This window comes from Muscardinus avellanarius, assembly GCF_963383645.1.
Source record: "Muscardinus avellanarius genome assembly, chromosome: 6".
Lineage (NCBI taxonomy): Eukaryota > Metazoa > Chordata > Mammalia > Rodentia > Gliridae > Muscardinus > Muscardinus avellanarius.
In genome coordinates, this window is record NC_137791.1 from 37,734,013 (window position 1) to 37,806,101 (window position 72,089).

Below are 72,089 nucleotides of genomic sequence, written 5' to 3' on the forward strand. Positions count from 1 at the left end.
CATAAGCTGAACTTCAGGATTCAGAAGGTAAGCATCAGGCTGGGAAGCAGAAGTGACACTTCTCAAGATATTGCAGCTTTGGGATTTTTAGATGCCAGTTCTTAGATTCATGAACAAAATGCATGGGCCACTCAGAGATATAGTAGCACAATTTACTAACAAATTTAATGTTACATGCAATTTTCCAGTGCCTTTGTAATCAAATTTTTCAAACGTTTACTTTTTTTTTTTTTTTTTTTTTTTTACATTTTATGCTTTAAATAAGGCAGACTCTTGGGTTTCAGTCAAAGTTCTGAGGATGACAACCAAAATTGCCATGTATACAATTCACCTTCTTAACATATTAAGACCTTTTAATGTAGTTTGATGATAAGTAATAGATCCCTTAAATAAAACATATCTACTTCCTTGAAGGATGCCAGTAACTCTTCTTGGTTGCATTTTTTTTTTAATTTTTGAGGAGATAAAAACCCAATCCTAGTATTAGGATCAAATAATCAGTTTAGTAGAAATTATCTTTTGAAAGTGTCGGTAACTATGCCAATTTAGTGAAAATCAAGTTAATTTTGTTCTTTGCAATAAGAAATGATCACTTATTACAAAAATTGGGGTCTGAAATAACTGAAAAAGCTAAGACTAATTGTGGAAATTAATACAGGAATATACTTTTAATTCTATAAAATTCAGTGAGAAATCCAGGTTTTATTGGTTAATAAATGAAAATGCTTTGAAATACTTAATATTCTGTAGTAACTGAGAAAAATGTTGAAGTTGCACTTCTTTCAGGAGACTGACATAATTGTTTTATTGGGATAACACAGTATACTTTTCATTTAAATTTAATTACACATTGAGAAAATCTGATTTTATTACACTCACTATAGAGATTATCCAAAATTTTCATATATAATTTATCTAACTCATGTCTGAATTACCCAAAAGAAAGGTATAAATAATAATTTTCATATACTTTTTGGTTTCTACATTTTACAAACTAAAAGTGTGACCGGCCAAGCCACTCACCCCTACTAGCATCCCAACTCAGCAACCCAAACAGCAACCCAAATGATTTGGGACTTATAAGACTTTGCAGGAGTTGTAAAAAAATAACATGTATATTTTACTTGTATGGACTTCTAAGTACTTTTTAAAAATTGACAGAAAAAAGTTTTTGCTGTGTGATACACATATTAATAGCATCTTTTTCATGAAATATGTCTTTTAAAAGTGGCTGAAACTCTTACCATCTCAGAAGCAGGATAAGATTTGTAATATAATTTTGTAGAGTTTTCAATAACAGGGCTCTCAAATTTCAGCAGATGAAATGTAAGTTTCCTATTTCAACACCCCCTCCCACCCCCCGGCCCTGTACTGGGATTAAAGGGGCATTATTCTACCTCTGAGCTATTCCCATTTTTTTTTTTTTTTTTGCAGGTCTGGGGAAGGAACCTAGGGGCTTCGACCCCGAGGTACACCCCAGGTCCTATTTTTTATTATTTTGAAACAGGGTCTCATTAAGTTGTGGAAGGCCTCATTAAATAGCTGAGGCTGTCTGTGAAATGCCATTCTCTGGTCTCAGCCTCCCGAATGCTGGGATTACAAGCGTGCACCACCAAGTTGTTTTTTTTTTTTTTTTTTTTTTTTTTCGTGGTGGTACTGGGGTTCCTGAAAACCCTTCTACCTCAGGGCTATACTCCCAGACCTATTTTTTATATTTTTATTTGGAAACAGGGTCTCTTAAGCCAGCGTGTCTGGCTTCGAACCTGCATGATCCTCCTTTCTCCGCCTCCCAAGCTCGGGGATTCCAAGTGTGTGCCACCACGCCCTGGCATTTTTTTTTTAACAGTGTCTCACTAGGTTGATGAGTCTCACTACTTCCTGAGGCCATCTTGAACCTGCTATCCTCCTATCTCAGCCCCCCAAGTACTGGAATAACAAGTATACGACACCATGCCCAGCTTCAAATTGTTTTTGATTATATCAATTTCAAATGAAAATTCTCAAATGAGATTATACATTTACAAACTAGTTGAATTACTTAGCAATAATGAAATATGAATTATACTTTGGATAAAACAGATCACTGATCATCACTTAAAGCTGTTTTCCAACTTCTTTTGGTTCCTTTATTTTAAACTTATATTTTCAAAGTGGATCAATTTTGAGGCATTTTCGGATGTGGTAAGTAGTTGATCTTTGAAGGGAGAATCTCTAGCTTTATTCAACCTCAAACTGTTGCTTCAACCCAAACATTAGCACTCTCCAATCCTACACATCTAAATCCTATCCCTATACCTATGTGACCTATGTGGTGGATTTTTTTTTTCCCCCAGTACTGGGATTGGAATCCAGAGTCATTCTATTTCCGAGCTATACCCCCAGCCCTATTTTTTTTTTTATTGTTATTATTTATTTTTGAAACAGGGTCTCACTGAGTTGCAAAGGGCCTAAGTAGCTGAGGTTGATCCTGAATCTGTTATCCTCCTGTCTCAGCCTCCCAAGAACTGGGATTACAAGCTTATGCCACCACTCCTGGCTAGTGGTGGAATATTAATTAAAAATAAGCACTATAATAAAAAAGTTTTAATTCTAATTTGTGCTTGGCATGATGATATTCAGTTATAAAAATCCTTAAATAGTTGGAGACTTTCTAAACAAATAAATGAATAAATACCTTCTTGAAAATTATACTTTATTAGAGAATCTAGCCCAAGTGTGGAAAATTTAAAATCACTCTATTTGTCAAAACTGACTAACAATAAGCTTTCTAGAAAAAAAATAACAATGATCAGTAAATACCTACACTTAACAGTCTTAATTCTGGGATAGAATTTTAAGATCCATGGTGATGTACTTGCAAGATAAATCTCTGTTTAATAAAAATACATTCTCAGACTTAATACATTGTTTTTGCCCTCATATACACATTAAAAAAATTGAGCCCTGTCCTAGAAACATGTTTATAATTGTTATATTTAATACTGTGAAATAAAATCTGAACAAAATTTTATTCCAACAACATTTCTCTATTTTAAATCATGTTTATTGTTAAAAGTTTTTTTTTTTTATCACAGTGGAGATGCTTAATCAGTCAGTGCCTACTGTCAACTTCATCAAATTCCAAAAAAAGTAAAATCAACTCATTCATACACTCCAAGTCCTGTTACCACCCCACCATTCATTGCCTGTGTCTCTTCCCCTTTTAACGGCAATGCTGTGATAAGATTGTGAAAAGGTATAACTAATAGGCTTATATGTATAATACCATTTCTTCAAGTATTCAGAGAGCAGTACGTTTGTCTGCACTGTACATTAGGAAACTATATGTGACATTATTTCTAAGTATAGGAGAGTGGCTCCTGGTGGGAGTATAATTAAGTTGGATGTCACAGTGTATGACAAGGATTTACAGCATTCTAGAATTTTCACAACTCTTCCATGTTATTGAATGACTTTAAGTGAGTATATTTTTCTACTCTTAGGTGTCAGCCATGGGATTTCAAACTACAAATAAAAAAGCAGACACTCAACATGTGTAGTGCAAACACTAAGTAAACAGAATGACATGTAATGAACTTATACTTGCCACCATGTGAATGGGTCAGCAGAAAGGACTTTATTTTATGGAGTCTGTGACTGAATCCCTTGTTCTACATAAATACTGTCACTGTTCTAGGTCAGCCACAATGACTGGAAAAGGCTGCTGAGGTGCGAATTAAGGAGTAAGGAGGGAAACAGAAACCTTTCTTGACAAACAAGTGGTACAATTTCTCCGTCATGTCTGCGTATTAGGTAAAGTCTTACTTGTTAACAAAACTTCAAACTTCTGCAGACAAAGCAGGTTATCTATAAGGAGAACTACAATTCTGTTTAATAGAACTACTGTTGGCACCTCTGTACTATAGATTGTGTGGTCCAGACAATAAAAGGGATGAAGAAGATGATGTTTTGAGTTAAAACTTTACATTTGTAACCTCTGAACATTCAAACTCATATCATAGAAAAGCCATCAAACAGTTATATGAACATTCAAGTGGCAGCCCTGTTGAAAAGTGCCATTTAAGCAACAATCTCTAGTATTTTGAACAAACGTCAGAGCTTTGTTGCTTTGTCTTAATTTTGCATTTAACAAAATGTCACTCATTAAAATAAGTTGAAAAAAAAAAAAACCAGAATTCTTCCAAGAGAAAATTATTGGTAAGGGAAAAACTAAAGTAAAATATGACAACCAATTCATATATTTTTAATTAGATGTTTTCTCCCAGAAGTATCAATAGTCTATTAGAAAAAGAAAACAAAAACTAAAAAACTAAGTAAACAAAATGTACAAAAACTGCACCATTTATCTTCTAATATTCTTCCTCTGCATTCAGTTTTGAGGGAAAAGTGTTCTTTCATGGTAGTGTTCTAAGTGTACATATGTTAAATGTTAGAAGCATTTGGATCCTGACTTTTCCTTCTTCATCCTTGAATGTGTCATACCCTCAACAAACATAAGAAGCCAGCTAATTTTTTTGATTTAGTGGATACACACACACATACACACACATAGACACCTTATTAAGAGAAACCATTCCTTCTCTGTGACAACACACATCAACATTTAAAATGAAGGCCTGACATGGTCACTTAATTGATTTAAATAATTAAGGCTTCTAAAAGGTTCAGTGCCAAAACTCTGAATCAGTACTTGAATAAAATTTTTTTTTTTTCATTTAAGGTTTGTGCTTTTTACAGCCATCTTAATTCCACAGAATTTCATTAGATCTGATAAGGGAGTGTTAGATCTGTTAAGGGAGTTAGATCTGATAAGGGAATGTTAGAGCTGTTTACTGACATTTTATTTTTAATAGCTGTTAGACTAAATCAGAGCAATAAAAATTCAATGACTGAAGAGATATGCTTCTATCACCTGGTACTGGCTCACTTAACCTTCTTTTCGTGTTTAATATGGCCATTTCTTTTGTATTTGCCATTGAGGATTCCATTGTGGTAATGTCCATTAACTGTGCTATGCTTATTTATAGACCACAGATTTTTGATTTTTCTGTAGATACATTTTGTGACCCAGGACAAGAGGAAGTAAAACAAGATAGCACCAAGCAAAAGCACAAGGGCAATATCCAGTAGAAAATATTGACAGAAAGAGATTTGGTGGACTGCAGCACGCAGGTGATGGGCTCCATTGTAACGAAGAATATAATCTATCCAATAGATAGTCCGGTTGACAGGGTGGCCGGGTTGATCCCTGTGAATTTCTGAAAGCTTCTGAGCCCTCTGACGGTAGCTAGGGAGAATGGAGAGAATACAGCATGATCATCACATCTGGATGTATAGATCTCTCAATTTAAAACTGAGGAAAATAATAATGGCAATCCTTTATTATGCATCCTGTATGGTCCAGGCACTGTGCTTTAAGTGCACTGTCTATGTTAACCTGATAAAATACATTTCCAACAGGTAAAGAAAATGAAACCCAGAGAGACCAAATAACTTGAAAATGATTACAAAGTTGATATTCAGACTCAAGCTTTTCTGACTCTAAACCCTGTGGTTCTATACTACCAGCACACATGGCCCTTCTGTCCACATTCTTTTAAGTATTCATAATCAATAGCTTCAACCAGCAAAATAAGTACATTTATTAGATTCAAAAATTGAAGCGTAGAATTTAAAAAATGCAAACCTTTGTTCTACTATTTTTTTAGGCGATGACATTTAAATTTAAAGCAAGATTTAGTGATGGTACAAGAATATTAGATTAAAAGATATACAAGCTTGAAAAACAGTACTACAAGCTACATATTACATGTAGTACATATGTGACAGTATATGAGTGTACATGTATATAAAGAACACACCCTCATAAATTGTTTATTTAGTTTAGAAAACCAGCTGAAGTGGTAAATATAATGAAAACATTTTTGACTTAAAAAACATGTAACTGAAACAAAATGAATTTTGTTTTAACTTAAAAATAAGTAACTGCACCTGTTTGGTGGCAGACACTTGTAATCCCAGTACTTGGGAGGCTGAGACAGGAGGATTCGGGTTCACGGACAGCATTAGCTACTTAGTGAGGCCCTTTGCAACTCAGTGAGACCATGTTTCAAAGTAATGAATAAAAAATAGGACTGGGACATAGCTCGGAGGTAGAATACCCCTGGGTTCCAAACCTAGTACTGCCAAAAAAAGTAAAAAAAAAAAAAAAGAAAAAAAAGAAAAAATTATGTAACTGTACAGTGACAATCTTTGATAAATGGCTAGAACCCTTTTAAACATGGCTTCCTGATTGGAGTATACATTTTTTGGACATAAAAGATAAGTTCTACCTGGAAAGATTAGAAAATATAGTCAGGTGTGATGGCACATGCCTGTAATCCCAGTACTTGAAAGGCTGAGAAAGGAGGACTACAGGTTTGAGGACAGCCTCAGCAAGACTGTTTCAAAAAAAAAAAAAAAAGAAAAAAAGCTGAGTGTATAGTTGGGGTAGTTGGGGTACCTTTGAGTTCAATCCCCAGCACCAAAAAAAGGAAATGATAAGAGGTATAACCCCATGTACTGATCCTGGGGTCTTGCTGAGAAACAAGTGCTTATGTGTTATGTTGAAGTGCTGGATCTATGCCCACTTTAAAAAGCTTCAAGGTCTCTCATCTGATTTCCAAGTGTTTGATCCATCTTGACTTGACTCTTGTGCAGGGTGAAAAGGTGGGGTTTATTTCCATTTTTCTGCATATGGCTAACCAGTTTTGCCAATGCCATTTGTTGAAGAAGCTGTCTTTTTTCCAGTGTATGTTTTTGGCTCCTTTGTTAAAAATCAGTTGGCTGTAAGTGTGCAGATTTGTTTCTGAGTCTTCTACTCTTGCTCATTTATCTGTCTGTTTTTGTGCCAGTGCCATGCTGTTTTTATTATTATGACTGTGTAGTATAATTTTAAGTCAGGTTTTATGATGCCTCCTGAATGATTCTTGTTGCTGAGAACTACTTTGGCTATTCTAGGTTTTATGTTGTTCCAAATGAAATTAAGGACTGATTTTTATTTTTTTAAAAATTTTTATTGGTGCACCGTGGTCATACATCTCAATGGGGTATGAAATGATGGAGGCATACATGCACACATCACCCAATTAGCCCTTACCCAATTCCCACCCCATTCTCCCCCCCCCTTTTATGTTTCACTTAGTGATTGACATTGATATATTTGTTAAAGTATATCATGTGTATTAGAAAATTTCTCTCTTTCCCCTTCTCATCCCTTCAATTAGGTCACCTTATTTTCTCATGTATAGGATCTCCTTCTTCATCTAGTGTTCCTCCTATGACCCATTTTCTCCCTAGCTTCCACATATTAGGGAGAGCATTCAATTTCTTATTTTTTGTGACTGGCTAATCTCATTTAGCATAATGTTCTCCAGTTCCATTAGTTCGGTAGTTTTGTTTCCATTCTTTTGGGTAGTTACCTAGAAGTGATATTGCTGGATCATACAGTAAGTCTGCTCCCATTCTTCTGAGGATCCTCCATACTGTTTTCCAATACCTGACTTTAAACTATACTACAAAGCCATATTAATAAAAACAGCATGGTACTTGCACTAGACCAATGGAGCGAAATGGAAGACTCAAAAACAAAGCCACATACTTATGGCCAGAAGGGGGCCAGAAACATATATTGGAAAAAAAGATAGCCTGTTCAACAAATGGTGTTGGCAAAACTAGTTAACCATATAAAGAAAAATGGAAATAAACCTAACTTTCTCACCCTGCACAACAGTCAATTCAAGATGGACTGAAGACTTGGAAATCAGACCAGAAACCTTGAGGTTCCTTGAAGAGAGAATAGGTCCAACACTGCAATACATAGGCACAAGAAACTAAAAGGCAAATCAATACGTGGGATTGCATTAAACTGAAGAGCTTCTGTACAGGGAAGGAAACGATCAAGAACCTCAATCGAGAGCCAAAAGAATGGGAGATTTTTGCCACCTACTCCTCTGATAGATGACTAGTATCTAAATATACACAGAACTCAAGAAACTCAGCACTAAAAAACAAATAACCCAATCAAAAATGGCAAATGAACTAAACAGACATTTCACAAAAGAAGAAATTCAAATGGCCAATTAATGCATGAAAAAATGCTCAATATCATTGGCAATCAGAGAGATGCAAATTAAAACTACCCTGAGATTTCATCTAACTCCAACTAGAATGGCAATCACTCAAAACACAAACAACAACAAATTCAATCACTCAAAACACAAACAACAACAAATTCTGGTGAAGATGTGGATAAGTGGGAACTGTACTACATTGCTATTGGGATTGCAAATTAGTGCAACCACTTTGGAAAACAGTATGGAGGATCCTCAGAAGAATGGGACCATATGATCCAGCAATACCACTTCTGGGTATCTACCCTAAAGAAAGGAAATCAAACTACCAAGCTAATGCATGCATATCTATGTTCATAGTCACACAATTCACCATTGCCAAACTATGGAACCAGCCAAGATGTCCCATCAACAGATGAATGGATTACAAAACTATGGAATATGTACACAATGAAAAATACAATAACATCATTTACAGGAAAATGGATGGAACTGGAGAACATTATGATAAGTGAGATTAGTCAGTCACAAAAAGTAAAAAATCAGATGTTCTTCCTAATATGCAGAAGCTAGGGAGAAAAAGGTTCATAGAAAGAACCCTAGATGAGGGAGGAGAAACCATAGAAGAGCAAATAAGGTTACCTAACTGACAGTGATGGGAGGGGTTAAGAGGTAAATTCCCTAATGTACATGATGTAAATTCACAAACAAATCAAAGTCAATTACTAAGCCAAGAGAAGGATGGAGGGGGAGGGAATGAAGTGGGAACTGGGAAAGGGCTAAATGAGTGATATATACATGTATGCCTCTACCATCTTATACCTCATTAATAGCTATGACTATAATCACCAATAAAAATTTTAAAAGAAGAAAATGATAAAAGACCCTTAATTGAATCCAGAATTATATAGGTAAACTACTTCATTTTATATTAAATAATTTTTCTTATTGTTGGTGTTCCTTAGAATACAGCGGTGTTCTCATTCTAATGTTAAGCCTTATCCTCTGGGTATTGTATACATATTCCATCATTTGAAATGCCTGATATATTAAACAATGTCTTAAAATGTGAAAAACTGCTGCTCTGTCTTAAAACTACACATGCCGAGCCGGGCATGGTGGTGCATGCTTGTAATCCCTGCACTTGGGAGGCTGAGACAGGAGGTCGCACAAGTTCGAAGCCAGCCTCGGCTACTTAGTGAGACCCTGTTTCCAAATAAAATATAAAATAGGTATAGCCTGGAGGTAGAAATCCTCTGGGTTCCACCCCTAGTACCACACACACACACACACACACACAAAAAAAAAAAAAAAAAAAAAAAAAAAAAACTACACATGCCAGCTCCCCATGCTCTGAGATTCATTTATAAAGTGGCTTCACTCAGGAAACATGGAACAATTAAAAACCAAAATTAAGAAAGAAAAAAAATATTATAATTCAATATTCCCATGAGTCAGTAAATCTCAGCATTTTAGCAATTTCTGGTGCCAGAAAACCAGCAGCACCAGGCTTAGCATGTACTATACAGAGCTCTGGCTTGGGAACCAGACAACTCTGGCTTCAATCTCTAACAACTATGTGACTGTGGGCATATGACTGAATCTCTTCGTATCAAATGCCTCATCTATCATGTGTAAGAAAAACTGTGATATATGGCCACAATGAGTACCTTTATTTCATTAGGAAATAAAAGACACAACATTTTAAGGACTCAATGATTGCTTCCATTACAGTGTCTCCCTCAGCTTGCCAAATCCTGGTAGAATATTATTCAAAGTCATAACATGGTTGGACAAGTAATTGCTATTTATATTTTGTAAATTATAGAAACTATGTATAAGGAATTATCACAACAATCTAAAGGAGATTTCTATATAGGTTTACTGGTAATTTATTGATAATAACTGGCCACTGACAATATACAATGATATATCTCATTCAGTATATAAATAAAATTTAATATTAATTACAACCTTACCTGGGATTATTGATAACCTTCACCAAAGCTTCATATAACTCTCCTTCAGTAACTGTTTTCCATTCTAGCAATATCCCCATGCCTTTTGCTTGTACACGGGTCATGGTATCATAATGGTCTCCAAAGAGTGGGATTCCAACTACAGGTACACCATGATACATAGTTTCAAAAATACTGTTCAAACCACCATGGCTCAAGAAGGCTCTAATATTTGAATGCCCTAAGGAAAAAAATAGAAAACAACATATTATTACTCTAGATTTTTTCCAGAAATTTCTTAAACATCAAAACTAAATATACATTTCAGATATAGGATTTTTAAAGGTATAACTAATCCTGCTGTACACCAATTTAAGTATTTGTTATACAAAAAATTATCTGATTTGTATAAATCAATGGAAAGATATTTATAAGTAACTAAAATATATAGATTTAAGCACCAAAATATATTACTACTTTCTCTTAAACAGACATTACTTAAGTAGCAACATATTTGAATGGCTAATGAATAGGAAGCCAAGGAAAGCAAGAAATGCCAAACAATACCAGGTAAAACCACACTTTTTCTTTACTAAAAATGGAGATCATTTCCTGGCTACTCAAGCATTTATCTATGTTAAAGTCAAACACGTTTTGTTAAAAAAAAAAAGTCAGTATCTAAGGCTGTATTCTAGGAGTTAATGAACAATTCAGCACTTATCCAAGGAGGGACACTGTGTACTAATCACCATTTACAACATTCAAGTTCCAACAGCAACAATGTTCCATAATTTTAGGGTTCTATTATATATTTTAGGGAAATTAACATCTAGAGACAGATATTTATATAAAATCAGCAGCAAGAAATGGGACATCTTGTAACATCTAGTTTCATGAGAATAAAAGAGATAACCTGTCAAGATTTTAATTAAGTATTTCAAAATCTGTATTTGCCTTCCTAGTAAACAGCCTGAAATCAATGACTAATATCAAAAGTGTAAGAGAAATAAACACTGCATTTCAGGAGATGTATATTGGCCAAGAAAGAATTATAGCTTGCAGTAATATAACTCTTTTAAATATACATACACGAAGAACAAAGTAACCTATGTGTGAATCATGGTTTCTATGGGGTCCCAGACCTGTACCAAAGCCTAGTGGAGTTGGCTGGTCAGTATCCCTAACCCTTACCTACAAGCAGCTTCTCAAACCATCAGGCCCAACCAACTAAAGGATCAACCCTAGAAGTGTATTTCAAAATTTCTTTATAGCAGCAGAACCCTTTCCCTGAATAAAGCCCAGTATTGAGAAATAAGGCAGAACTGGAGTGTGGAAAGGAGAAGAGCATTAAAGACTGATTTGGTTTCTACCTGCCCATAGTTAGAAAATCATCATAGGATCTCAGGATGCTGTATCTTGAATAAAAAATGATATTTATCTTTAAAAAAAAAGTCAGAGAGTTGACTGGAGGAACCCCTGAGAAGCCATGGACTCGATGGGACTCTCAGGCAAGGACCTCTGAGACTCCTTGCCAGGGGCCGCACACAAAGAAGTTTAAAGACCCCTAGATCACAGTGTCACACTAATGCTAAGACAGTTGGTTGTAAGTTATCTTATTTAATGCTTCCATTTCTTTCTTGCCTTCTTTGGAATCTAAAGTCATAATAGTAGACAGAAAAAAAAAGGATGTATCACAAGAAGAAAATTGCCTGTGGTCATTTCACCGCAGTTTTATCACTTACAGAATAATCATAACTAATTTTTTGTCTACAGAACTAGATAAAAAGAAATTCTGTATGTGAAACTACTGTTTTGTAGTTATAAAATTCAAATGCTGGTTTTTAGGAGGATCATTAAAGCTTCTGAAAACTTAATTTTAAGGGCTTATTTTTAAGAGTATAATTTAAAGCTAAAGCCACATTTACATAATGTTACATGTCAGTTTTGAGCAAATAAATGGTGGTCAATACTGACAAAAAACAATAACTTTTAAAATAATTTCCTAAATATATGCTGAAGAATAATATGGCATTATGTTATTCTAGGAACTTAATTAACATTTTTACAATCTGTGCTTATTAAACATAGTTAAATTATTTAAATTTAAAACAAGATATATGCACATAATAATAATAATAATAATAATCTAAATAAATAAATCAATAAAATACAGTGTTCCAAAAATGCATAGTAATTTAGGAAGAAATTCAGGCAGATAATCTAGTTAAAGTTATGATCTACTATCCCTAACTTTCTGCTTCTCTTTGGTTTCAGACAAATGGATGACTTCTAATTTCTGAGTTGTCAGAAAATTCTATAATAAAACTATAATACTACTTTGTATTTTCACTTTTAATTTTACTACTTTTTACTTATAAAACTTCACATAATTAGCCTAATCTTAAAATAATTAAGTTTTACCTAATCAGATATAGCTTTATTCGCTGGTAATTTGTATAGTTTATTAAGTATATTTCCAAATAATTAAAACTAGTGACTGGTCTAAAACTTTATATCAAAAGCCACATTGATTACATTTTACAAATTATTTTCCAAAACAGATTTGAAATTTTGGTCTGAAATTTAAGAACTGAAATATTAGATAAAAAAACATAATGACTCCATCATAAACTCTACACATAGCCACTTAAGTACAAAATTTAAACTCTAATATAGATCCCACATGTCACCAACTTACCGAGCAGGTCATTTTGTGGTAACCACTCTATGAGCTTAGTGTTGTTTCCTAGATTCTTTGGTTTAGTTCCAGAAAACCTAAAATGTATACCAGACGAATTTTTCAGAAATCAAACCTTACTCATGGTATAGCTCTCTTGTTATATTTTCATACTTGAAAGTAAATCTATGATTATTTGTACATTCTTAAACATTTGTACATTTGTCCATGCTAAAGCATGATTTTATACAAAAACTTAAGTTTTTGTAACCAAAAATCTTTCATTCATTGATGGGCAATTAAGTAATGTGTACATATAAAGGTCAATTTTCCATTGCTTTCTCTTATCTAAACACAGAGGTAAGGGAGAATGCAAACAGACCTAGAAGTCATTCCATACCAATACCCAGGGCTGAAACAGGAAGGGACAGGGAGAGCTACCACAGCATCACCAACCCTAACCCTTGACACCCAAGAGTCCAAAGGAGGGCACAAGTACTGGAAGTTTAGGCCCAGAAAAAGGGGCTTTGCAAAGCAAAAAAATGTAATTAGGCTGTTTCATACCTGCCTGATTGTTAAAATATAAAGCCATAAAGGAGCTTAACAACTAAAAGAATGACAAGACTGTGAATTGAACAGACACACCTGTCATAAATAAAGCTGAAGAGAAGCTTTCAGGGTTACGCCTAATAGGGGAAATTCAATGGAACTCCAATCTTAAGGGAAAAGTACCGAACACTTAGAATAAAATATGTGTTCATTTTATAGCTCATCCAAGAGAAGAAATGGGAGGCTATCCACATAGAGTCATTACAAAGAAAAAAACTTATGTGACTCAGAATGCTTACAGCAGCTTGAGAGATACTTTCCTTCTAATTGTGGTAGAAAGTATGGGGCCAACTGTGTTCATTACTATATCTTTATTGCCCAAAACTAGCTGCATGTATTGAATCAATACATGCCAAATAAAACACTCATGTCTGGTTTCTTAACATTTGATTGGAGATTCTGGAGACAGACACATGTTGGCATTGCTTCTAAAGGAAGCCAGGGTTGATCTAGGGGGTCTATCTAGTAAGTTACTGAGTTTTTAGAGGCCTAGTGTATTAAATTTAAAAAAATTAGAAGCATTTGTAAGGTAAAACAAAGTAGGAGCCCAAGAGTATAAAAGTTCATGAAATATTTTACCTATTTATTTATTCATACATCATTCTCTAATTCACTCCAAAAGTGACTTAAAGGAGTATATATAGAAAGGCATACAATTACAACTAAGTTTTTTGAAAATGAGAAAATTAAAAGTAGAAATCTGAGAAACATAAAAATCCATCAATATAGGAAAAAGTCATTCCATATCTTTCTTTCTTCTTTCTTTCTTTCTTTCTTTCTTTCTTTCTTTCTTTCTTTCTTTCTTTCTTTCTTGTTGGTACTAAGGATTGAAGCCAGGGACACTCTACCACTGAACTATACACCCAGCCCTTTTTTTTTTTTTTTTTTTTTTTTTTACTATTTTCTTATTTTGAAACAGGGTCTCACTAAATTGCTCGGGCTAGACTTGAATTTCCAATCCTCTGTATCAGCCGCTCAAGCACTGTGATCACAGGCTTGTGCCACCATGCCCAGCTTATCTCTTCTTCCTATGCTATAGATCAGAGGTCTCTTTATTTATCATAGAGTCTTATAAATTCTTAAATTTCACTTAACTAAAAACAAAAAACAAAACAGGAGAATTCAGCTAATCTTGCCAGTGAATCAATATGCAGGGTTTTATTGGAACCCACAGGCTCAATAAGGGGTTATTGAAAAATCAACAGCAAGAAAATAATGATTAGCTTACCTCCATATCACTTTTTGTGGCAATCTCCCCAAAGCTCCTGCCAGTTTAGTAGCAATGTCTTCTGATAGATACTTGACACCAGCTCCGAAAGACACCAGGACAAAGCCATGCTCATTAGCACCACTGACCCACCTCTGAAGATCCTGGAGAGCGAAATATGGCAGTTCATTTTTTTGGAGACCAACAGCCCAGTCAGTCTCATCAACACCCCAATTTTAAACAAGCCCTTAGGTGATTTTCTTAAGTAATTAGAAAGTAAAGAAGAGCATATGGCATTTTCCTTTAAGTAACTGCTTTTGCTTCAAGTACTTTTCTTTTTTGGGGGGGATACTTAGATTTTTTTAATTTTTAAAAATTTATTTTTGCATTGTATTTATGCATCATAATGGGGTAGAAAACTTGTGTAGACATAAATGCACACATCACCCAGCCAGCCCCCACCCAGTTCCCACCCCACTCCCTCCCCACCCCTCTGTCCCATGCTTGGCTTAGTGGTTGACTATGATATGAATAAGTACATCATGTGCTTTAAAGAGTTTCCTTCTTCCCCCCCTCCCATCCCCACAGTTAGGTTGCCTTATTTGATCCTCTATAGGATTCCTTTTTTACCTGGAGTTCCTCCTATGACCCATTTCACCCTAGCTTTCACATATTAGGGAAAGCATCTAATTTCTTACTTTTTGTGACTGACTAACTTCTCTTAGCATAATGTCTTCCAGGTCCACCCATTTCCCTGTAAATGCTTCATTTTTTTTTTTTTTATGGCTGAGTGAAGGCGAATCAATACGTGGGAATGCATGAAACTGAAGAGCTTCTGTAAAGCAAAGGAAACTATCAAGAACCTCAATCAAGAGCCAACAGAATGGAAGATGATTTTTGCCACCTATTCCTCCGATAGAGGGCTAATATCTAGAATATACAGAAGCACTCTGGAAAACAGTTTGGAGGATCCTCAGAAGAATGGGAACAAATCTACCATTTGATCCAGCAATACCACTTCTGGGTATCTACCCAAAAGAAAGGAAACCAAACTACCAAACTAATGCATGTGTAGCTATGTTCATAGCTGCACAATTCACCATAGCCAAACTATGGAACCAGCCAAGATGTCCATCAACAGATGAATAGATTACAAAACTGTGGGATATGTACACAATGGAATTTTACTCAGCCATAAGAAAAAAACACAATTGCTGCAAATATTTTCATCTGACAACACTCACTAAAATAAGGACGGCTCATTTTCTTTTTCCTGGTAAGATCAATAAGGAACAACAATATTAAAAAAAAATCAGTAGCTAATTACCCAAGATCTCGAAGATCAAAAAATTAAAACAATGATATTTGATACACAGGAATAATTATATTCAGAGATATGAGCAAAAGATGTAAAAGGAAAGTATGAAAAATCAAATTGGCAAAAATTTATTAATGTGTCTTTGACAAGTTTTTGCCAGTATGATTTATATTGAAAATGAAAGCATTTCATTTCATGGGATACAAACTGCTTTATTTTATTTTATAGGCAAAATCTTTACCCTCTGTGTGTGGTACCAGGGAATGAACCTATGGCCAGTCTACCCAATCAATTCCAAACCACACAATAAGAAGTTTCAGAAGGCATCACTGCATATACAGGTATTTAAGTGCAAAGTTCAGAGTTGGGCACCATGGCTCACTTCTGTAATCCTAGTACCTGTGAGGCTGAGACAAGAGGATTGCAGGTCTGAGGCCAGCCACAGCAATGTAGCAAGACCCTAAGCAACTTAGACCCAGTTTCAAAATAAAGAAAAAAATGACTGGGGGTGTAGCTTAAGTCCCCAGTAGGCGGGGAGAGGAGAGGAGAGGGAGAAGGAGAGGGAGAGGGAGAGGGAGAAAAAAGAAAAGGGGAGGGGAGGGGTAGATAAGGCCTAAGTTTTCTTGCCTTTCTTTTTCCCTTCTTTTTATTTAATGGAATTAGCATTAACTCCATCTATGGCATCCATCATTATGTCCCAAGTGAATTATTATGACCACATTTTATGTGAATCATTATGACCACATTTTATGTCCCAAGTGAATTAGTGCATACCTCAACACTTGACTGAGGCTGTTTGAAAGGAGGTACATCCTCCTAACTACTGGATGAGTTAAACAGGCTACAATTATTTGGTAGAAAAGAATATCCGACCAAAATATTATTTTTCAGGAAACTCTATTTATAATATATAATAGAAATCAAGGCTCTATCAACTTTAGATTAAAACTATTAACTTATATTCTGCTACATTTACTGAGCATATCACATGTTAAAAATTTAAAGGTGTTATCTCTTAATTTAAAGTGAAAAAAGAGCAAATCCTTTTAAAAGTTAAATTTTATGTACAGTTCTATACCAGATGTTCTTAAACACAAATGCCACATGATAGAGTGATTTGAACACATATGACATTTTTCTATAGTTAGTATTTAAATGATTTATCATCTATTAACCAGTCTCCAAAGATGAAGCTTTCAGGGTCAATATTATGTACGAAAAGCATATATTAAATATAGTAGACCTTTTTGTAATAATATTTTCCAATTTTATTTAATAAAGACTTAAAAGAACTTTTAAGTTTCAACAAACTCCACTATAAACACTTCTGTGGCTATTTGTTCTTGTTGTGCATGATATAAAACAAAACTCAAATGCCTATTTTCCAGCTTTTCCTTACCATAATCATTAGCCATTACAAAAATATTTTTCAAGTATTTAGCCTTTACTAATATGCCAGCATGCAAAAAAAAAAAAAATCACTATTAACTTCAGGAAAAGTTCCCAGTAGTTTTATAAAACAATACTCTACTAGAAGGGAGATCAAGGCCCTAAAGTGATATCTGAACTGCTATTTCATTGGCAGGAGAGATGGAGAAAGATCAGAATAGAGATATGAAGCCAGTGGGCACTAGGGTATTTCCGGACATATGTCCCTTTACCCACATTGTCTCCAGTCTCCAGCCTAAATGCATGAAATGTTTGGTATAACAAATATTTTATGGGAACATCAAAGGGATTGGGTTTTGGGATTTGTGCATGAGCAAATATAAGAACCAATCCTTTGTTTAGCTGTATGCACATCCCTCCACTAGATGGCAGGGCAGGCCTAGAGCAGGATGCCTGGCTTCAGCCATCATCCTGAGTCCAAACCCGGAGTCCATCTCTAGGGTCTCAGAGTAGTCTAAACCCCAGAGGAAGAACTCTTTTAAAGTAGATGAAAAACAGATGATCAAAATAATGGATCAAACATTTAACAGTAAATCAGCAACATTTGTGGTGCTTCCCTCACTATGTTAGTATGAATAATTCCATTCTTATATAATTTAACTAAATCAGTTTAGTTGTACACTTATACTTTGCATGTGTGCACTCAAACATACACACATGAAAAGACAACTTCACAATAAAGTAATTATCTTATTTCCTTACAGAGTTAATTGGTTTGTCTTATTTTCTTACAGGGTTAAATGGGTTGTCCTAAGTCCTTTGTAGAAAAGGTAGCATTTAAATAAAAAAAAGGCTGGTGCATAGATTCAAGGCCAGACTCGGGAATTTAGTGAGACTCTTGTTTCAATATAAAAAATTAAAAAGGACTGGAGGTGTATGTAGCTCAGAGGTGGAATGTCCCAGGTTCAATCTCTAGTACCAAAAAAATAAGTCAATAAAAAATTAAAAATAATTATAGAATGACTAAAAGAATAATTAAAAGCTGGATGGTACAGACCCACCAATATCCTCATTATTCTTGATTCCGAAGACATCTAGCTCTCTAGAGAATCAACAGGTGTGAGGCATGGGGACAGACTGGGCTGGCCCTAGATATGTCCTGAGGGCACCCTGTATCCCAAACCTACTCCTTTCTCTCCCCCCAGAATGGAAGCCTTGAGAGGGGGTCTGCATAGGCAAGAAACCAACAACACTGCATCCCTTGTCTGCCCTTCCATTCCGAGGGAAAGAATGCCTGGCCTGTGAGAGAATCCTACACAGAGATGGGGATGGGAGCCCAGGGACAGGGTGTTGGGGCTGTTTTTCTTATTCCTAACATGAATAAGTCTCTTTTCCCACTTGAAGTTGTCTGATATAAAAAATGTTCTGCTTAGGTCAGATGGGCTCTAAGAATTAAAAGAGTATTCTGCAGAATTCAGTAGGTAAAATAAGAGCAATTTGATAAAAAACATTTTAGAAACATCTTGTGATATTAAACTTAGTCTTCGACCATTGTCAAGATAGTTAACCAAGACTTATTAAACAAACAAAAATCAATAGACATTGATTCAAAATGAATATGTACCAAGCATTGTTCCATTGTTTTCACTGATCTGTTTGGCAGGAGATTTCCTCAAGCCCCAATTCTACAACTTTACTGTGTGATTATAAATCAAGATGGCCTATTCTCTGTGAGGCCCAGCTTCCTCACCTCTATAAATGCTGCAGATACATCACAGGATGTTGTGAAGATTAAATGAGATAAAAAATATAAAAGTGCCTTGTCAACTAAAAGTCAAACTGCTTTTTTTCCTAGGCAGGATGTTTATAAAATAGACTACGGGCTGAAGTGATATACACAGAGAAAAGAAAACAGAAAGCAGTTATTCAAAAGAATTTTGTTCACCATATATATATATAATTTTTTGGGGGGGGGTCTGGGAATGGAACCCAGGGGCATTCGACCTGAGCTACACCCCTGTCCTATTTTTTATTCTTTATTTTGAAACCAGGTCTCACTGAGTTACAGAGGCCCTCACTAAATAGCTGAGGCTGTCTGCGAACCGCCATCCTTCAGTCTCAGCCTCCCAATTGCTGGGATTACAAGCTTACAAGCGTGCAACACCACGCCTGGCTTGTTCACCATATTTTAAATTATTCAGAATAAAGCCATTTATGGTATCTAAATGAAAAGAAGTACAAAAGATGTTTTACAGGTATTATCAAGTCTTGTCAATTTCTCGGAAAATTCCTATGATTTCGAAGACTATTCAAAGGGGTTAAGCTAACAACTAACCTAAAAAAGTTATATAAAGATTACTGAGGAGGAGGGGGAGGGGATAGGGTGAGAATTGGGTAAGGGCTAATTGAGGCATGTGTGCATGTATGACCTCTACCATTTTGTAACCCATTAAGATGTATAACTACAATTCACCAATTGATGGGGAATGTGCTGGTATTGGGAAATGGCTTTGGTACTAATTTCAAAATGTATTGGAAAATAGCTTTGGTATTAATTTCAAATGTAAAAAGTAATCAGAGCCTGGGTGCTGTGCAGGCACTCCGGCAGGGAGAAGAAGCAGCTATTACAATGCAGAGTTCAATACACAAGAGTTGTAGCCCAGGGCCTTCATATTTTAAAGACAAGTTTACATAATAAATAACTTCTAGCAGATAGACTAAAACTCTCCAAGGACATGAGAGGAGAGGATGGTACAGGCCTTTCCTTAAAGAAGGCAGATACCATGTGAGCCCTGACTTTGTTAACCAAGTAATGCATCTTGGTCATAACAAAGGCTTGGGTGGGCCCATACCTACAGGAAGGCTTTTGGTCAAGCAAGATATGAGATAGTAAATCCTCATAATCATATCAAAAGGCTTGTACCAGAGATAATGGGCGGATCCACACCTAGTCAGGTCAAAAAGACTATTGGTTAAACAAGATGGAAGATAATAAATCTTCATAAAAACTTCAGTGTCTTACCTTCAAGGCATTCTCTCTCTCTCTCTCTCTGACATAGTGCTTTAATAATGTTTGTCCTTTCTTTCTACCTTTGTAATAATAAAAACTGTTTAAGTTTGCAGTAGTATAGTTCTAGCTACTTTTTTTCTAAAAATTAGCTAAGAACAAGAACCCACAGCTCCATCTCACAGTTACACCAATAATAAAATTTTAAAAAAAATTTTTGAATAAAAAAATAATAAAAAATAAAGATTAGTGGAAGTGTAATGGTTCTGTTTAACAACAACAGCAAACTACTGAGGAGGTGCTTAACAATTCTGTGCACATTTAAGAGACTGAAAGGTACTCAGAAAAAAAAAAGTACCTTTATACTGGGATTCTGCAGGATCTTTTTTTCTTTTTCATAGACTTTTCATTTTTGCCAATACAGTTACAAAGAGAAGTAAGCAGAATTTAAAACCCTAACTTGACTTTGAAGCATAAAACTTCCAAGGTTCCAAAGACCTTGAATAAGGTGCATAGACGCAGTTAGGATGTCCTAAAAATATGAGTATGGCAAGTTACTAAGGTGCTAAGAAAAGTACCCATTGGGCATAAATAAGGACAGAAATATTAAGTCTAGAAACATTAAATATTAAGATGACACTCTCACCTGAAAAGAAAATATATGCTCCAAAATGATACCTAAATTACTCATATGTTACAAAAAGAAACTAAAATTTCAGAGGTTTGGGGTGAATAGAATACAGCTAAACAATGTTTATTTGAAATGAGAATTGGGGATGTGTGTGTGGGGGGGTTATAAAAATATAGAAAGAGGAGGAACACAACTTCTCTACATATCTGAATAAACTGCATAAGTCTGTAATCCTGGAATATTCTTTCCTTAATGCAATCAAGCTAAATGTCAAAATTTTTCTAGAAATAAAAATGACCACTGTTAAAAATAATCAACTATTAAACAGTGTCCCAGAAAGTAGGTGGGCTTCCAAGTCTCTTCTGTAATTCAACACACACCTAGCATCTGCTACGTGCTATACCTGACACTCTCTAGACACTTGGGACATAAAGAATAAATGAACACAAATTCATCTTCAGAGAGCTTACAATTAGCTATGTGGCCATACCTAAATTTCTACCCTAAGACTCATCAGGTTTTGATACTTCACCCACATTCCTTGAAATACAGCCTGGCCTCTGGTGCCTGACACGTCTTTCTCAGATCATAGCTATTTACCAGATCTCCTCTGCTAGGGCACCTAACTCATTGCTTGAAGCATGTGAGCTTAAGCACAAGAATTTCTCCTTCCTAGCTTGTGAGACATATTAGGTTCTCAGTTCTTGTTTCTTTTTTTTATTAGGGGGGAGGGGGGCAGTACTTGGGATGGAATCCAGGGGCATTCTACTTCATAGCTACACCCTGTTTTTAGAAAGCTAATAAAATTTGCAATCGTTAAACAGAATAAGTCCATTGGAGTATTTTTCTATTCAGATAATTTGGTAAATAAGAGTATCTTTTCCTGGATACCTGAAAAAATATTTCATTTTAAAAATTAAGTTTAGCTAATAAATTACATAACTTGCCTAGATGGAACTAGATGGAAAGATAGGACAGTCTTATCGCTTTCTTTCCTTCCTTCTAGGAGAAAAAAAGAAAGAAAAACAATCACCTTTACTTTATGATCTTCACAATGTTATGTCATAAAAATATGGAGACTGATGAAGAATGTTTACATAACTTCAAATTCTGACTGATATTCAGAATAAAATTAGTAGCTTGAAAGATATTATAACACCTTAGTCAAATGATCAAAGTAGATGCCATCAATAATAAAACAAATCAAAACCAGATATTTTCTATCTCTGACACTTCTGCCAACATAACTTGAATACAGTTATGAGGAACAGAAGATAAACTCAAACTAAGTTTCATTCTACACCATAATAGGCCTATGCTCTTCAAAAGTGTCAAAATCATGAGCGTCAAGAATAAATGTTTAAGAAAGAGCCTAAAGGCGCATATTGTAAATAAAGAAAACATCTGGTTCTGTACTGGATTCTTTCCTTATAAAGGATATTATTAGAGAACCTGGCAAACTCCAATGAGGTAGGAGAGTCAAGTGATAGTAATATATCATGTCATTGCTAACTTCCTTATTAATATTTTGCTTTGTGGTTATGTATGAGGATGTCTTTGTACATACAAAATGCATCCAAAGATGTTTGAGGGTGACAGGGTATCATGTAGAAAAATTAGGATAGTAAGGTTGGAAAACACTGAACTGTACTTGCAAGCTTTCTGTATAGTTTATGTTTAAAAAATAATGACACAGCCAGGCATAATGCTGCATACCTATAATCTCAGTATTGGGAGGCTGAGGCAAGAGTATAACAGGTTTGCAGTCAGTCTCAGCAACATAGTGAGGCCCTCAGCAACTTAATGAGACACTGTTTCAAAATAAAAAATAAAATTGGGCTAGAGGTGTAACTCAGAGATAGAATCTCTGATCTAATAATACTAGAATTAAACTTGAGTTTAATCCCCAGTATCACATATACTGAATAATAATAAATGAATTTGGGGATTATTATATTGGGGGAAAAAAACAGCATTCAATTTGACAGTTCCATGCATTAAGATTAGGTTAAAAAGACAGGTTTTGTTTTGCATGTTTGTAATCTCAGTAACTGAGATGCTGATACAGAAGGATAGGAGGTTAAGCCGGGCGTGGTGGCGCACGCTTGTAATCCCCGCGCTTGGGAGGCAGAGACAGGAGGATCGCGCAGGTTCGAAGCCAGCCGCGTGCGCTGGCTTAGGAGACCCTGTTTCCAAATAAAAAAAATATAAAAATAGGTCTGGGAGTGTAGCCCGGAGGTAGAAGGGCTTCCAGGAACCCCAGTACCACCAAAAAAAAAAAAACAAAAAAAAAAAACAAAAAGAAGGATAGGAGGTTAGAGGCCAGTGCAGGGTAACTTAGCAAGACAATATCTCAAAATAAAAAATAAAAAGAACGTGGGGTATAACTTGGAGGTAGAAAGCCCCTGTATTTAATCCTCAGTACCAAAAAAGTAAAAGAAATTAGTTTAAAAAAAACCAAATACCCAGGATTCTGGGTGCAAATTAAATAGAATTTTATTTCATTGTGGATAAATATTTCTAGGCAATCTATTTATTTTTTATTTAAACTCATCAATTTCAACATCTGGTTAACATATTTAACTGCATTTTTGTTAACAATTTAGATGCAGAAAATTCCAAAAGTGTCTATCTGATAAAAGCAAAGTAAATACATATAAATTGTTAATCATAACTGAAAATGGGAACCCCCAGACCATGTGGAACACAGAACAATAATTTCCCCCAATTTTCTGTTTGAATTCATCACCAAGGGCATAACTAATGGTTGGTTTGCTTGTTTGTTTGTTTGTTTGTTTACTATTTGTACTAGGGATCGAACCCAAGGGCATTCTACCCCTCAGACCTTTTATTTTGAAATAGGGTCTCCCTAAATTGCTGACTGAGGCTGGTCTCTAACCTGTAACCCTCTCTTTTTCCAGTTTCCTAAGTACTAGAATTAGTAACAGGCATTCATCACCAACCCCCTTCCCCATTTAATAGTTTTTAAATGCTACTAGGTTGTCACTAAATTTTCACAAATTTAGAGGCTAGAATTTCTCAGTGTCTATCTTCATTTGGTTCCTTTTTCAGGAGTCACAAATGGATTTTACAAACAGAGCTAAAAACCCTGAGGTGGCTCATGTCTGCGATTCCAGTACTCAGGAGACAGGAAGATTGATCACAGACTCAAGGCCAGCCTGGGCAACTTAGGGAGACCCTTAGCAACTTAGTGAGACCCTGTTTCAAAATAAAAAAAATCAAAAGGGCTGGGAGTGAAGCTCAGATGTAGAATGCCTCTGGGTTTAATCCCCAGTACCAAAAAGAACCACAAAAAATACAAACAAAAAACAGGATGGCTAAGATATCTATATAAAAAGATGAGGCAAAATAGAAAGTAACCAACAGTCTCTAAACATGTGACTTTATGACTTTAAACCCATTTAAGTTCTCTCTCTCTCTCTCTCTCTCTCTCTCTCTCTCTCTCTCTCTCTCTCTCTGTGTGTGTGTGTGTGTGTGTGTGTGTGTCTCTTCTTCTTCTTCTTCTTCTTTTTTTTTTTTTTTTTTTTTTTGCAGTACTGAAAATAGAACCCAGGGACATTCTACCTCTGACCCAGCCCTATTTTTTATTCTTTATTTTGAAACAGGGTCTCACTGAGTTGCAAAGGGCCTTGCTAAGTAGCTGAGGCTGTCAGCAAACTGCGATCCTCCTGCCTCAGCCTCCCAAATGCTGGGATTACAAGAATGCGCCACCATGCCCAGCTTAAGTTACCTCTTCTAAGAAAACAAGATAGTGAATAATGATGTGGCCAAATAGTACCAAAGAGCCTAGTTCTAAGCCATGAATCCATGGTCCTCAACAATACTGTAGTTAAAAAAAGAAAAATGTAAAATAACCTGTTATCTTTCCAAATTAATTGATAGTCACACTCCTTTTGTTGTCTACTGATATTACCTGCTGAGAGAGTACAGTGACTTTATTTAACCTGTTAGCATATACATTTCATCAATAATCCAATCTCAGTTAAACAAACTTGTACTGGTCACCTTTCATGAGCCAGGCACATGGAGGCAAGAATTCAGAAGAGCAAGATATGGTTTTCCTGCCCAGAATCTCCTAGTCCATTTCAGACCTGTAGCCTTCATATCTTCATATTAACATTGCCTTCACCCTATTTACTCTTGCATGCCTGGTAAATGGAGACCTGGAAAAAAAAATAATAAACTTCTACATGATTAGATAAGCTAGCTAGGATGGGAGGAGGGGTTGACCTTCTTGAAAGAAGACACCTTGCCACACCTTGCTGGGGGAGGAACCTTACAGGGACATTTACAAATCAGAATTAGGTAAACAAGATGGAGGTCATGGGTATAAAAAAGCCGGTCATGCTGTATCTTGGGTGGGGCATTCATTTGAACCCCCCCATGCCATTCTGGCATGGGGCTGTAACTATCTTCTATATTTCTATCTTTTTAATAAACTTCTTTAAATCTTCAGCAAGAGTCCAAGCTAACATGTTTTTACCCTTAGCTCATGACAAGAACCCGCGGTTTTTCTGTTTTTTTGTTGTTTTGGGTTTTGTTGTGGTTTGAGGGAAATTATGTCCGGGACCCTAACAGGGGTCCCCGGGAACAGTTACCCCACACCCACAACATTCCCCCACCGTAACATATTTCACCGTAACATAAGTACATTTATATTAAATAGTAGAAGTTACATTCCAGTTTTCTCTTGATTTCAGAGTTGCATTTCCAAAGGGAGAGTCTGATGAAAAGCAAGTAAATGTTGTACACTAACATTTCCAAGACCAGTTTTTAAAAAATCTATAATCAGTTCAATTAAACAAAATGTCAAAGAATCCTGGGCAACCAAAGAAGGCTTTCTCAAAAACAACTCTCTTTTTATAATATGCAGTATTGACATTTGGTGCTTCTCAATTATAAACCTGTACAGAGAAAAAACGTAAAGAATTTGTCTAAGATTAGTCTAATTTGTTTTATTTTTAAAGTAAATCATTCAAATACATCTTTACAGATCAACAACAACACTTATGTCAGCTTTTACCAAGTGCCTAGTGACAAAAGTCACAACATGAAAAAATGGGATATCTCTCGTGGGCATTTCATTAGCTCTAGTGTTTCCATCTGATCAGCATAAATAGCATTTATAATGAAGGCAAAAAGTGAAATCTTCAATTAACTTGTGGAGTGAGCAATGATACAGACTAAAAAAAAAAAAAAAAAAAAAAACTAGTATATGATCTGATTGTCCTCCATCTCACTCTTCTTTAGATAATATATTTCTATGATAATTAAGGAAGTAAACTCCTCCAAGTCAATGATCCAGAATGGCATGAGTAGTGGTGCATTGGTCCTGGGACACTCCTGGGTCATCTCAGGGAATGCATCTGTACTTTGGGCAGAAACATTCAGAGCCATGGGAACAGATGGCTAGACTGTGTGCACTTCCAAGTACTACCTTATATAGACAACCTGCAAGGACAATATAAATGAAGAATAAAATCAGCTATCAAACACAGCCATTTGGGGTGGCTATGTCTTTCAGGATCCCCTCTGGCAAGAACACTTAGCACATTATAACTGCAAAGCCAATCCTATAGCACTAAAATTTCTATTCAACTACTTTCCTTATATTCCAACATTATACCTTCTTTCCATTGATATGATTAACCACTATTCTCCTATAGCAGTCTGTGGCAGACATGTATCTTTGAATAAGCAACCAAAATGTGTTTTCTTACCTATTTCCTTTTATATAAGTTCCTGGGCTATCTCATGGATCTCATGGAAGTTCACTTTCCCATTTTGGAGGGGGGCATTCTGGGGATGGAAACCAGGGGCATTGGACTTCTAAACTATACTCCCTGCCCTATTTTTTATTCTTTATTTTGAAACAGGGTCTCATTAAGTTACAGAGGGCCTCACTAAGTAGCTGAGGCTGTCTGCAAACCACGATCCTCTGATCTTAGCCTCCTGAATGCTGGGATTACTAGCGTGCACCACTATGCCCAACTCTCACTTTCCCATCTTAACCAGTGCACTCTCCACTCAATGTTCAATGCTCAGTTTATCAGTCCTGATTTCTTATACTTTTTTACTTAACTGAAAAAACTCTTAAAAGTGTCATTGGTCCAACTCCCAAATAACACCCAAAGCCCATCTATTTTTTTATTCCCTACTCTGAATGACACTGGGTCATTCTACATTTTCTTAGCTTATCCCACCCGTGTCCAGTCTGATGACTTTGTTCACTCATGTGACACTACTTCCATCTGTCCATGTGAATAGGCTTTTCAAGGTCAGCTCATGTGCCATCTAATACATCAATCTTACCCCAATCTTGCTGAGTTTAATAACTCATTATTTATTTCTTTTTCTTGGTAATAATTTATATTTTGTATGACTGCTCATATTTGAACATGTAATAAAATTTTTATATGCACGTCATTTTCTTTAGCAGTCTATACCTTCCTTGAATTCAAGGCATACCAAATAGTGCATTGCCTATGATTCATGTACATTCAATAAATTCACTGAGTATCAATCTGATAGATTATATTATATTCTCATTATTGCTTTACCAAACTTAATTTTTTAAAACCTATGCAAATACTTATCGACTGATAAATGAATTTATTCCAAAGGTTCATTTGTAAATTTTCTTTCTAGAAGACTATAAATTTTCCTAAAGGGTTATTGCTACACACAGTAATTTAGGACAACTAACCTTATACACCTCCATACTTATGGCATATTATGAATTATTAATGTAAAAGACATTTGGAAGAAGCATTAAGAACCTCAGGACAGCGAATTCATGCTCTCTACTCTCATTCCTGGGCATCAGTGACTGGTAGACCCACTGCAACATTCAAAAATTCCCTCTTTGCATGTGCTTCACAGTGAGTGCCTTGAGGAACCTCTGGGTCTGAGGTAGGTTTAGCAGCAGAGCGGCAGAAAGGACATCCAAAGCATTTCAGCATGAAGGCAGAAATGATGCATATACAGAAAAACAGCTTGCATTTTGTCTTGATCTTGGCATTGTCTTACATTTCCCATAAAATTAAGAAGCGATGTGAGACTTTTCTGATTATAAAAGAGAAACATGACTAAAGAAAAAAGCTTAAGCAACATTTTTAAGAAAGGAGTACTTCATGCATTCTTAAATGAGGGAAAAATTGGAAAGAAACAATCATAATTTAGCAAGTCTTTTCAAGTCATTTTGTTTGCAAATTTCATATTACTGTATGGATCCAAAAAAATAATTGTCTAGAAAAACTTCCCATTAGATTGAGAAATTGAGAATAACTGTGAGCAACTTTTCTCCTCTAAACCAACAGGGCTGTAAGGAAAAAGTATGCTAGCAATGATGTCAATATCTCATCAGGTTATGAAAATCTGAGACTGGGCAACCTGAGAACCAAAGTACAGAAGGAGTGCCGAGTAAAGTGGAATCAGATTCGATGAGGATTGACAGGGTCAGGAGTTTTCAAGAGATGAGTTCCAGGCAGGAAAATGTATGGTATTAGAGACAAGAAGTAGTGGGATTAAAAAAAAAAAAAAGAAAAATGGGGCAAAAGGAAAGATAGATCTAAGAGGAAAAAGTATAAAGCAGTTGAAGAATAAAAAGTAAACTGTACCAGAGAAAAACTTTTCTACAGAAAAGCAAAAACTGAACATGATCAGTTAAAAAAAAAAAGAGCAAGTGCCAGAAGGGCTCAAAGGCTAACAATCAACACTCCTGAACCTGAATTTATTAAAATAAAGCTCAGTCTGGATTCCTGTTACCTGCCAGTTCATTTAAACAAACTGAGTAAGCTTCAAATTAAATTGAAAACAAACAAGTCAAAATCACCACCAGGAAAGCAATTCCTTTTTAGTGGAACTAGAGGACATAGTCATAACACTGGACTAAGTATTTTATAAATATTTAAGAATGCATCTTTATATATCATTTTAAGTAAAAACTGTCGAACTGACAATGCATTTGTAAGTTGTAAGAATAGATAGTTTCAAAATATGAGCCTTTAAAACATAGCTCACACCAAAGAGGGGTTTGAATGTGGAAAAATTCAAGTGCAGCTTGTAATGTTCCGGAAGGAACAGCAGATGAGGAGAAAACCAATTAATTCCAACTCATTTTAGAATAAAGCCACTCCAAAGGCAACAAATGTGATGACACGATGATGACACAGCTGGAGTCACTGCAAAGAATGTAGCACCTGGAGAGGGGACTCAGTGACCCTAACACACAGCAGGTGCCCCAGGGCAAATGCAGAATTCCCATGTAAGCTCATTTGGGAAAATCCATGCATGCCAAATCAAGGGTGGTTAAAAACCCTCTGGACCAAAGCACTGCTGCTGTTAATTAACAGTTCACACACAATTCTAAATCACTGTTCACTGAATTTAAATACTCATATATTAATCATTCTCAAAATGGAGAAAAGCAAAGGTATAACAAAGAATGCTTATTATAAAGCCAAAAGAATTACTACAGTATGTTGGGATGTTCATTCTAATCCATAAATAAAGTTGGAGTTCTTTAAAAAAATAAAACAAGCTAAAGTATACCACTATGAGATATTTAATAATATTTTTCTACTTCCTTAGTAACAATTTCCAACTTTTGGCTGGACATATCGCAGCCCAGGTAAAGACAACATTTTCCAGATTTAGCTGAAGCTAAGCATGCACATGTGACTAGCCAGTGCTCTCCAAACAATGAGATGTAAGCAAAAATGAGTCTTCCAAAGGCTGGAACACACCAGCCATCCTGACCATGAGGAATGCTGCACGGCAGGGATGGTACAGAGAGTGCTAAAGGAGTCTGGATTCCCACTCACTTTTGGGAACTGCCACATCACCTTCGACTGGCACTCCCAGATATTCTTTGAAGTGACAGAAATAAATTTCCATAGTTGTATGGCTACTTATTTACTGTTATCTGCACTAAAACATAATTCAACTGGGTGTGGTGGCACATGCCTGTAATCCCAGTACTTGGGAGGCTGAGACAGGAGGATCTTAGGTTCACAGCCAGTCTCAGCAACTTACTGAGGTATTCTGCAATTTAGTGAGACCCTGTTTCAAAATTAAAGAATAGAACAGGGCTAGGGTGTAGTTCAGAGGTAGAATGCCCCTGGGTTCAATCCCCAGTACCACTACACAAACAAACACACACACACACACACACACACACACACACACACACACACACATTCAAATGATGCAATTATGAAGAATTTAAAACAGGGGACTTCAAATATATGTCAATATCAAAGGCGGAACATACATGTCTTTCTCAGTATCACATAGGTGATCAAATTAATTCCTCTGTGGTTTACAGGTTTGAGAAACATTACAATGTAAATTTTAAAAATGAAACTAATTTTTGGATGATCTGGGCTGTTTCAAAATTAGGATATTCTATTCAGGCTATGTTAGCAACTTCCAGCACTCTACAGATCAAAAGTTACTCCCAGAAATCCAACATCATCTCTAGCACCATCAATTTTAAATAAAAGATAAAATTATATTGTCCTAATATTTATTTTATTACTAAAGACACTGGAACAAGGCATTAACTGACAGGAGATAATAAGCACAGCCAGACTTTAATTACAGAGCCCTCTATTCCAACACTAAAATTGTCACACTGTTTCTAGTTGTGTATTCTTTTACAAACAGAATCAAACCCCTTTAGAATGAATAAGTCATAATAAATCTCAGGGACAGTAAAGTGTTTCTTTGCCCTAAATCAAGTCAGACAGGCTTCTGAACTCTAAAGGATTCTGCTGTCTCAAAATGAACTGTTACAAAAGCCTGTTGTCACTGATGGTGAAAATGTGTTTCTGCAAGGCCATATTGTGACATGAAGCTGCTGGTGATGTCCAAACAACCACTGGTCCAAATTTACCTGAAACAAGAAATATTTTCATTTCCAGGCATTTTGAAAATGTCACAGCATGGAGGCCTATTTCTAGGGCTCCCTTCACATGAATACTAATCTGGATCCTAAGTCTAATGCCTTCTGCAAGTCATCCATTGTAGGTAATCAATTAACTTCTCTTGCAGACAGCTGGGATGGCACTAGCTCTGTGCCATCTTTAGAACTAAGAAAATGTCATTCACATCATTTTCTGTAGAGCTTCTCTCATGATGCCTCCATTGAAAAATGCTGATTTGGGGGAAATCTTTCATTAAAACAGTGTTGTGTCCCATGGTACTAATGCTGCTGCTGCTAACAACACCTTTGTTTACCACATCATTTCTCTCACACTGATGCATATTGAAATGCTTTACTTTGAATATATATACATACAACATGTATATGTGTGTTCATCTAATTTGCTTAAATTGGCAGCTTTTTCACAGTGAAATTCAAAGAAATAGTTTATATTGTCCTTTTCTGCAACAAAATATACTTGGATTCTAGGTTCTCTTAATTAGCAATATATAAAATTGTATTCCCCCTAAATGGCACTTTTATTTTGCCACAGATAAACCCTGTGGGAATCTTTCTTTAATTATCATATATATGAAATTTTCTAAAAGAGTATATTTGAGCACATCTGCCAAAGCACCTGTGAGTTAATTCATTTTGAAAAATCAAATGAGAACTGATAGTCTGCAATATTTAATACATGCTAAATAAAATGATAATGAAAAATGAAAATAAAATTAGAAAGATATTATCTCTGTTTGTTTACATGTATGCTAAGAAGTATACATTCTTATGTTCTTGATGATTGTCATTTTAATTGGAGTTAGATGGAAGCTAAGTGTAGTTTTGATTTGCATTTCCCTGATTTCTAATAATGTTAAACTTTTTATTATATATTATTATTCTCGTTTTAACTCACTGAGCTTTTGGGATCTTGTTGAGGAAGTTTCTAACAATACTTATATGTTGGAGTGTTGGTTGTACACCATTTTCTAGTAATTACAGTTTCTGATCTAATTTCTAGGTCTTTGATCCATCTTGAGTTGACACTGTACAGTGTGAAAGGTTGAATTTTAATTCCATTCTTCTACAAATGGTTAAGCAGTTTTCCTAACATCATTTGTTGAAAAGGCCGTGATTTCTAATCTAGGAGGGAAAGATAAATCAGTATATCATTGCTATTCAACATGGTAGGCTAACATAGATTATGGAATCAGACAAAACATCAAGGCTTCCTTTCAAATGAAGTGATTTTAAAATGGGGAACAGATCGCTTGACATGAAGTGAATAATTGTGAGGACTAAAATCAGTAAGCAGACAAACATGATTCCAAGTCTCAGCAATTTTCAACTAGATTATTTAAATAGGGGATCCACAAAGAATCTGTCAGGAGAGACATAATGTACCAGGTGCTCTACTATTTGAAGGTGAATCAGTCATGATTTTAGTGAAGATTAGATTCAAGGCAGAGGGGCTGACTAAAAGGTGAGCCTGGGAAGCAAGTCAGTGTGTCACATAAAGACATAACCATTTGCAGAAAATGGGAGTGGAAATAAAATGGAACAGAAAAGGATGGATGATACTTCCAAAAAGGAACCATTAGTATTTGCTGACTCCAGAAAGAAAAAAGCACTGAAATAATTCAAGAGATATATATTTCATTTTTGATGGATCATGAACTTTGAGAGATTTTAATAGAATATTAAACAAGAATTCCTATGTTAGCCAAAGTGATTCCCTTTCTATAACTTTGCTGTGTAATCTGCTCACATTCTTAGTTTTTCTACCATTTGAAAAACTGATTTAACATCACCAATGCACTCATTCATCTAAAAGAAATTCCCTGAATATGTACTGTGTATAATGCCAAAATACTGACTTCAGCACCATAAAAGAAAATGCAGTTTGAATGATGTATCTTTTATTTGTGTAATAGGACCTTACTCCAAACAAAATGCCCTGAAGTTATTTAAAGGCTGAATATTATTAATCTCAGAAAAATGTGGTAAGTTTTACTAACTCCCACAAGTTCCTCTTTAACAACACCACATTCTTCCGGTTGAAAAACCAGCCTTGGGATTTTTCAAGGTGAATTCCCCCAACTGTAATTGTCCCAGCTATAACTCAAGTGACTGATTTAGGTACTTCAACATTCACTAAATCTGTGTAACTATTAAAGTGTAAACCTGTTTTTACAGAATTTATTTTCATCCGCCTGAATATAAGATCCCAACTGCCTCCATAAAGCCACTGTCATACATTCAGATTTTGTTTTCATACTGTGTGTGCGTGCGTGTGTGTGTGTGTGTGTGTGTGTGTGTGTGTGTGTGTGTACTACTGGAATTGAACCCAGAGGCATTCTACCTCTGAGCTATAGCCTCAGCCCTATTTTATTTCTTATTTTGAAACAGAGTATGAACCTGTAATCCTCCTGTCTCAGCTTCCCAAGTACTGGGATTACAGGTGTGGGCCCCTATGCCTGGCTTGTGTTCATATTTAATATAAACAAACCCAAATCAGAGAGAATGTGACTTGTGTCTCTTAGGTCTGAGCTCCTTTCTGCCCTTTCACAATTTCTCCCTTTCGGTCCTTAACCCCAAATTATACAAATTTTTAAAAAATCACTGAAAAAACAAGTCAAAAAAGAACTTTTGTTCTCATTGTTCGAAGGAGACTTTGTTTTAGTTATGTTTTACAGTTTAAATAGGATAAAAGTAAGGAAAGCACTTTATTTCATACCATGCCCATGACATGCTAGGACATAAATCAGTAGCTATTACTTCTACCAAAATAAATATATGATTATAATTTCTGGTTGTAATTTTAATTATGTGTGCTTTCCAACGAGATTGTTCTACTAACCCTGTTCTTTTAATCAACTTTTTGAGTTGTGACTCCTCTATATTCAGAATTCTATGTATTCATTTGTATGAGCACTTGTATATTGAGTCACCCAGCATAGACTCATAGATAAATTCATCACTTCAGCAAATAAAACTTCCTTTCATTTATTTTACCTTTTTTTCTCATAGTTTGCTATTTGTTTCAGTGATGAAGAATAAAAACATTTATTTAAAAAAATACGTGGAGCCAGGCATGGTGGCACATGCTTGTAATTCCAGCATTTGGGAAGCTGAGACAGGAGGATCAGGGTTTGCAGCCAGCCTCAGCTACTCAGTGAGGCCCTCTGCAACTCAGAGAGACCCTGTTTCACAATAAAGAATAAAAACTAGGGCGAGGGATGTAGGTCAAAGGTAGAATACCCCTAGGTTCCATTCCCAGTACTGCAAAAAAAAAAAAAAAAAAAGTGGTAAAGACTCTTAAAGGGGTAAGTCATGGAAAAATTATATAAAATAGGGTGGAGTTAATTTTTCTGTGGGCATATGGTTCTAGGGATTGAATCCAAGGACATGCTACCTATTCTACCTTTGAGTTGCACTTCCAGCCCTATTTTATTTTTTACTTTAAAAGGTCTAAGTTGCTGTTCCTTGCTAAGTTGCTGAGACTGGCCTCAAACTTGCAATCCTCCTGTATTAGTTGCCCAAGTACTAGCATTATAACTACACCTGGCTAATTGTTTTAAAGATACTATTTTCCTCTTGCACTTAAATAAATTCTTAATGCAGACATGATGCTTTTACCTTATTAATATAAGTAATCCTCTCAGATAAGCTTTGTTATCTCTGAACAGTATCATGCCTCAGTCAGAACAGTATCAGAAACAGTAATTTTGTGAGTTTTTCTTCAAAATGAGAAATTGTTTTTCTGGAAGGCCCAATAGTTCAAAGATACAAATGGCCACCAAACAACAACCAAAAAAAAAAAAACTTAACCAAGGTTAATATAACTTGAAAAAGCTCATGCTCCATCAGCCAGTCATTGCTACATGGTACTTTATAATTCTATTAAATACATGAGGGTCATGTTAACAATTTTAATAAGAGGAGACTATTACTCAGCATATAGGCAGCACTATCATCTCTCATACCTTACCAGCATAATTAGCCTCCTTTCTTTAATTAATGTTGATTTCTTTCCTTTTAGTATGAATTCCAGTTAATTCATACTATTAAATACACTGTGAAATATTAAATTCTATCATAATATTTCAAATTAACTTTAAAAACTATTTCAAATTATCCTTAAAAACTATCAGTCAGCCAGGCATGGTGGCACATACTTGTAATCCCAGTGCTTGGGAGGCTGAGACAGGAGGATCCCACAGGTTCAAAGCCAGCCTCAGCTACTTAGTGAGGCTCTCAGCAACTTAGTGAGACCCTGTTTCCAAATAATGTATAAAGAGGTCTAGGATTATAGCCCGGAGGTAGAAAGCCCCTGCGTTCCACCCCCAGTACCACACACACACACACACACACACACAAAAAAAAAAAAAAAAAAAAACATCAGTCAAGTTAGTGCACTGGTGGGTAGAGAAATATCTACAAGCCTTTTCTTTCTCTGTTGAAATGAAAAAGAAGATGAGACTAATTCAGGCAATGAAGAAATTCCTTCAAGTTTAACTGAGTCTGTTTCGGGTTCTAAATATCTAATAAAAATTTTTTTAACATCATCGTCTCATTTTTCTACAATTTACTCCAGTAGTTTACTGTATTAATTACCGCAATCACTTTACTGTAATAGTCAATCCCACATTTATGAATCAGTAAATGTCACCAATATACCAAGGGTCTTAATATCAACAATATCAACATAACTATAGTTAGGCAAATGTTTAAGAATAAACATATAGGGGTTCAGTGGTACAAGCCTATAATCCCAGCTACTTGGGAGGATGAGGCAGCAGGATCACAAGTTTGAGGACAGCCTGTGTGACTTAGCAAGACCCTATACCTCATAATTAGAAAGGGATGGGGATATAGTTCAGTGGGGCATACTTTGCTAGAATGCATGAGGCCCTAGGTTTAATACTGAGGAATGTGCGCGCACACACACACACACACACACACACACACACGCACACACACACACACACACAGAATAAACCTGTATAAGAATAAACCTGTATTAACATATACTGGGGTTTGGAGACACCAAATATTCATATTTTCCCCCTCCCCCTTTTAAAACTGAGAGAGAGAGAGAGTGTGTGTGTGTGTGTGTGTGTGTGTGTGTGTGTGTTTATTTTTGAAACAGAGTCTCATTGAGTTGTAAAGGGCCTTGCTAAGTAGTTGAGGCTGTCCATGAACTGCGATCCTCCAGTCTCAGCCTCATGAATGCTTGGATTACAAGCGTGTGCCACCATGCCCAGCTTAAAATCTAGTATATTACTAGTTTTCTAAGTTTCGTGTGTGTGTGTGTGTGTGTGTGTGTGTGTGTGTGTGTGTGTGTGGTTCTGGGAACGGAACCCAGGAGCATTCTATCTTCAAGCTACACCCCAGCCCTATTTTTTTTTTTTTTTTAATTTAGAAACACTGTCTTTGTTAAGACAAAGCTGGCTTTGAATCTACAATCCTCCTGTCTCAGCCTCCCAAGTACTGGGATTATAGGTGTGGACCATTAAACCCAGCTTAACATTTTAAATTATAAAATAGCTTTCTCATGTCTCTTAATACTTCTAAGACCTGGAATCTATGATTGGGTCATTCAGGGCAGTCACCGCACTCAAATTTAATATAACTTGAGTTAGCCAAGCATGGTGACACATGTCTATAATCCCCGGACTTGGGGGGCTGAGAATGGAGGAACTCAGGTTCAAGGACAGCCTCAGCAGGTGTGATATTTTCATCAACCTAATGAGACCCTGTTTCAAACCAAAAATAAAAGATAGGGATGAAAGTATATATATATATATATATATATATATATATATATATATATGTGTGTGTGTGTGTGTGTGTGTGTGTGTGTGTATTCTGATTTCAAGATTGCTTGGATTGTGGGAACAAAAACAAAGTGAGGATAGAACTCTCACAGTACTGGAGGAAAGGGAAGGAATAAACTAATAGTAATACCGTGTTTCTAGAAGACAGTAATGTCACCAACAGTAGGGTTTTTGTAATATTTTTTCAACAACTTATGTCCAGGCCCTCATGGCACATAGGATGTACTCCTTGTTTTCCTTCACAGAACTTTTAAATGTCAACTAATATGCTGAATATTTTAAAGTTTCCATCTGTCATCAAACTTAAGTTTTCTGAAGGCAAAAATCAAATCTGTTTTGCTAGATCCTGTGTTCCCACAAGAGCTAACATGGTCTCTGGATTGAGAAATTCTCAACATATATTTGTGTTCATATATGCCTCTTCCATCTTGTACTCCAGTAAGATGTATGACTACAATATGCCAATAAAAAAAATTTTTAAATATAAAAAAAAATGAAGCTCCGGGAAAGCCTTGTAGACCTCCAACATCTTCCTCTCCATCTGTCTGTTATTCAACCTTTGAAACTAATTTCTTTGAAAATGAAAGCCTTTCTCCTTTTTAAACAAATTTCTTCATTGTATGCAGATGTACCTGAGATTTTTAGTGAATTAGCCACATTTATCAAATTACTTTGTTAAACAAGCTGCTAGTATAATTTCAACATCTGGGATTTCTCTGGAATAATTTAATTTTGATAATACAAAGTATGCACATTCTGAATAATCTGAATGACTACTTTATAAATACTCTTTTCTAATTTAAAGCCTGAATTATTATTTCTGTTAAAAATAATTAAAATTTTCTGTGTGCTATTTCCTGGTTTGATCATAATAATAAAAGAATTTTGGGGAAAGCTGTTTTTAAGTATCTAAGGCAGAGTACCACTTATCATCATATTTTGAAACATGATCTAAATTACCATTCACTGGCCTGGAATCTAAGATCCTCCAGTCTTCACATTCCAAGTACTGAGATAACAGGTGTACACCACCTTGCCCGGCTTGAAACCATTCTTTTCTGTCTTTTAATAACCAGACTAGCTGGGCCTGGTGGCACATGCTTGTAATCCCAGCACTGAGAGGCTGAGACTGGAGGATGGTAGTTCGGGGACAGCTTCAGCTATTTAGTGAGGCCCTCTGTAACTTAGTGAGACCCTGTTTCAAAATAAAGAATAAAAAAGTAGGGCAGGGGGTGTAGCTCTGAGGTCGAATGCCCCTGGGTTCCACTCCCAGACCCAAACACACACACACAAAAATAACCAGACTAATTATGCTGCTGGCACTGCTTTTTCTGATTTATACCTGTTATGGGACCTCTGATTCAATATAAAATGTTCACTACTTTTTAAAAGGTAATAAGTTAAATTGTTCTTAGCTGTTAACTGTTGCACTGGACAAATATTTTTATTTTCATTCTTTGTTACAGTTTACTGCATCCAAGGTTTAAAAACAAGATGTTTGGGCATGAGAAGGGTGCTGGGAATTGAACCCAGGGCCATTATACCTCTCAGCTATATCCCTACTCCTTTTTATTTTTTATCTGGAAACAGGGTTTCACTAAGCAATGGAGGACTCATTAAATTGCTGAAGCTGGCTTGGCACCTGTGATCCTCCTATCTCAACCTACCAAGTATTGGTATTACAGGCATGCACCACAAAACCTGGCTACAAGATGTTTTGCTTTTGATTTTGGTACTGAAGACTGAACTCAGGGGCATTCTATATCTGATCTACACCCTCCAGCCTTTTTTTATTTTGAAACAGGGTCTTGCTAAATCTGTGATCCTCTTGTCTCACCCTACTAAGTACTGGGATCAAAGGCGTGTGCCACAATGCCTGATTGACAGGTCTTAACAAAAGGAGAAGAAAAAAAAATTGGAGCAGCCAGTAGCTTCAGTTAACCGTGGTAAGGTTAACAGAGGATGCCATGGTAAAGTTCATGGCTATAGGGTTCCAATTAGGGTAGCAAAAAGCAGAGGGGGAAAAACTGTAAGAATTGTATATGTGTACTTGTGGAAAACTGGAATGAAAGAAAATGAAAAAATAGAAGCTGAAAGGCCAAAGGTAAGCTTTGACATTTTCACTAAAGCTAGTATATTTTAAAGAGAATATGGATTTCTGTAAAAGAAGGATATTGATAAATTATTCCTAGCAGATTAACACATTTTATTGAAGACTGCCTGTTTTCCATACTCAGCACAAATGCTTATTAATGAAACCACTACTGCGTAAAGATTATTTATATTTCCTAAACAAAAATAGTATTGTATCAACTTCACTGGGTATGCTTTGTCCAGTTTGGTTTTCTAATTAGCAATTCTCAGCATGATTAAATGCTAAATACACAGCTGTGTAAAGCATCAGCTGGTAGTAACCAGTAGTGCCTAATACTGACTTTTTAAATAGAATAACAAAAGTACTCAAATACTGGATATAAAACTTTTGAGACCCTATTCAACTGAAACAAGATCTCAATATAAGCACTTGTTGTGTGAATAAAGCTAAGAGCTGTATAGCATTTATCTTTGCTGAAAGCTACATGAACAAGATAGAAAATAGTCCTACCTACCCTAAAAAGCATATTCAATTGAAATTACTGATATATTGGGAATGATTTCCATTAAATCATAATTTAAGTGAGTTTAAATTTATTACTAAGCAAGTCTGGCAGGATAGACTATATAAAACATTATCAGCTCATAAATATTTTGAAAAATGAAAATGGATTTTGCATTCAACTGAAAAATAAGCTGCACATAATCCAACATATAAGCAAACTCTCCTTTTAGCTTTATCTTTCTTCCTCAGAACATCTAACATTTTATATAGTTGAAAATAATAGAGACTTTGGTGTCTTCATAACAGAAAACAGACTCAAGTTATGTATCAGTATAAATTTGTTTTTTTAAATCTGTAAAGCTAGTAAACAAGTCTCATTTCAAGCTTTTTATTTATCAAACATGTTGCTTAAAAATTGTTTGAAGCTTACTTGAAATCAAATCTGAAAAGGGTTTTGTTCTGTGTGTGTGTGGTGAGTGTGTGTACACGTGCGTGTGTGCACGTGTATGCACACTGGGGATAGACCTCGAGGACATTCTACCTCCAAGCTACACCAACTCTATTTTATTTTTTTATTTGGAAATAGGGTCTTGCTAAGCTGCTGAGGCTGGCTTCAAAGCTGTGATCCTCCCATTTCCACCCCCCAAGTACTGGTGTGCACCACACACCTCACTAAATTTGAAAAGATCTGAAGCATTTTCCTATGGTATCACTTTTTTTTCCTTTTATAAGATACATTTTACTCCCAGGCATGGTGTTACAAGTTTGTAATCCCTGCACTCGGGAGGCTGAGATAGGAGGATCTTAGGTTTGTGGCCAATTGCAGCAACCTCGTGAGGCCTTCCACAACTTAGTGAGACCCGGTTTCAAAATAAAAAATAAAATCCTCATTGCCACTAAAAAGTAGACATTTTATAAAATCTTATTTAAAATATCTCTGTAAAATATTTATATAATTTTAAAAAGGATAAACTAATGGAATTACATATATATGGTTTGATGAGCCCTAAAATTTAAAATTTTCTGTAAGATTGCAGTTCAAGAGAAAAATGTTTTAAACACAGTGTGGTGATGCATGGCTATAATTCCAGTACTTGAGAGGCTAAGACAGGATGATCACAGGTTTAAGGCCAGCCTCAGCATTCAGAGACCACCAGCAATTGTTTTCAAAATAAAAATATAAATGTTTCAAAATAAAAAATGAAAAGGGCTGGAGGTGTAAGTTGGAGGTAGAATTCCCAGAGTTTAATACCTAGTACCAAAAAAAAGTTGTTTTTTTTTTTTTTTTTTTTTTTAGTGATACTGAAGATGGAACCCAGGGTCATTCTATCTCTGAGCTATACCCTAGACCTATTTTATTCTTTTATTTGGAAACAGGGTCTCAGTAAGTTACAGATGGCCTCACTAAATTGCTGAGGCTGGCACAAACCTTCAGTCCTCCTATCTCAGCCTCCCAAATACTGGGATTACAAGTGTGTGCCACCACACCTGGCAAAAATTAACAACAATAATAACAGTAACAATAAAATTTTAATTATATCCTCTGGTGAAAAATGTACTTTATTGTGCAACATAAAACAAAATGGTGGCTTGAATCTTTAACCATGAATTATTTTTTAAAACAAATGTTATTTGTTTTAATACTATCTCTAATTGTTTATTTATTTATTGGTACTAGGGATTGAAACCAGTAGAATTTACCTCTGAACTACAGCCTCAGCCCTATTCCTTTTTCTTTGAAACAAGGTATCACTAAATTGTGGAGGGCCTTGCCAAGCTGCTCAAATTAAGTGGCCTCAAACCTGTGATCCTCCTATCTCAGCCTCTCAAGAACCAGGATTACAGAGTATGCCACCATGCCTGGCTTACTATCTCTAAATGCTTATAATTTTCTAGACAACCAAAGTACATTTTTCTCTAGTACATAAACTGTAATATCCGTAAGGGAGCCTTTCATGTGCCTAACCTATGCAAGGCTCAACTTTTATGAACTATTTGAGTCTTCTTGGCTTTCTTTCTGTCAACCAGAAAAAAGAATATTTTAGGTTGAAAATAAAAGTCTGTATTTTAATATATGTATGGTGATTAAAATATTCCTTTTCAAACAGTGAAGAAACTTTTAAAAACCCACCCAAGCTTTACCATTCTCCCACCCTCAATCTAATGATAAAGGTAGTGATCTTTCTCAAGAGCTGGACTGAGATACTAAATGCAATCACCTGGTTCCCACTGGCGCCATCAACTCTGCCAATGACCGGGGCCACAGACCTAAGTGCACTCTTAAAAGTGAGTGTGAATTTAGTTGTTTGCTGTCATTGATCTATCTACTTAGAAACACTTAAAATTGTCTGGAGACACATGACCACATGCTTCTGTAACTAACAATTACAAGGCCAAGCAGTACATGGTCCTAAAACACCACCTTTTCTTTTTCGCTTTTTTTTTTTTTTTTTGGTGGTACTGTGGGTGGAACCCAGGGTTTTCTCTACTTCCGGGTTATACTCCCAGACTCATTTTATGCTTTATTTGGAAACAGGGTCTCACTAAGTTGCTGAGAGCCTCACTAAGTAGCAGAGGCTGGCTTCCAACCTGTGAAATCTCCTGTCTCAGCCTCCCAAGCACTGGGATTACAATCATGCACCACCAATCCTGGCTATACAACCTTTTCTTAGTCATGAATTCCCCCAGTCCTTGAAGCCTCCTCTTCCTTGACTCAGTCTCTAAATTGTAGTATCTGGGGCTCTGTGTCTTTCTGAAAGGTCGTTTATGTCCATGGCTTTAACACAATCTCTTGAAAAAGAAGCCCCACATCCAAATACCTAGCCTCGGCCTATCCTATCAACTTTATGCTTCTAGAATCCAATGCCTTCAATAGGTACCAAACTAAACGATATATTTGCCCTAAAAATTTGTTGTCCTTAAGTCTTTCACATGAAGGAAATGCCATTGACCATTGCTCAAGCAGGAAAACAGGCTGTTTTCCACCAATCCTTACCCAGCTCCAACCCAGACAATTCTACTCCCAAATATTCTTGAAACCATCCCATTTCTCACCATCTCTGCATCCACCAACCCACCTCTGAGATACTGCAACTTTCACCCAATTAATTCTCCTTATTGTCTCCTCTATTTTTAATAATACTTTCCTTACAAAACAACTAGTATAACCTTTTCTAAAAGCAACCCCAATCTGTTGGATTCAAAGCATTGGAATGAAACCCAACCATTTATACCAGGCCTTGCATGATGTTTCTCAGATCACTTTTTCCAACTTAGCTTAGCCACCTTATCTCACCCCATGCCCCATGTTATCAGCTCTTCAGTGCCTGGTCTTTCTCAGGTCTTTTAAATGCTGGGTCTTTCCCACTTCCAGATGTGTTGCACTCTCTCCACTGGCTTGGTCTACCACTCTGAGCATCTGGGCAGATTTTTTTTTTTAATCGTCTACCACTACATCTTTCTGGTTCCTTTTACAGCACTTCAGCACTGAAATTATGCTTCATACTAATTTGTTTACATCTTTATTATCTATTCCCAGAATGGAAGTAGTATAAAGAAGCTATACCTTGTACTTAACACTGTTAGCTCAGAGCTCAATGCCTGCGGCATACTGGGTCCCAATAAACTGCACATACTATGAAACTAAATGGCTCTCTATCCCATTTTTGAGTAACCATCCCTTTAAGGTTTGCAAAACTTATGAAATGGTTTGCTACATGTGTGAAAAAGTTCTAGAAGGACATTTAAGTGACAAAGTAAATGTCAAACCAGTTTAGCTGTTTCTCGCCATTGACAAAAAATGGTAAGAAGAGGATTTTATTTGGGCTCAAATTTTTAACAGTATTTAGCAAGCCACTTGACTTGCTTTATACTGACAAAAGGACTGGGAATTAAAAGTGTAAAGAGAAATTTATCCCAGTTTTGCAAAACAAACTGGGCAAGTGCACTGGCTTTCTTTTTTATGTGGCACTCGGATTAAACCCCGGGGGCATTTTACCTTCGAGCTACACCCCCAGGCTTATTTTTTATTCTTTATTTTGACACAGGATCTCACTAAATTGTGGACTGCCTCACTAAGTAGCTGAGGCTGGCCGCAAACCTGGGATCCTCCTGTCTTAGCCTCCTAAGTACTGGGATTACAAGCCTGCACCACCATGTCTGGCTGTGCATTGGCTTTTAAAATGTGAAGTTATATTAATTCCATACATTGCAGTACTAGGTATGAAAGTGGGTAGAATGCAAAAGATGACTCAGCTCTCAAATAATTTGTTTTCTCCATTATTCTTCCTAGAAGAGTTAAAGTTTCATAGAACCTAGTGTCTTTCATAAAGAATTATGTGAATTAAATCATTTCAACAACTATAAAAAGGCCATTTCTCTGAATCTAGTTGAGTAGTGAACAATTCAATTCAACATTTATTAAGCAGTTGCTATATTCAATGAAGTATAAAATCAACTAAGTTTACTTTGACAAGTTTATTTTTACTATATTATAGATCGGCAGGGTAGGAAAACAGAAGCAAATTGAGATAAAGTAAATAATATCTACAACATGGCATACGTTTCCCCTCTTGCATCTGATTGCCATAATTCTGAAGAGCCACTCCACTGAAAGCAACCCATGTGAAATACTATAGGCATGAGCTAGTGACCACTCTGATGCAACAAAGTCTTCTCTGAAGTAGAAAAATATTTTAGGAAAAAGGAAGACATGCCTGTTTATCACTCTCATACCTCAGAGAAGTTTTACCTCTTAGCAACTTTTTGGAACAGATGCTCTGTTTGTCAACTAAGTAAATGACTGCATATTAATAAGAGTCAGAATTCTTGAATCTCCTACTAATAATAGTTCCTACAAACAGCAGTAAATGCTGCTTTGCTAAAATACACCTTAACAGAGAGCCCAAAGCAAACAGCAGAAGTGAATGAAAATAGGGAGAAGAGTTGAAAGGCCTTAGTTCTGAGGTCCTTACCTACTATTAACATGACTGAACACAAAGATCCTCTTTAGTTCTACATATTTAGGCAAGGGTCAAAAATTCAAGTGTTAAGCATCATTTGAATTTAACAAAATGGAACGGTAAGGTAGTGATCTATCTGGACATGCAATGAAATTCAGGACTTTTCTAGTTCTTGAAATCTAAGTATATACACATTTATTTTGATAGAATTTATACTAAAAACAATTATCTAGAATAAGATAACCTGTAATTACCAGAAAAAATATTTCTCATAAAAACCATATTAAATAGCACTATTAAAATTTCTTGATCACAGGATTGTTTGAGTCTAATCAATCACTCTTAAAGAGTAGTTAGTTGGCCCTTAGGCTAATACCATCATATCACCAGGAAACTCACATAAATTATTAGGCTCATCTCAGATCTACTAAATGGCCTATAACTGAGTGTGAGTGCCATAGGATTCTGGTCTAAACAATAGGAAGGAAAGTAAATGAGAGTACTAAGGACACAAAGGGGCATCCTAAACAGATGCAGAAAGAAGTCAGAATGAAGATATGTTGGTTGCTGTGTCTACACCCTCAATAGAAAATTTTAAAAAACATTTTTTTAAATGTTGATCAGATATCTAGGCTAGAATCATCGAAGTCTACATATGGAAAATAATCTTGGCAGGATCACCGGCAAGAAGGAAATTAATCATTAATTAGCCTAGAATTTCCCATCAGCTTCCTTGGGAATGAGAAGCACAGAAACAGACAGGTGCCAGAAAAAGAGGGGTTGCAGTCCCAACTCTACTCAAAGGCCTAAGAAATCACAGATCCTATCATTGAAGCTAAAAAAGCCAGCATCCTGAAGCAACACAGAGCTACTCCCTTAATTCTTCTTTCGACCCTTGAGAGGCCATTGCCACATATCATTTCTAAGACACTCCATACAAATGGTCTAAGAACCACATATCTCATTCACTTGTCATATTCCTTCCACTTCAGCAAGAAAAAGAGAATTAGGAAAGACAAATAAAAACCCCAAGATGGAAGAAGAAGTGCCAGTATCAACCACTATAATGAACAGAGGTGAGGCCATAGGTGCTTCTTCCACATCCTTCCTGCATCCACTCGCCTGAAATCATTCTTCTATTTGTAACATGGGGAAAAGGATATGATCAGTGATTCAGTAATCATATTTCATCTTTAATTACAAGACAGCAATAATAAGAGCAACAACAACCACCACCAGGTATGGCCATGACTTTCATTTACCAAAATGCTGTAGGGTGAGTACTGCTATTCTCCTGTTAATAAGGCTGACACTTTTATCTAAAAGTCACAGGAAGACCAAGATTGAATGCCAAGATCAGTTCACTTAAAATATATATATATATATATATATATATATATAGAGAGAGAGAGAGAGAGAGAGAGATGTAGATATATATACACACATACATAGGCGCGCGTGTGTGTGTGTGTGTGTGTGTGTGTGTGTGTATTTTTTCCCTTTTGTAAAATGTCCAGAATATGAAAATCTGGGGAAAAAATTCCAAAAAAAATTCCATTAAAAACAAAAACCTAGCCTAGGGGTGGCACATGCCTGTAGTCTCAGGACACAGGAGGCTAGAAACAGGAGGAGAGCTGGTTCAAAAATAGCTTCAGCAAGTAGTGAGACTCTCAGCAACACAGCAAGACCCTGTTTCAAAACAAAAAATTAAAAGGGCTAGGGAGTTGTTTGGAGGTAAAATATCCCTGGGTTTAATCCCTAGTACTGCAAACAGTAACAAAAATATTATCTTTGGTGTCACTGGTTATTCAAAAGCTTATCCTCTCTGTCAAAAGCCACACTCAAGAAAAGACCTGGCAAATGCACTGGCAGGAATAACTTTAATTTCCAAATTATTTAGCCAGGCATGGTGGCACAACACATTTGTAATCCCAGTACTTGGGAGGCTGAGACAGGAGGATTCCAGGCTCCAGTCCAGCCTCAGCAACTAAGTAAGGCTCTCAGCAACTCTGTGAAACCCTGTTTCAAAAGAAAAAATAAAATAAGGCAAGACAAGTGTGGTGGCGCACACTTGTAATCCCAGTATTTGGGAGGATGAGACAAGAGGATCCCGGTTAACGGATAGCCTATGCTACTTAGTGAGGCCTTCTGCAACTTATAAGACCTTGTTTCAAAATAAAGAATAAAAAACAGGCCTGGGGGTGTAGCTCAGAGGTAGAATGCCCCTGGATTCCATCTCCAGGACCACACACACACAAAAAAAAATACATAAATACATACATACATACATTCATACACACATACAAGAGGGCTAGGGGGTATAGCTCAGAGGTAGAATGTCCCTGGGTTTCATCCCCAATACCATACATAAACAAACATATAGAATTATTTGGCTTAGAATGAGAAGTACTTGTGAAAAAATGTCATACCAAGGAATTGGTATCAACAGAAATTTAATTGCAAAAATTGTCATCTGTAGAAATGATCAGCTAAAAATATTTCTCTTGGCATTGCCAGTGTTTGAATTAATACTTAAATGAACAATTCTCCAGGGTATATTAGAGCCTAAATACTTAACAGCAGAGAAAGAAAAGTATTTAAAAATCCTGTCATACCCTGCAATACACATTATCAACAAGTTTGAGTCTGGTTATGTATTTGGATCTCTTATATCAGGAAAATCCTTTTAAGCTCATGCCTACAGAAGCAATAGATAAGCTATAAAACTACTATGCTGCTTCGAAAATTATCCAAGTTACTGATGGTTCCAACAGTGCCTGATGTACTTCCTGGACAGATTCACTTAGCAAGGCAATTTGGTTTCTTATTACAAAATAAAGACACAATGTATGATCAAGCTACAAAATTGCATAAATATCTATGAGAACATTTTTTTTTAATTGCGGGTCTGGGAATGGAACCCAGAGGCATTTGACCTCCAAGCTACACCCCTGCCCTATTTTTTATTCTTTATTTTGAAACAGGGTCTCACTAAGTTGCGGAGGGCCTCACTAAGTAGCTGAGGCTGTCCCTATACCATGATCCTCCTGAATGCTGGGATTACAAGTGTGCGCCACCACACCTGGGTATGAGAACATTTTATATTAATGAGTTCCCACAGTGAATTTATCATTTTGTGAGAATATAGTTGTGTCCTTTCTGTCAAAGGAGTAGTTTAAACTGAAACCACCATTTTGTAATCTGATAGTCTTAATAATCCTTTGCAAAATTAGCATCTCTTAAGAGACTGCAGGTAATGATCCCCCTCCCATCTTCCTCTGTAGTTGACTGGGAAGAATGTGAAGCTGTAACTCCCATCAACAGGAGTTCAGCCCAGGAGCATTGCATCAGGGATATAATACATATCTGGTTCTTCCTCAGGTGTGCTCTCCTGCTTACCTGGGAGCACCCTTTTTGCAAAAAAGTAAAATCAGCTTGCCAAGCAATTTTCAACCATATGTCTTAATGCCACGAAAAGTTATGACTAACAATTTCTAACAATCATACTGTGTTGAATATATGAACTCAGAATTAATAAACTGAATTAAATTATTAATCTCTTTCAGATTATAGTCCTCAATTTTCTGATTCTCAAATAGCTACCAACATAGCATAGATGAAGACATTCTATAAAAGCTCTTTGTAAGTCAGGCGTGGTGGCGCACTCTTGTAATCCCAGCATTCAGGAGGCTGAGACCAGAGGACTGCGGTTCAGACAGCCTCAGCTACTTAGTGAGGCCCTCCACAACTTAGTGAGACCCTGTTTAAAATAAAGAATAAAAAAATAGGGCAAGGGGTGTAGCTCAGAGGTCGAATGCCCTCCTGGGTTTCATCCCCAGACTTGTAAAAACAAAGAAACAACAAAAAAAAAAAGCTTTGTGAATGTTATCTAAATTAAATACAGAGGATATATTGATTCAATGATAGGTATTTAAAACTAGCATTTTAATCAATATGGTACAGTAGTTATATCAAATCTCCAGCTTTCAACTTCATGAGAGCTAAGAATGGTGATGCACACATGATCACAGGAGGATCACAGGTTTCAGGACAGCCTCAGCAACTTAGCAAGATCCTGTTTCAAAATAAAGAAAATAAAAAGGGCCAGGGGTGTAGCTTGGAGGTACAATACTCCTGGATTCAATCCCTAGGACCCACAAAAAAGAAAAAGTTTATGAGATAACATAAATTAGAAATGCAAGATGGGCATGGTGGCAAATACTTGTAATCCCAGCGCTTGGGAAGCTGAGACAGGAGGATTACAGAGGTTCAAAGCCAGCCTCAGCTACTTAGTGAGGCTCTCAGCAACTTAGTGAAACCCTGTTTCTAAATAAAATATAAAATAGGTGTGGGAGCATATCCCATAGGTAGAAAAGCCCCTGGGTTCCACCCTCAATACCACCAAAAAAAAAAAAAAAAAAGAAAAAAAGAAAAGAAATGTAACATTATTAAAGTGGCCCTAATTTTCCACATAGACTTAAACCCTTAATCAACCTTACAGCCATATAGATTCTGGTCCCATATCCCACCCCAAACAATATTTATTAGTGGTAAGATCAGCTTTCAGCTGTCATACATAATAGTAACAGCTCCATGATCGAAAGTGGAATATGGAAAGACACTGTGTTCTCGGTTTTATTCTTCTTTTCACAACCTGATCTCACAAGTGGCTAATCTACTGTATTTGTGGCACCTTTTCTCATTTTCCTCAGGACTTGGCTCTGTGAGGCAGTTCTGGCAAATAACAAAATAAAAAGCAGTAGCTACCTCATGGCCCTGTCCTTAATCCTCTTTTCTTATCTGTATTTCTCCCCATGCCCCCCTCCTTATTAAATTAACAATGTCTCCAGAACTGGTGATGTGAGGATGCCCTTAGTATTCCTTACCTGGCAATAAAACATCACTGAGAGGCAATAAATTAGTATCATGCACCTAAAATCATCAAGACAGCAGTCGGTAGCCTATCTTTGACTACTGTCCCTGTTTACAAGCATATTTGCAACAGAGTAAAGAACATTTTAGTTGACCAACTGGGTACTGTATGGTAATCTCTTTTTTTCCATATCAGGGGCATTAGAGTAGTTATTCTAATTCACTAAACTTGGTCAGAAATCTTTGACTAATTTATGGGTGGGATGGTATGCTGACATAAATTTGGAAAAAACAAGTATCAGTTATAATATTAACAACACTGTTGCACCCTTTGAGGTGCCCACATTCTAGTAAGAAAGAGGGGCCTGTGAAAAACCAATAGTGAGCTAGTGTGATGGTGCACACCTGTAATCCCAGTGCTTGGGAGACTAACACAGGTGTCATTCTTCGCTCACCATAGACAAGCACCCAGTAAGGAAACACTGAGTTTCTTCTCAAGAAACTCCATTTCATCTTTGATGAAACTCCAGGTTTCTTCTCAAGAAACCCCCTGCTTCATCTTGGGGGCTCAGAAGAAATCCCCTGTTTCAACATGAAATGTCTTACTTTGCTGGGTATGGTGGCACACACCTGTAATTTCAATACTTGCGAGGCTGAGACAGGAGTATCCCAGGTTCCAAGATGGTCTCAGCAAATAGTGAGACTCTCATCAATCTAGTGAGACCGTTTCAAAATAAAAATAAATTAGGACAGGGGGTGTAGCTTAGAGGTAGAATGTCCCTGGGTTTAATCCCCAATACCACCATCAAAAAAAGTCTTAATTTAATAACTGATAGGCTGACCAAATAAACATGTTATACTTGGGTAGTACTGGAACAAGGACTTAGACCCACTTTGATCTACAAATGTTTTCTGGTAGCTATAGGCAAGATTAAAGACCTGGCATCTCTCCATCTCCCTGTCCCTTTTGCATCAGTCTCCTTGGCCCTGAGTTACCTTAAATTTCAAGAACAAGAGGTTAGATGGATAAACATGTTGTGCTGAGCAGAAGCTACCCTTTCCTAATAGCAACTTTTTTAGGCCCCACCAGACCAATTCTGAGATAAAGATGAACAGGACTACACTTGATCGAGACCAGCTGTTTTGTAGCTATAGCTGTGAAAACCCTCAAGGGATGCAAAATCTCAACTTCTGCCTTCATTCTCTACCTATAAAACCTCAATATAGTCTTCAGCCCCAGGGAAGATAGGGCTAAGGGCCTGGGTCCTCTTGTAATCCTAGTACAGCTTTCCTCATTATCCTTTTTGTTTGGGTTTTAAGAAGTGGCTAGATTTGATTTCTTAGCTTCCTAGAGCCAGACCCAGGTCTCCCTTTTACAGTTATTACTCTCCAAGAAAACTACTACAAACTACAGTTAGTCCCTAATAGATGTCACCATACCATTCAAATATAATATATAAAAGGCCTATTCAAATAGGGACCTGTTTAAAGACCTCCTTCACCAGCGCAAACCCCCCCTTTTTAAAAATTTGTACCCATGTTCTCTATTGAACAGCAACAGCATAGCAGATAATCCACTGGATGGAAGTCATCTAGCCCAAACCTCTTCTCCTTATTAACATGTTTTATCATCCCTACTGTGGATACCCAGGTAATTGATAGTAAGATGAGTGGTTTCTCCAGGCACAGTCACAACTGCATTTTATTTATTTATTCATTTACTTTTATTTATTTTGGTACTAGGTATTGAACTCAGGGACATTCTATCTCTGAACTTCACTTCCAGCCCTATTTTTATATTTTATTTGGAAATAGGGTCTCATAAGTTGCTCAGGCTGCCCTTGAACTTGTGATCTGATAGGGAATGTGCCGGTATTGGAAAATGGCTTTGGAAAATGTACTGGAAAATAGCTTTGGTGCAGTGCAGATTCTCAGGCAGGGAGGGGGAGGCAGCTATTACCCTGCAGAGTTCAGGCTCCAAAAGTGATTGGCAAGAACACAAAAGAGTTGTAGCTGAGGGCCTTCATATTTTAAAGACAAGTTTACATAATACATAATTTCTTTGTGTGTTGCCAGGGGGTCAGGGGATGGAACTTAGGGGCATTCTACCTCCAAGCTATACCCCCTGCATTACTTTGTATTCTTTATTTTGAAACAAGGTCTCACCAAGTTGCAGAGGGCCTCACTAAGTAGCTGAGGCTGAACCAGGATCCTCTAGTCTTAGCCTTCCTAATGCTGGGATTACAAGCATGCGCCACTACACCTGGCCATAATAAATAACTTCTAGCAGATAGGCTAAAACTCCCTAAGGACCAGGAGGAGGTTATCTTTGACTTTATTAAACTACTGGAGACAGGGTGTCTACACCCTGTGGACTATTTTGCTATTGATTAGTTTGTCAAGGTGCCTGTAACTTTTGTCATACATTTTAGTTACTTACATCCTATAATTGCATACAAACTATGCAGAGATGGCATTTTCTCTGATCTTATTTATATGATATCTCAATATTAGGAATACTTACTATGAGAATCAAATGACTCCTACTTTTTGGATTCTTAATGTCAGGAGCAATTGAAAAGACTAAACAGGATATAAAATAGTGAATCCTCAAAATCACATCAAAAGGCTTGCCCTGGAGTAAATAGGCAGATCTACAACTAGTCGGGTCAGGAAGACTATTGGTTAAGCAAAGATGGGAGATAATAATCTTTATAAAAACTCTTCGGTTATTCAAAAACTTCAGTGTCTTACTTTCAAGGCACTAAACTATGTCACTCTCTTTGATGTAGTGCTTTATAATTTCTGTCCCTTCTTTCTACCTTTGTAATCATAAAATTTCTTAAGCTTGCAGAAGAACAGTTCTGGCTATTCTTTTCTAAAAGTAGCTAAGAACAAGAACCTGTGGCTTCATCTCACACAGTTACAGGATCCTCTTGTCTTAACTTCCCAACTACAGGGATTACAGGCTTGCACCACCAAGCCCAGCTCTAACATTCATTTTAAAATGACTCTGCCATCAAGGTATTCAATTTCTTTGCTCTACACCAACACATCAAATGCACTTAGATTTAGGTTAATTTCTATTTTCCAATCTCTAAAGCATTAAGAATCCAAAAAGTAGAAGTCATTCAATTCTCATTGTAAGTACTCCTAATATTAGGATATCAGATAAGATCAGAGAAAATGCCATCTCTACATAGTTTCTATACAATAATAGGTATGTAAGTAACTAAAATGAGTAACAAAAGTTACAGGCACCTTGACAAACTAATAAGTAGCAAAACAATCCACAAGTGTGTGTTTGGCCTTGAACCAGCTATTTAAATTTTTTATATTCACTAGGTAATAAACAAACGGACTATATTCTCTGTCTATTCTATGTATTTTGAGGGAAGAAAAATTAAATGAGTAGAGCTGATCTGTTTACTCTTTAGAGTTGCTTTAGGCTTGAGCACTATGAAAGCTCCTAAAAAAATGTCTTTTAGAAATTTTTTCTACCCTTTCATCCCAGGTTGTGAAATTCAAATCCTTCTGTCAAATCATTTCCAGACATCTGGAAAATTGAATCCATTCCCAGGATAAGAAACCAAAGCAATTAACAATTAAGCCATTATTAGTGAATCCTGAGTTCTCAGTGGATACTTATTTGGCCTTCTAGTTTTAGTGTCACAAAATCAGGCCTAGTATAATAATACAGATATCTGAGAAACTTGTTAACCTTTAGAACCCTAAGCTATAGTTTATTATCTCAGATAAATCTACTACAGAAATCTCATTAGGAATATCTGCATTCCTAAACATATAAAACCTCAACAAAGTAAGGAATATCTCAAAAAACAAGGCAAGTCGTTCTTCAAAATATTTTCTACTAAAAAACAATAGATATGCTGTAATGAAAATTGCTTCTCACACTTAGAATTCAAAGCTTTCAATGATAAAATGTATCTATTCCTCACATAACAGGTATGCACACCCGACATATATATAGGCAAAAAGCAATCATTGCAAATAAAAAGCACATTTGCAAATAAAGCATGTTACAAATAAAATAGCACAAAGTATTATTCTACAGGTATACTATGTTGTTCATCAACTTCTTGGACAATGTGGTTAAAGAAAGAAGACCTCACTCAAGCAAAAATCAAAAGGAGCTGGTAAAGGGCACTGCTCTCAATGGGAAAGATGAAGATCTGTAGAGAAAAAGGTTGATCTGTGTAACATTATAAATGACTCTATTAATGTAAAGACAAACTTGCTTACCAAATCTAGAAGCTGCTTTCAAAATCTGATTTTAGCTTTCTTTAGGAAGAAAGGTAACACATCACAAGGTGACTCTAGCAGAGGATCCTTATTTAAGGATCCAAATCACACTTGGATAAATTCCTGAGTGCCTGAGATAAGCTAAGGTTAATTCCTATCCTTCACAATTGTCAGAGAGCACAAAAGGGTCCTGGCAGCCTCTGGCAGATACGGCAATTTAAAATGCTAGTACTAGCAGAACATGGTGCAGGTTTGTAATCCCAGTACTTGGGAGGCTGAGACAGGAGGAGCACGGTTCAAAGCCAGCCTCAACTACTTAGTGAGGCCCTGTGCAACTTAGTGAGAGCCTCTTTCAAAATAAAGAATAAAAAAAATAGGGCTGGGAATGTATCTTGGAGGTAGAATGCCCCTGGGGTCCACCCCCAGTGCCACCAAAATAATGGTCATAATAACAACAACAGCTACAAGCTAGTGCTATGGCATACACACCTATTATCCCAGTACTTGAGAGGCTGAAACAGAAGGAGCCCAGGTTCCAGGATAGTCTCAGAAATTTAGTGAGACCCTACTTCAAAATAAAAAATAAACAAAAAATTAAAAATGCAATAAGTAGAATACTGCTAGATTCAATCCCTACCACCAAAATTTGTTTTTTATAAAAGCTAATGTTAGCCGGGCATGGTGGTGCACGCTAGTAATCCCAGCATTCGGGAGGCTGAGACCAAGGATCACAGTTCGCGGACAGCCTCAGCTACTTAATGAGGGCTATGCAACTTAGTGAGACCCTGTTTCAAAATAAAGAATAAAAAATAGGGCAGGGGGTGTAGCTTGGAGGTCAAATGCCCCTGGGTTCCATCCCCAAACCTGCAAAAAAAAAAAAGAAAAGAAAAAAGCTAATGTTGCACAGGACATGCATTTGGCCATTTCTGTTTCCAAATTACATGAAATTCTCAAGTATAACTATAATGGTTGTATTAGAAAGTCTATAGATGCTATATTCCACTGACATTGCAGCATGAGAAAATTCTGTTTGGTGATTATTCTTATCTGATACCTATAGGAGAAAATACGGACTTATTCTTCATCAAAGCACTGATAGACTTGTTTATACATAGTGCCTAGAACTGAAGAATCAAGAAATTGGCAGATTTGTTGTGGATAGCTATTTTCAGAGGTAAGAGTAGAAAGAGTTTCAATAAAGAAAAATTTATAACAAGTCCTAAGCTTCCAGGAAAATGGCATCAAATATTAAGTCAGTCTGAAGTTAGAAAACACACTACAATAGGTAACATGCATGGCTTCTACTAATTTAGGATATCCAATTAAAAACAAAACAAAACACTAGGATGAAGAGTAGAACACTAAGGCTCATCCATCAAAAAATTGAAGTTTGACAGTGAACAGATTTTCTTGAAGTGACATTTTGTCTCTTAAATGAAACTGCACTAGAACATGATTTCTTCAAAAGAGTAACATTTAGCTGGGTGTGGGGGCACACACTAGTAATCCCAGCATTCGGCAGGCTGAGACCAGAGGATGGTGGGCAACAGCCTCAGCTACTTAGGGAGGCCATCTGCAACTTAGTGAAACCCTGTTTCAAAATAAAGAATAAAAAATAGGGCAGGGGGTGTAGGTGAGAGGTCGAATGCCCCTGCGTTCCATCCCCAGACCCGCAAAAATAAAAAATAAATAAATAAATACATAAAATAAAAGAGTTACATTTTCTCACTAATGTAAATTAGTTGAATGCCTACTTTGATGGACATTAAGTACTTTCTAGTGGTTATGACTTCCTAAAGATCCTTTATTCAATCAGTTTATATTGATTTGAGTTTAATAAACATAGAGACTTGTGATTGTGCTATTTGAAAACAGAAAAGACTTTAACTAAAAGCAAAATCATGATACTCAATAAAACTAACCATCTGACTATATTCTCTTCACATACTTTGGTTATTACTTAATCAAAAATCTATGTCCCAATGTACTGACCACCTGATAGAGTGGCCTCTGTATTTAGAAATATTCAAAGCAGGGATGTTTTCGGAGGAAGTACAGCACACACAAATAAATGCAACCACCATAGGCTCTGTTCTTAACTGCTTTTTAGAGTAGCCTTGGTTATGAAAACAATCTTATCTCTTCCAGAAATCACCATTCACCTTTATATTTTAAAAAAATTTACCAAGGTCAGCAAACCTTACTTCTGGTAGTGGGCTGGCTGGTTTGGTTAGGATTCCTCCCACATACACCACATTAGGCAGTGTGGGCCTTGGGAACTCCAGAGCCACATCAGTACACAGCATCCAGAGGCTAGACCCGTGAACCAACTCATACATGGACTTCTCCGGCAGCAGCTTGTACTTCTGCATTATCCTTTCATACTTGGGAAGAACCAGAAAACTGACCCCTAATCTGGAAATGAGGTAAACGCCAGTATTTTTCATCCTCTGCAGCAAGTTCATGCGGTCTGTGAGGAGTGAGTTAAACTCTGGGACATAAGCTAATGGAGCTGGAGCTCCCACTTCAGCAGGATACCAAAGGCCAGTTGAAAATACAGCATACTTAACCCCTAAAAGATGGGCTATTACAAATCCACACATATCATTTGGGTCCACCAGCAGCAGGTCAAAATTTTCTTTCTTCAGACCCTGAATGAGGCCTTGGTTGCCAACCATCATGTCACAGTTCTTAGTATAATGATCCAGTATGTCGAACAGTTCTATTGCTGTCAATCTCCCAGAAAAAATATTCCGCATTTTGGACTGCAGGAAAGCATCCGAGGTGGTACTGTTGAAGATCCCTGGGTAGCGCTGGAGGCTGTAATGATTAGATGGGGCGATGTCTCTACCTTCTGAGAGGAGAAACACTGTATGGTGGCCTCTCTCGTGCAAGGCTGAGGCTAATGTCTTGAAAATGTACATATGGCTTTCAAACATAATTGGCGGCACAATGATGATTTTTGCAGCCCTCGCTATCCCAACAGCACTCCACAGGAGCATGAAATACGGAGTGTAAGACTTCATAGCTGTAATGACAACCAGAAAACAACTTAAAACAGAATCCGAGGCTGACCATTCAAAATACTCACAAAGCTTGTACTTTTCAAAATATGTGAAGTTCTAGTACTTTTAAAAATTATCCTAATACTTGATATAATTAAGCCTTCAGTTTTATAAGATAAATTGTTGGGAGATAAATGGTTGGAAGCAAAGTTGACATACAGAAGCAAACTAGGATCAGTCTGGGAGGGTGCGATTGCATCAATAAACTTGGTTTTAAAATTTTGAAGTAAAACTTCATAAAGGTTGAATGACATGAAATTTCTTCTTTGAATAATACCTATGAAATACTATGAAATGTCTACTTATCTTTAAATTGAACATCAATGTTAATTCCAGGAAGAAAAGCCAAGATTTTATCTCTTAATTAAATCATTTTGTTTCAGCAGTCACATTCCCAAATCTGACAAAAGCGTAACAAAGAAAGAATGGTTTAGAAATCAATTATTTTTAAGTAGTATTACTGTGAAAAAAAAAATTTCCCACAGAAAAATTATCCTTATAGTATATTTTTCCCTTTACTAAATACCTTATGTATCCTGTTCAAAATGCTGGTGCATCTTAGGACATTTTAAGAAACAATCTTTTAATAGAAAAGTTCATGAAGGATTACATTAGAAGAAGAGACTGATGAGTGAATCTATCCCAGACCACACTTCCTGTGTTCTTCCTTTAACTCAGGTGCAATGGCAAGTCAGATGATGGTGGTATTCCTAAAGGCTAACATTTCTCCTCTCTTTCCAGTGCAACAAAGTTATCCTCTATTGTTTTCTAGAAATAATCACACTACATGTGGGGGCTATACAGAGTATAAACATCCCTTGACCTACTCAACACAATTAATACTTATACTCTAAATTAGACCCCCAATAGAAAAAGAGGTCTAAACAACTGCACATGTAAACTGGATTCTTTTACTTCAAGAAATAATTCAGCAGATTTATACATACATCACCAAATCAAAGCCTACTTTTACTCATTATCATATAGTAACCATACTATTTGTACAGAGTCTCAACATCTAAATACAGTTTAAACAACTACACTTTCTCAAAATTCAAATATAGCCAGTGACCTAAAACAAAATCATGATGTCAAGAAAAAAAAAAGAGGTATTCTCCCAATAATCTAGATTGAACTAGGCAGACATGGTGGTGCGTGCTTATAATCCCAGCATTCAGGAGGCTGAGACAGGAGGATCAGGATTCTCGCCCAACCTCAACTACTTAGTGAGGACCTTTGCAACTCAGTGAGACCCTTTTTCAAAACAAAGAATAAAAAATAGGGCTAGGGGTGTAGCTTGGAGGTAGAATGCCTCTGGGTTCCATCTCCAGGAGGTGGAAGACTAAGACAGGAGGATTGCAGGTTTGATGCCAGCCTCAGCAACTCAACGAGGCTTACTCAACTTAGACCCCATTTCAAAATAAAAAATTAATAGGGCTGGGATGGAGTTCAGAGGTAGAATATCCTCAGGTTTAATCACCAGCACCACACACACACACACACACACACACACACACACACGAGAGAGAGAGAGAGAGAGAGAGAGAGAGAGAGAGAGAGAGAGAAAAGGAAAGAAAGAAAAGGAAGGAAGGAAGGAAGGAAGGAAGGAAGGAAGGAAGGAAGGAAGGAAGGAAGGAAGGAAAAAAATAGTAGGAGTAGATTCATGGTTTTGATTGCTTGGATAATAAGTTTACCCTGTTTACCCTGTTTAATTGTGTAAGAAACTAAAGAAATAACATTGCCCCACGTACTGGGATTACAGGCATGTGCCACTGACCTGGCGTTCTATTAGTTTTGAAACCCAGAAGGTTGGTAACAATTTAATAATTTCTTATTATTTCTGCTATTTAATATAATTCAGAATGTTCAAGCATATTATACAAAGTAAATAAGATATAAATATTACAAATCAGGGGACAAAATAAGAGTTACTGAAAGTAGTAAAAATTTTCTTTATGGAAAACTAATGAATCAACTAAACCTAACGCATGCATGCATGCATACACACACACACACACACACACACACACACACACACACCCCAAAAACTTTAACCATCAGCATAATGATTTATTCATATGTTAATTTATTTTTCAAAAAATACAGGGGATTATTCAAAAATACTTTTAAAAACAGATGCCCCTAAAGGTAAAAAATTATTTAAGCCTACTTGAAAATATGAAATTATAAGAAATCACTGAAATGGGAGAATAATAAGCTTCAAATTCAGCTATTATACAGCAGTGTTACTTTAGAATAATGTAACAGTAAAATAATGTAGCAATAATAGAAGAGGAGATTATACCAATGTAAAAAAGAAGGCTCAAAACAAGTATATATGTCTGTATAGTACTTGAATAAACATATATTACATTCAACTCAGACATCTATTTCAAACAAATGGAGAAAGAAAGAATAATTCAAGTAACAGGATTGTTCACTCTTTAAATACTTAGAAAAGAAGTTATAATCTTATTTCAAATTACAAAACAAAACAAATTTCAGCTAAGTTCTAGCTATATGAATACAATACAATAAAATAAAATAAAATAAAATATAAAACAATAGAAAAGGTTGTTTTGCAGCCACCAAACTGCCCTCCAAAGTATCTGTGCCATTTTGCATCCCCATCAGCAATAAATGGTGGTTCCTGTAGGCCCACATCTTCCCAAGCATTTGATGATGTTAGTGCTTGGATTAAAAGTAAAATGTACAGTGTAGAAATAAAAGCTTTATAAAGCAGTCTTAAGCAATCTAAATGTAAAAACTGACAGATTCAAAAAATTAAGAAGATAACTCAGATAAGAAAAAAACAACTTACAAAAGACATTTCTAAAAAAGTAGTGTTGTCTAAAATATACAAAAAAACTCTTACAACAATAAGAAAATAAACAACTAACTTTAAAAATGAGCAAGACCTAAGCAGACATCTCACCAAAGAAAATACAAAGATGGTTAATCAGCAAGTGAAAAGATTTTTGATATTCTATGTCACTAGGGAATTATAAATTCAAATAATGACATAACACTAACCACCAAATATAATGACCAAAATCCAAGCAGTAACATCATCAAATGCTTGGGAAGATGTGGGCCTACAGGAACCACCATTTATTGCTGATGGGAATACAAAATGGCACAGATACTTTGGAGGGCAGTTTGCAGCTGCAAAACAAAATACGCACTTACCATAATTGCAATCAGACAACCCAAAGGAGTTGAAAACAGGTACATATAAAAAAACCTGCACACAGATATTTATAGTAGTTTTATCCACAATTGCCAAAACTTGGAAACAATCAAGCTGTTTTAGAAGAATGAATAAACATATATCCACACATTAGAATATTATTCAGCACTAAAAAAGAAATAAGCTTTCAAGCCATAAAAAAAAAACAAGGCAGTAAATATAAATGCATATTACTAGGTAAAAGAAGCCAATCTGAAAAGGCTACATACTCTGAAAGGCTACATTCCAACTATTATGACATTCTGGAAAAGGTAAAATTAGAGACAGTAAAAAGATCAATGGTTGAGAGCTAGAGGTGAGAGAGGAGATGAACCTGCAAATCAGCAGGTTTTTAGGACAGTGAAGTTGTTTTGTTTGGTACTATAATGGTAGATACATGAATTTACACATTTTAAAAACCCACTGAATATACTAACTAAGAGTGCATCCTGCTGGGCATGGAAGTGAGGCACATACCTATAATTCCAGTACTTGGGAGGCTGTGACAGGAGGATCATAGGTTCAAAACCAACCTCAGCAACCTAGTGAGACCCTGTTTCAAAACAAAAAAATAAAAATATGGCTGGGATATAGCTCAGAGGTTAGAATGCCCCTGGGTTCAATCTCCTGTACCATACAAAAAAAGACTGCACCCTAATGTAAGCTATAGACTTTGGAGTGATAATATTTCATCAGTGCATGTTCTCTGATTATTATAATAAGTGCATCACTGTGGTGCAAATGTCCAGTGCAGGAATATGGAAAGTTTCTCTGCTTTCTGATCAATTTTACTGAATCTAAAAATCTTCTAAGAGACAAGTTTTGTTTAAAAAGCCCAGATTTGCTGGGCATGGTGGCACACGCTTGTAATCCTCGTGCTTGGGAGGCTGAGACAGGAGGATCGCGCAGGTTCGAAGCCAGTCTCACTGGCTTAAGAAACCCTGTTTCCAAATAAAAATATAAAATAGGTGTCTGTGAGTGTAGCCAGGAGGTAAAAGGGTTTCCAGGAACCCCAGTACCACCAAAAATAAAAAAAAATTACAAAGCCCAGATTTGTCTTTAGTTTAATATAATTATCTAATAAAGATAACATAAATCTTATTTATATTATTTATATTAGATAATCATCTTAGTACAATTGCAATATTATAATAGCTCAAAATATTAATATTTAGAGCAACCTGAAAATTTTAGTAAGAAAATAAGCTATGTAAAATAAAAGATATGTGAATTGAGTTATTTAGAAGAACAAAGAGGATTATTCAGTCCAAAACAGATGATGGAGCCTGGCTAGCCAAACATCTGACATTCGCAGTAGTACATTTAAGTCTCTCTGTTCTGCATGGATAACAGTATGATAAGCAAATGAACCAAACATAACTGCCATCAGAGATCAATTGTAGAACCATACAAATAGTACTGGAGAGGCTTCATCTCTTCAAAATACCCTTAATAAAGCTCAATGTGGCGGTGCATGCCTATATCTCAGTACTTGGGAAGCTGAGACAGGAAGATTACAGGTTCAAGGTAAATCTCAGCAACTTTAGTGAGACCTTGTTTCAAATAAAAAAATAAAATAGGACTAGGGGTGTAGCCCAGAGCTAGAATGCCCTGAATTCAATTCCCAGCATCAACAAAACACCCTCTACTTCAACAAGCCTTGGCAAATACCAACCAGCAAAATAATAATAAATAAAATCAATATGGATTGGACATCATTATGAGTTCCTGTGTGTGTGTGTGTGTGTGTGTGTGTGTGAGAGAGAGAGAGAGAGAGAGAGAGAGAGAGAGAGAAGAGAGAGAGAGTATGTATGTGTACACACGCATGTACCCAATACTGAGGGATTGAACCCAAGGCATCCAACCTCCAAGCAACACCCCAGCCCTATTTTATTCTTCATTTTGAAACAAAGTCTCATTAAATTATGGAGGGCCTCACTACCACTGCTGAGGCTGGCCACGAACCTGTGATCCTCCTCTCTTAGCCTCCCAAGGACTGGGATTATAAGTGTACACCATCATATCCAGCTATGAGTTTCTTTATATATACATTTTAATGCTTCCTGCATATAGCAGCACAATTCATATCTGCCAAATTATAAGACCAACCTGTGTCCATCAACAGATGAGTGGATAACTATACAAGTGTGGTATATACACACAATGGAATTTCACTGAGCCATAAAGAATGTCAAGTATGTCATTTGCATGGATGGAAGTAGAAAATATTATGCTAAGTGAGATCATCCAGTCTCAGAAAGTCAAAGGTCATATGTTTTACCTCATATGCCAGAGAGAAAATAGGAAGCAAAAAGACTTCAGAAAAATTAGGAAAGAGACCAGTAGAATAGTGACAGGAGACAGGGGGTGGGGGGCAGCAGTGGGAAGGAAAAAGGAGGACTGAGGAAGGGAACAGTTCAATAAAAGTATCTGTACAAGGTTTCACTACCAATCTCACTAGCATGTACAAGGAGGGGAAAGAGAGGGAAATACACCAAACACTTATATCACTTTGAATCTGACTATGATGTGTAATTACGTTGTACCAATAAAAGTGTTAAAATAAAAATAATAAAATGCATTTTGCTTTAAAATCTACTTTTCTATTTTTTTCACTAGCACAATTTTGGTTAAAAAAAAATTGGTAACAATTCTATTCTCATGGCCTAAGGATGTACTAAGTGCTCAGTAAATAGTAAAAGGCACTGAGAGAACAATTCCAATTGTGACTGCGAAGAAGGATCTACAGAGATCTACAGGACCTCCACCACGAGACGCATGATTATCTTTAATTTCAAAGACCTTCTAACCACAGTGAGTGCCTTACTTGGAACAAAATCCTAAGTCACAAGCTTTTGTCTAAGTCACAGACATTAGTTACACATGTCAACGAGACAGGCGTTTCTGGGGTAAAAAGGTGATGGGGATGGAGGAAGAAAATAAAGTCCAAGTGTAGATCTCATTACCGCCTCTCCTTGTGTCTAAATTCCACATTCACAGCAGTGTCATAAATGATTCAAAGAATCACCATTATATGCAATGACAACAACAGAATCAAAAAGGAAACAAATTTGTTCTACAGAGAGGCACACAAGAAGCCAGCAGTGGCACCTGTTCTCTCTTCCCAGAATGGAATCCCCTACCTACTTTAGCTTGACTTGTAGTCAAAAAGAGGAAAGACAACATTTCTCAGTCTAACAGGTAGTTAGTCATATTACTTCCAGAGCACAAGTGTTGTGAGCAATTTTTAATTTATGCCCTTACAAGTTTCACATTTCACCTTCCTGCCAGCTGGAATGAGAACAAGGTAATGATTAACATCCTGGACCTGGAAGACAGAAGCACAGCCCAGGAAAGATGTAACAACAAAGCACCTGGGCCCTGGCACGACAAATCCAGAAAGTCAGTCCACCTCCAACTAAAGTAACTGACCCTCCTCTTCTAAGCCACTCTCTCTGCTGACAGCACCAGAGTGAGCAACTGTGCTGGTGGACCGGGTGTCCAGGGAGTTCGCAGAGTGTGGAACTTTCAGTGCTGAAGTTGGGAAAGTGACCCTGTTTAAACCTTTCCTGCATTACAGACTTTGAGCTTTGCTTTATAGACAGACCATACATAGGCAAAAATCGTGCCCATCTTAACAGATAAGACTGAGAAGAGCCGGACGTGGTGGCGCACGCTTGTAATCCCTGCGCTTGGTAGGCAGAGAGAGGAGGATCGCACAGGTTCAAAGCCAGCCTCTCTGGCTTAAGAGACCCTGTTTCCAAATAAAAATATAAAACAGGTCTGGGAGTGTAACCCGAAGGTAGAAGGGTTTCCAGGAACCCCAGTACCACCAAAAAAAAAAAAAAAAAAAAAAAAAAAACTGAGAACTTGACAGTTATCTACTAAATTAATCCAGTTTTATCCTATCATGTGAAGAAAGTAAGAAAAAAAAAGAAAATATATACTGTAACTGGAAGAACTGAAAAAAAAACCTCAACTTTATTGCTACATAGTTATCAAACAGCTCAAGATTTAAACATTTATCCTTCATATCTAGGCAATATCTGATTTTTTAAAGCAAATTATGACTGGCTACTGCAAATAAATGGCTAAAAGCAAGGAGCTCCCTAAAATCAGGTTTTATAATGGGAACCTCTTAACTTGGAGTGGGGAGAGAAGAAATAATATAGGAAAGTAACATTACCTGTTATTGGCTAACCACCACCTTCAAACAAAAAAAGTTTGGTCTTGGTAAAAATCTTACACCAAGATAACAAATCATGCTGGCTCTCAGCAGTTAACAGATGAAGATAGATAACTCTAGATTTTCAAAATCTACCAGTCCACTAAGTTAATAGTTTTGGTTCACTGAGAAAATTAAAGAAACTTCTTTGTATGGGCATGCAAATTTTAACTGCAAAAATAAAAACAAATAATGCTAAATCCAAAAAAAGAAGAAATTTGATTCCATTTTCCAGATTTAATAAAATGAATTAATCCAAGGCTGCCTATTATAAGTTTTAGTCAAAATCATTTTTTTTCCCTAAATTGGTGACTCCAAGCTGGGCGTGGTGGCACATGCTTGTAATTCCAGCATTTGGGAAGCTGAGATGGGGTTCTTGGACAGCCTCAGCTACTTGAGGCCCTTTGCAACTCAGTGATACCCTATTTTAAAATGAAGTATAAGAAATAGGGCTGGGAGTGTAGCTTGGAGGTAGAGTGCCTCTGGGTTCCATCCCCAGTACTGCAAGAAATAAATAAATGAATAAATAATAAATTGGTGACTCCTTTATACAGAATGGTGGGATTCACTGTGACATAGTAGTACATATGTAAAAATACAATTTGACCAATTTCACTCCCTAATACCCCATATATCCTTCTCTCTTCCCTCCATCAGCCCCTCTCTTTATTCTAAGGTCTCTCCTTCTACTTTTATGGGGCCCCTTTTTTTCCCCTCTAGCATAAGATAAGATACTTTGCTCAAACTTATGGTTTCCAGTTTCATCCATTTTCATGCATGACATAGTTTTGTTCTTCTTTATGGCTGAACAAAACTCCATGTGACTTAATCACTTTTGCTTTTTTAAAATATTGTTTTTTCTAATAAACAAAACCTTTTGAAAGGGCATGATGCAACATACTGTATTCATATACTTATACTCCTAATACTAACATGTCTTATAGAAAATTAGATTAATAGGAATCCTTAGAAACACTACACAGGCATACCTTTTTTTATATACATGAAATATTGGAAGGAATAGACCATTAGCAATTTAAAAAAACTCAGTTCTGAACCTGGGACTCTGACAATGCTAAGGGTCTCCAAGCCCTATTCTTAAAGGAGAGGTTATAAAGAATGTTGTATAGCTTTCATAGCATCCCAAGCTAGCTGCCTGCACTTCTCACTGCAATTGTCTAGTTATCTCCTTTCAGACATCTACAGTACAGGTGGTGAAGCTGTAATGAGAAACTCAACCCCGTTTCCTTATCAGTGATAGCTGGCTCCTGCCCACCTGGAGAGTTTCTCCATAAACATCAGGGGGGAAAGTTAGATAAAAACAAAAGTATGGAGAGGAAAAGAAAATAGGATTGTACACAGATATCAACAATCATTGCATTCAGCACCTTATAACCAATTAATACTTGAAGACAGTAATTAAATTTAACTACAACACATAAGTTACTTAATGAAATGAACCTTGATTTTTAGAGTCCAGAAAATTCAACTCAAGACACCACAAATGCAGATTCCAGGGTCTCTTCTTAGATTTGGGGAGAAATCTAAGAATCTGAATTTTAAGAAGCAGTTGGAGATTTTCATGTAATTTTGTACCAGATTTCTAATACTTAAAATTATGAAAATATCATCTGAAATGGAAAATACAATGTTTCAATGTATCCCCAAATCAGTAGCCTTTGTAATTTAGACAAAGTTTATTTTTTTGTTTTGTTTTTATTGTCCTCTTCCTCCCTCCCCCTCCCCCCCCTCTCTTTTGTACTGGGAATTGTACCCAGGGGCACTCTACCTCTGATCTATACCCCCAGCCTGATTTTATTTTTTATTTTTAAACAGGGTCTCATTAAATTGCTGAGGCTGGTCTCCAACCTGCAATCTTCCTGTCTCACCCTCCTCAAGTGCTGAGATTACAAATATGTACCACCACACACAGTTTAGAGCAAGTATTTTATTTGTGAGTCTAATTTTCTTCACCTGCAAAGAGAACAGAACAAATTAAATGGTCTTGAAAATCTCTTACTGTTCTAAAACTTACTGAAAACTGGGTTTTAGAATGGGTTTTAGCTAGGCGTGGTGGCACACCCTTGTAATCCCAGCATTTGGGAGGCTGAGACAGAAGGATTGTGCAGGTTCAAAGCCAGCCTCAGCTACTTATTGAGGCCCTTTGCAACTCAGTGAGACCCTGTTTCAAAATAAAGAATAAAAATAGGGCTGGAGGTGTCGCTCAGAGGTAGAATGCTCCTGAGTTCCCCAGTACGGCACAAAAAAAAAAAAAAAAGAAAGAAAGATGGGTTTAATGGAGCTGGGAATGGTGGCAGAGGCCTGTAATCCTAGTACTTGGGAGTCTGAGACAGGAGGATAGCAGATTCAAGGACAGCCTCAGTAACGTAGTGAGGTCTCTCAACATATCACCAGCACGGAAAATAAATAAATAAATAGATTTAGTGAGACTGATAAGATTTAGTTTATAAAAGTAATTAATATCAGATCAATGGGGTACTAGGGAGAGAAAAGAAAAATAAAAATTCCTTTTGATTTCTAAATTTAGGTTTTAGAACATTTTTAATGGGAAGACAAATTTCATAGTTGATACTTTTGAAATAAAAATTGATCCTCAAACTGTGCATGGTAGCACATGCTTGTAATCCCAGTATTTGAGAAGCTGAGACAAGACGATCACAAGTTTAAGGCCAGTCTCAGCAATTTGGTGAACCTTCAGCAACTTACTGAGATCCTGCTTTAAAAAAAATTAATAAAAAGGGCTGAAGGTATATATAAACCAGAGGTAGAATGTCCCTGGGCTCAATCCCTGGTAAAAAAAAAAAAAAAGAAAAAGAAAAAGAAAAAAAAAACAGAAAAAGAAAATTAAAAAAAGAAAAAGAAAAAAATTTGAAGCTTAAGAGGTCTTTTAAAAGCTAGAGCTGAGCCAGGTGTGATGGTACAGAATTGTATGAAACAAGAGGATCGCAGTTTTGTGGCCAGCTTCAGCAACTTAGTAAGATCCTCCACAACTTAGTGAGACCCTGTTTCAAATTAAGAGAAAAAAAAGAAAAATAAGGCTGGTAATATAGCCCAAGAAAATGCCTCTTGGTTCAATCCACAGTAACCCCCACTACACACACACACACACACACACACACACACACACACACACACACATATAAAAACTAGAGATGCCTGAAAACCTGCAACCTCAACCTGGTCAACTTAATAAAAATTTCTGGAGACAAAGTTCAGGTCTTAGATTTTTTTTTTTTTAATGTTCTCCAGATGATTTTTAATTGTGAACAACTAGGCTTGGACACTGTCATAGAAAAATGAACAAAAATAACAAGTTCAACTTTTTTTTTTTTTTTTTTTTTGGTGGTACTGGAGATGAAACCCTCCTTCTACCTCCAAGCTACACTCCCAAACCTATTTTATATTTTATTTGGAAACAGGGTCTCTTAAGCCAGCTGAGGATGGCTTCAAACCTGAGCGATCCTCCTGTCTCACCCTCCCAAATGCTGGGATTACAGGTGTCTGCCACCACATCTGGCCAAGAACTTGCATTTCTAACAAGCTGTGTTGGGTGATGCTAATACTCCTAGCCCAGGAATCACTGCTAAGGAAAAAAGTTTTCAATTTAAAGAAATACAACTTTCCTTTTTAATAGAACACACTGTCATAAAACTCTTTAAGTCTTTATCACAGTCAGTAGTTTTAAAGTATGTGCATGTGTGTTTGTCCTATATAATGAAGTGTGGGTTTCTTTTTCTGCAATTCCCCTAATCCAGCTTGGTACGGTTATCTCCATGCAACTGTATCATGTGATCAACATTCAGCATATAATATGGAAGGTTATTTGTTCTGAATAGGATCTTATCCTTAAATGAGAAAAACCTCAATTGTCTGAAATTCTAACAAATATATACTTCTTAAAAATAAAACAATGACGCTGCATGTTTTAAAATGCTACATTATGACTTTTTATAACCTTTTTTGGGGGAGGGGTCTGTGGGTTGAACCCAGGGGTACTCAACCACTGAGCTATAGTTCCAGCCCTTTTTATTTTATTTTATTTTTAAAAATGATTTCACAAAGTTACCAGATGCTGACCTCAAAGTTTTGATCCTACTGTTTCACCTCCTAAGTACTAGGATTATAGGCAAGTGCCACCATGTTCAACTTTCATGAACTTTTAATTAGAATTTTAATCAAATTTTAAATGACATACAACAAGTATATCTGGAGGAAAATCAGTTGAAATTTTCACCTCCCACTATGTAATCCCTTTACAAGTGGGGGAAACTGCTTTTCAATATACCACTACTTAAGAGATTTTAAGGCTAGAAAAATTTATTAGGATCATAAAAGATTATGAAATTGTTTCCTCTACTTATTAAGAATATACTTTTTTCAATATCACTAAATGAATGTTTAATATAATCTACATTAGTAAAGGGTCACAAAATAAATTTTCATGTAATAATGTCTCAAACATGTTTTGGGGCCAAAATTTCTAGACAAATATTAATATGTACATAAACATGCGTGCATGCACGCGCGCGCGCGCGCGCGCACACACACACACACACACACACACACACACAAATTAGATATTTTACTGTTCAATTCCTTGGAACTGGAAGTCCTCACAAGTGAACAAATAACAAACTTCCCCACTGTTGCTCTTGAAATTTCGGTGCCATCACAATGAGAACCTTGTTTCAGACTATTAGATTAACAAATGGCAGTGATATTAGTCTTCAGAAGACAAAGACACATTTCTTTGATGTTCTCTCTTACAAGTAAAGTGTAATTTTGTGTCTTCTAGACATTTAGGATGATACCAGATATTCACCACAATAAAACAAGTGTAGAAGTCTTTTGTATATCATTGCCATTGTTTTGCAAAAATAATATATCTAAACGATGGCCCTTAATATGTTACAAATGATACCAAAAATTTTTTAAAAATACATTTTCATTTAAAAAGTAAATCAGAGACACAATTCAAAAAATAAATAGGTGAGTTCAAACCCTCACTTTTGTAGAGAAAGGAACAAAGTATCCAGGAAGTGGTTGCCTAGCATCACACAGCTAGTTCATAGTTACTTATTAAAACTGGCACTCAGGTTTCCTGGGTCCTCACCCAGTATCTCTCACCTATACCATATAAAGAGTCTCTAAGGTTGTCACTGCCAATATCAACATTTTCTTGAATTCTGGGACACAGAAATCAAAACAAGTTTTGGAAAGGTCTTAGTATTGGCCTTGTTAAACTTCTCTATTACAAAACTCTTAAATATGTATATTATAAAAAAAAATTACGAAGCCAATTGTGGTGACGCACACTTGTAATCCCAGTTCGTAGGAGGCTGAGCAGGAGGATCACAGGTTCATGACCAGCCATCAGCTACTTAGTGATGCCTTGCAGCTTAGTGAAACCCTGCTTCAAAATAAAGAATAAAAAATAGGGCTAGGGGTATAGTTCTGAGGTAGAATGTTCCTGGGTTCAATCACCAGTACCACACACACACACACAAAAAAAAAAAAAAAAAAAAAAAAAAAAATCACAAAGAACGTTGGCTGTAAGGCAGAAGAGTTCAACCATATTACAGGCTGCTTGTTGAATGAATTGCTGCTCAATTAGTTCTTAAATTGCAAGTTATTTTTATTTATTTAGTTAGTTAGTTAATTAGTGGTATTGGGGTTCCTGGAAGCCCTTCTACCTCCGGGCTACACTCCCTGACCTATTTTATATTTTTATTTGGATACAAGGTCTCTTAAGCCAGCACAGCTGACTTCGAACCTGCAAGATCCTCCTGTCTCCGCCTTCCAAGCACGGGGATTACAAGCATGCACCACCACACCCAGCAAATTGCAAGTTATTTTACAGAGCGCCAGGAAAACCGACATAACTGATTCAAAATGTCTCCCCTTCCATTCCCTTCTGGGCAAGGCTGCAGACAAAGGAATTGGATCACACTGAAATAGTATTAAAATAAGTTAATTTTCATTGACAAAAATTTTTTTTGTTCAGAAAGCATAAAGCATTTAGGGTCCATACTGAGGCTGAATCTCTCTATGTAGGATGATCTGAAACAAGCATTCTAATTGATGGACTGACCCCATCCTCTCCAAACCTACATCCACACCCCTGCCCTCATCCCCAATCTATAGAGTATTTGAGGTTAGAGGTTCTGGACTTAGTCCCTGAATTCCTAAAAAAAAAAAACTGGAATATTGTCAGCAGAAGAGTAGACATCTCTAAGGAGAGAGAAAGAAAGCAACAGAGAGCAGACAGGTTATGGCAGCATATACCTGTGTATTATGGACAGTTTAGAAATCTCAAGAAACAGTATATTCCAAAGTATAAGCTCAGATAACAAGCTAACTGAGCAAAGAAATTCAATTACCTCTCAACATCTTCAAGAGTGATCTAAAACTGGTAAATATCACATAAGCATTACCTCTTATTAATACTTTGTTTCTTTCCTGACTTTTCTTGTTTTGTTTTGTTTGTTTTTATGCTGAGAAAATTTTTTTCTTTCTTTCTTTTTTTTTCAGTACTGGGGATTGAACCCAGGGGCATTCCATCTCTGAACTACACCACTTGCCCTATTTTATTCTTTATTTTGAAACAGGGTCTCACTAAGTTGCAGAGGGCCTAAGTAGCTGAGGATGGCCACTGGCCATGAACCTGCAATCCTGTCTCAACCTCCCAAGTACTGGTTTTGCAAGTGTTTGCTACCACATCAGGCTTTGCTGAGGGAATTTCTTAAAATGTGTTGTTTCTATTGGTACTCCCACTGCCCTGCCCAGGAAGTGATGGAAAGGGTATGAACCAAAAGAATTCTGTCAATTATCAAAGAACTAGAAGGCTAAAACAAGAGGATCACAAGTTTCAGGCCGGCCTCAGCAACTTAATTAGTGTTTCAAAATAAAAAAATAAAAAGGGCTGGGTGTGTAGAATGCCTATGGGTTCAATCTCTAGAATCAATTTAAAAAAAAAAAAAAGAAAAGGAAGAACTGAGCACAAGTGAAGAAAAAAACATTGCTCTGCCTGGGCAAGTATTTTGAATCTACCTAGTACACAAAATATAGAAGACACTTGGCTAGAATGCTTCCTAAATCCTCTTCCTTGTATGTAAAAGCTCATTTCTCCAACTATATTTTATAGCTCAGGCATTCTTATATTCAACTGTAAATACAAAGTAAAAAATAAATACATTTTATCAATGTCATTACTTCTTCTTATTAGCCTTACCTGAAACTAGCTGTGAATGTGCACAGCAGAAGCCACAATATAAAAGAAAATCCTACTAAAACATTAAAAAATTTTAATAAAGAGTTCTATGTAATTATAACATGACCCTTCTACAGATCAGACTTTTCCATTGTGACTACTTGATGCTGCAGTTTGTGTAATCTGTATTGCTACTATACAGAACATTTCACATAAAAAGAAAATAGGGGAATATTTCAAGTTTAAATGGTGCAATGGTGGAGAAGGGGAGAAAAAGCATACATGTAGAAAATTGGAGATTTTCCCAACCTTCACTGCCTTGTGAGAAACTAAAGACTTCATTCAAGATGTTTGAACAGCTTATCTATGATAAGTACTGTTTGTCCAAGGCAGTATTGAGGGAAACAAAAAGCAATAGACTCTACCATCTAAGGGCTCATGCTATCCTTATAGTATGTGAACAAAACTACCATGCTTGGTGGTGCACCCCTATATTCATATTCGGAAGGCCAAAGCAGGATAACTAGAGGTTCGAGTCCAGCCTCAGCAACTTAGCAATACCCTGTTCAGAAATAAAAAAGTAAAAAGGGCTGGCAGTGTAGCTCAGAGGTAGAACAGCCCTGGGTTTAATCCTCAAGAAAAAAAGTGTTAAACTATTATTAGTGGGCAGTAAGTCTTCATCAGTCTTGATCCCCATAAAAATGGTTTTGGGGAAAATTTAGGAGTCGGGAAACCGATATACTTAGGGAAGTGGGAATACAGCTTAAGAGGTCATATAAAAGGAGTCACCCTCCAGTAAAAGGGTGTGGAGCTGTCCATTTTCTGGGAGTGAAAAACAGCATAGTCATCCAACTGGGACATCTTTTATCCCATGTGGACACCACCTTCCTTACATATATGCATTTGCAGTAGTCGCTAGTCCTTTCACTAGCCACAGCTTTGTTGGGC

At 36.4% G+C, this 72,089-nt stretch overlaps 1 protein-coding gene across 1 annotated transcript; it reads right to left on the reverse strand.

Moving 5' to 3' along the window:
- Positions 1-4,923: 4,923 nt before the first annotated feature.
- On the reverse strand, positions 4,924-56,417 carry UGT8 (UDP glycosyltransferase 8; the record flags this gene model as incomplete). Its single annotated transcript, XM_080697102.1, has 5 exons — positions 4,924-5,287; positions 10,091-10,310; positions 12,768-12,844; positions 14,584-14,726; positions 55,596-56,417. The coding sequence occupies 5 exons, from the start codon at positions 56,415-56,417 to the stop codon at positions 4,924-4,926; spliced, it is 1,626 nt and encodes a 541-aa protein (XP_080553228.1).
- Positions 56,418-72,089: the final 15,672 nt, after the last annotated feature.